Consider the following 72,089-nt stretch of genomic DNA (forward strand, 5'->3'; position numbering starts at 1 on the left):
AAGTAAATTTATCATAAGTATATCAGTTTAGGGTTCATGGTAATTAAAAAGTTAGTTTGGGGGTAAATTTATTGTAAGTGTATTAGTTTATGATTTTTAGTGGTCAAAAAAATAATTTGAGGTGAATTTACTATAAGTGTACCAATTTGAATTTTTTTATGGTATTAACCCATTTAAAAGATATTTTTTCACAATGGCATATGAAAAAAATAAATAATTTTTTTTCATCGTTTATAAATTTAATTCTCTAACTTATTAGGAATACATTTCAATAATTATTCGTTTGATACTAAAAATGATTATTTTAGGACAATATTTTTAAAATCATTTACTTTACTAGGAATTATTTAATTTAATTATTAAAGTGAAAAAACGAATATATGCTTCGTTCGAATTTACTACCGCTTACGATTATCCTTTTTCTTAACATTTGGGATTTCGTGTTTCTTATTTGATGTCCGACAATTGATCTCTTGGGTCAAAAATTAAAAAAAAAAGAATTTCAAAGAAATTGGACAGATGGCTTGATGTTTTAGTACAGTTATGTCCTTCTGGCCTTCTGGAACGGACCGTTGGAGGGCCCAATTCACACGCTTGACGGCGACTCATCGGGCAAAACGACAGGACGTTGCGACGTCACCGAAAAGGAAAACGAAAAAGAAAAAAATCGGGACTCCGCAGCGTCCGTTACATAGGGGGGGACCCACCCCGAGTCCTGGTCACAGGCTCACTGCCACCTGTCGTTCCGACTCCGGTCTTCACAAGTATTACGTGCACTAAATGCATGTGATCTCAGCTCATTCAAGCCGTTAGATTAGCTGAATTCCGCGTGGAAAGTCACCTCATCTAACGGTGCTCGTATGACAGGTTCATCTAACTTTCTTTTCCCCTCTCTCCTTGTACCTTTTTTTTTTTAAACCTCCTTCTAAGATCATTAAACCATAGTTGCTAAAATCTTAGCATACGATTTGATTCAAAGTTCTAGACTGTACATATATGTTAGGTGGATATATAGAGTAATGAATCGTAAGGATATCTATCGATTCGCTTACTTTATATGTTTTGATGTTCTTATGTTATGAAAAGCTTGTTTTAGAACATCTTACCATTCAATTTTATCCTTGATTAATCACTCATGAATTTTAAATTCCATTTCACAATTCTTATATATCGATATAAAAAAAAATGATCAACTATGAATAGAAATATCGATAGATTGAAAAGAATTGACAAACACGCCGACGAAGTCATTGACGACGCACAACGTGAAATTATAGGCGAGAACCTTGAAATTAATCAACGATAGTCTAGCGATGACGTGTAATTGACAGGATAACCATTGAATGGCTATTTTCATTACCGCTATTTTATGATTATTGTAAGTTCTAGGGGACCACAAATTAACTTCTCGTAATCACTAGGAAGCAATTTATTTATTTGAATTTAGTAAACCGTTGTATGTAACCGTTTATAGAGGGTCATAAATACCCAAGTGTGTTCATTGTAGGATCCCGAACAAACAACAGAAAACACTTGTTATCTTTTAATTCTTATGCATTAATCGTAATTTCCAAATACTCCGTGGTCGATTAAATATCGGCGCATATTTCAGTTGTAACTTTCGGATCTTTATCATCGATTAAATTTCAATGTGTCATCTTCATGTCATCGCACTCTGTGTGATTCATTAAATTCCGACGAAACTTTCTATGTCACCGCACTTTATCACCGATTAAATTCCGTCGAAGCATCCTTATTTTTCTAGAACTCCATCGATAAGACTCGTGTTCGGAATATCTAACGATGATAGTTAAAAAAAGAAAGAAAAAAGAAATGAGAATTCGCTGTCCGAACTTGAATAGCAGCTTCTAGCTTGGGGGTCAGTTGCCTCTTTCTCTCTCTAAAATCTTCAATATTTTGACCGTATTATTACCTGCCACGCGTGAAGGTCGGTGTAGAGAGAGAGAGAGAGGGAGACAACATTTTCTTCTTTGTCGTTCACCAGTCGCTTCCACCTTCCTTCTCCTGCACCCCCTATATATCCCCACCTCCCTCACCTCGCATCCTCCCATCATATATCGCCGAAAGCCTCCATTTCTGCTCTGCACGGAGCATCAAAACATCCCCAGACCCTCCTTCTCTCTCCTCCTTCTCCTTCTCCATACGAGGAAGATGGGTACGAGAGATTGTTAGCATAGATTCGTTAGAAATACCCACAAACAAACGACGTCGACGACGACGAAGGAAGCGATAGATTTTGAATTGACGGCGATTAACTTAATTTCCCCTCGAGTTTCTCTTCTTCTTTTTCTTGTTCCCTCGATTCGTTGACTTGGGTCTCCCAGATCTGGCGTTGGAACCATGGCGACGGACGTGTTGCGGCCTCAGGATTGCCTGATCCAGAGGATCCGGGTCTCTCCGGCGTCTTTCCCTCGCCGGAAGGCCTGCAACTATGGGAACTCCTATTCTAACCCTAGCAGATCTAGCGCTAGGCCTACCCGGAAGCAGATCCAGCAGCAGCAGCAGCAGGCGGCGGCGGCGAAGCCGGAGCCTCAGCGGAAGCGGTTCGTCCGCGCGCAGTCGGAGCCGTCGACCTCTTCGAGGTCCAGCTCCGACGACCTCAGGCAGGCGAGATCCTCCGGCCTCGTGATGGAGAAGGTCACGATCCTCCGGCGGGGCGAGTCGCTGGACTCGAAGATCAAGAGCCAGGTCTCGGAGGCGGAGGCGGCGGCGATGGCGTCGAGCGACCTGGTCGTCTGCGACGGGACGCAGCGGCTGGGCCCGGACCCGGAGATGATCCCGAAGCAGGTCCGGATCGTGGATCTCAGGTCCCCGGTGGCGGCGGCGAGGAGGTGCGACGTGTACGCCGGATCGGCGTTCGCGGTGTCGCCGGAGCCGAGCTCCCTCCCCCTCCCGTCGTTCTCAAAGAAGAAGCACATCTCCTTCGACGACTCGGCGACTAGGGATCTCCGGAGGCTGCTGCGTCTCGATTGAGAAAGCCCTCTCGAGTCTCGACCGTGAAGAAGACCCGGTTCGCTAGATCCGAGCTCGTGCCCGGATCCGACTCTCTGCCCCCTCCCTCTCTCTCTGTCTCTACGTAGGTTCCATGTTTCGTCGCCGGGCCATTTTCTCGCGATATCTCGGAGGTCAGATCGCAGCCGCGAGTTTTTAAGAAGCGGGTGGGATGGATAGATCTCAATATCGGAGAAACTGACCGGGGGCGATTCAGTAAATTTGCAAATCTTCTCTCCCTTCTCCTTGTCTGGGACATGATCTTTGTTAGATCTATACGACATCTGTATCATTATCTATCTTGTGGGTGGGTCTTGTGGGTAATGTTTAATGTAATTTGGGGTTTGATGGGTATTTTCCTTAGGGGTTTGTAAGTTGTAATTGAAGTGGGTTAAAAAAAAAACAAATAAAAGGCACAAAAAAAAGAAAAAAAGATGATGGTTTGAGCTTGAGTTGGCGTTGTGTTTGGGGAAATGGGTTGTTGGGTTAGGGGTGGGTTAAGGTGTTAATTTGATGATTATGATCGTTCAAGTGTGGTGCTATCTGTGAAGAGGAAAGAGGCATTGTATGTATGAATGGTCCCTTACTAATGGTAATTTAAAGAAGATGGCTTTAGGGATTGCTGGCCACTTTGAATCCAGGTTCTTCCTCCTTTTGCTCTTGTTCTGGCCAATTTCAGGATGGTGAACAAACCCATACGCAAGAAGAAAATACAAGAGAAAATCGAAGAAGGAATTTCAATTCATTATCATAAGTTTGGTTCTTGTAGGCTTCCTTCCCTCTTAGAGCCCCAACTTGGAGAAGGGCATTGGGATAATGAGTCTCCTCCTTGCTCAGAGGGATAATGAGTCCTCTTGATGACTTTTTTCTTGTGTTGTTAAACCCATAATTACAGTGTTAAATGCCCAGTGATTGATTTGCTGCCATGAATCATCTGTTTTGGCCACAACTTGATACAATCTTCTGCTTTTTGATGGTTTTGAGGAGTCCATGGTTTTGGTTACTCGGTCAATCCTCGGAGTAGGTCGGCTGTTGGGTCGGTTCGTTTTGATTTTTCGATTAAGCAACGTGATTAATATTTAAAATAAAAAATAGAGGAAAAATGACATCATTTGCGGTTCTTGTCCTCGACTTGATTCCTATGGTCGTGTCGTGTGGTGGTTTCGGACGAGGATCGTGTGACGAAGAAGAAGGGCTCGGATCTTGCGGTGGGGCATGGTGAAGAAGAGAGCGAGGTCGCAATCGAATGCTCTCAAATTGCATTATTGTTGTATTTTTTTGCTTCATTTTATTTTATTATTATTGTTATTATTACATATTTATTTTTCTGCCTTCTTGGCAGATGGAATCCGAGGAGGAGCCTCTGCGTTTAGATGGGGACAGGTGCAACCTGCAATAAAATAATGGTTGCAGAAATTTAAAGGAGCCTTTTGCAGCAGCTCTTGTGATTCTTCCTTTTTGATTTATTATTTTTATTTTTATTGTGACGAACAACTTTCGGGTGGACCGGAAGGTTAATTTGGTCAATTTGGCGTTCGTGATTCTTTTTTGGCAGGCTACTGGGTCCCACCCGTGGCCGGTGAAGAAAAAGCATCTTTCGATGTCGTTCGATTAAAACGAGGAGACGACGGGACTGACCACTTTTTGCTTTTTGAACTCTCCTCAACGTTTGAAATATTTAGGACTTCGTAGCCCCAAAAAAAAAAAAAAAAAAGAAAAAGAAATATTTAGGACTTAAAAAAAAAAAATTTAGAACTGTTTTTCTTTTTTGGGTCAGAATTACGAACTTATATGAAGCGAAAACTAATTTTTGTTTGTCATTTTCTCGATCGGAATTTTGAAAAATGGTAACGAAATTTTTAAGAATGGCGAAGGATAATTAAACGTGGATTTGCGCTTTTAACATTCATGTAATTGTGAAAGTTTTGGGTGCCCATGGTTAAAATAGTCAAAATGCGTCAACCGTAGGATTGGACAAAATGTTTAAATTCTTAAATTTTGATTATGAAATTATTTAAAGCATGTAAAATCATAAACCTGTTAAATGATTTTTTTGACAGGTGAATCTCAATTTTTTGTTTTTCATATTTGAATGGAAATGTAGTACTTTAATTATAAAAAGCTATGCTAGTCCAAAAAAGAAAAAAGGTTAATATCTTGAAAAATTTCAAATTGGTACATCTATGATAAATTTATCATAAACTATTTTTTTAATCACAATAAACTCAAAACTAGTATACATATGATAAATTTACCCCGGACTAATTTTTTGACCATCGCAAATCCCACATTGGTATAATTTTTGAGTTGGATGACACGTGACGGTTAACAAGTATACCAATTTGCGATTTTTACCTTCTGTTTGTTACAAATGTAGCAGTTTGAGGTTTTTCGTGGGGAGGGTAAATTTGTCATAAGTATATTAATTTGGGGTTTTTGCTGTTCAAAAAAATGGATTGAGATCCTTTTGCTAGAGATGAAACGACCCATACTCCTTTAATTTTTTTTATGAAGATTAAATGTGGGGTTCACTCATGATTTAAGACTAATTCTTGCCTTTTATTTTTGGTTTTTTTCTTTTCCTTTTCAATTTGGAACAAAATTGGTGTACCTTTTTCTTTTTTTATTTTATGAAGAATATTTTTTTCGTAGATAGCTAACTAATTATTGTGTTTATGAAAAAAGTAATTATTTTGTTAATGAGTGGCATACTTCTTTATTTTTTGTACTAGGAAACTATTGTTCAAAAATTAACTTAAGCACAAGTACCATGATAGTCTTTATGTAAATTGTGTATAATGCATACGTCAACCACGATATTCAACCTTTGAGCAAATTTCGTGAATTTGTACCAAAAATCAAAGTCCAAAGTTCATGATCATGAGGATAATAGGGAAATCAAGAAACCAATTTGCAAATAAAATTAACATTTCTTCACTCGGATATATGATTAGTGCTTGCTCAAATTATCAAAATAGTGAATAAGTTCAAAAGAAGACAAACATGAAGGAAATGTTGGAAAGTAATGGGTGTGGACGAAGCTACTAAGGTGAAAAGAAGATGGGTGTGGAAGAAGCGGCTAGGGTGAAAAAAATTCTGTTGGAAGAGATGTGGATAATTTTTTCTTTTACTAAAATAGATGAAAAAGAACAAAAAGGTAAAATTTAATCTTAAATCAAGAGTGAGATCCACAAAGGATAACGTAGCCAATTCAGCGTAAAAGGCATTGTCAGAGCTAAATAGGGCGAAGAAAACAATGTGAGTCTATGAGAAATAATGTCATGATATTTAATGATAGTGGCTTTTTCACTTGGGGATCCTTTGCACGAATCCAAAACCAAACATTTTCTTGGGCTTTTTTTATTTGACAACCCAATGGCGACATGACAACATCTTGGTGTGTTCATGGTCCAGGCTTTGGTAAACTATGAATCCAGGCTCAATGCAGTGAAGTGGGTCGACAGTCCAAATCAGGCAATCCGGTTTGGGCTTGGTAGTTAGCAAATTATATCATAGAAAAGAAAATTGTGCAAGTTTCAATCAAAGATTGCACATCCCGACCTCAACTGACGGGTTACAGATTTTAGGAATAACCGAGCTACGAGGCCTGCATATGCCGGCCGCAACGTCACCCGGCTTAAGCATACTGATCAGAAAGCTTATTTAAAGCCCCGATCGGACGTGGACGAGTTCGTTCGTCGGCCTGTAAATCGATTCCCGACCTCGACTCGCTAGAACTCATTTATTTCGTCCATTTGCTATTCACTTGCTACTTCTATTTTGCTTGGGGTCTGTGTGGGACTTTAGGTTATTAAGGGGTTTGTCCATGGGCTTCTTGTCTCTCTTCGAAAACATCGCAAAGCCAGTCGCCGAATTAACTTTTGATTGCCAATTCTGCATGCGTACAACCCTGATTTCTCATATTCAGCATTTCAAAGCTCACAGGCGACTTGGGTGCCTTGAGTGGGTGGTGATGAAGGACAAGAGCTCATCGGCTGTCCATGTCGCTAGGGAGAGGCTGCGCAGAAGGCTCACCGATTCCTCGTTCAGCATGGAGCGCATCGATAAACAACCTGACGAGAGAAATGGATTAATAGAGATTTAAGCGGGGAACAAACTGCAGATCTTTGGTGTGGAACGCGCTGAGACACAGGTGCTGGCATTCTGTGATGCTTTAATCTCAAGGAATGAGTTACCGAAGACTTATAACCAAACGGCCACGATGAATCTGAAGAATTAGATGGTACCGGAATCATTCACTTTTGTCATCCCGGATGGAAAAGATGTATTTCTGCGATAGTTTGATACGGGACAAGCACCTGGAGCCTTGACGAGATTTAGAAGCTGAGGATGATGCCAAGACTCTCTCCTCCAGGGCTCTATCAAAGTTCAATGACTTCAGCATCCGTGGCATTAAAATCGAGCACGCCTCCAACTGCAGACCTCCGTCTTCGACCAAATGGAGAAATCCACTCTGCCATGAGACAGTGACGACGCCAGCTCGTGCACTGATACGGGGATACCATTTTCGATTGCACCGGAAAGGGCAGTCAAGAACCTCATGCCGCCCTTCCTGAGCAAGATGAGCTGTTTTCCTTAGCCAGTTCTCCGTTTCCTCTTCCTCTTCGTCCTAAAAATTGTAGCATTGATTAGCCCGACGGAAATGTTCTGGGTTATAGTCAGAGCACAACTTACTTTTCCGCAAGAATGAGAGACAAGGAAGTACATTTTATTCGTTAAGAGTTGCTAGTTTGAAACTGATTTGGGCTTTCCAAGGTGAAACTGGCGGTGAAAAACCGGGTGGCCCGATGATGGACCGGTCGATGCAACCCGGGTCGGAGAAAAGACATCTTTTGTCTGGTTCCTTGTTTATTTTTATTTTTTCTGATAAATGGCGAGATAAATTAAGTCTTCTTATTTTAATTGAAATACTAATGTAGTAATAATTATTTGGTGACAATTTGAACTTGTCGGAATAATGCCCTTTAGTGTTATTATGTTGGTCAAAAGCAAAAATACCTTTTGCTACACGTTTTTTTGTTTTCTTGGTATTTTGGTTTATCACGTAGTATTCTTCCTTGAATGTGATAATAACAAAGGAAAACACCACAAAAACTCTAAAGTATGCTTACTGTGACACATTTACTCCAAACTTTTTTTTTTTTGGTAAAGACTCCAAACTTTTTTTTTGTGACAATAAAAATCCCAAACTTGTATACATAGAACACATTTATCCCAAACATTTTTTTGTATCACAAAAACCCCAAATTTATATCCATGTGACATATTTACCCAAAATTATCTGTTTGTGACACCAAAAACTCCAAACTCATAAGCATGTGGGATATTTACTCCAAATTTTGAGATAACTGTGCCACACAGACACAAATTTAGAGTTTTTAGTATCACAAGAAAAAGTTTGGGATAAATGTGTCATACTGATACAAATTTAGGGTAAATGTGTCACATGGATAAAAGTTTGAGATTTTTTGTGTAACAAAAAAAAAGTTTAGGATAAATGTATCACAACAGGCATAGTTTACAATTTCTAATGACTTAGTCAAACATTAAGTTGAATATTTTGAAAATTTCACCCCATCCTACAGAAATTTCTAACTCTCATGCGGGTCGTGACCCCTATTTGGAGATCAAGCGAGGGTGGTGACCTAGGGGTGCATGACAACTATTCTATTTCGGAAATAGATTTTTCTATTTCTATTTATGGATGAGTTTTTGAGCAAAAAATACGTTTAATAACGACATAAAATTTCTGATCGTAGAATAGAAGTTCGTTTGACAACAATTGAAAATTTGTAATTCTAGAAATTATTATTTACTATTTAAAAATATAAAATTATCATTTATTTTTTACTCCAGAGGCGATAGTGGTTGTGGCAGAGGCAATGGTGGGCGGCGTCGGCCGACGGAGGTCGGCAGTGGTCGGCGGCGGCAACCGGCGAAGGCTGGTGGTGGTTGGGGACAGGCGGTGGTCGGTGGCGACGGGGTTGGCAGTGGCCGGCGGTGGGCCGTAGCGCCGGCGGTGAGGCGGGGTGGTGAGTGGTGGTTGGCGGCGGCGGGTACTCGAGAAAAAGTGAGGGGTTATTATTTCTATTTCTCCGAGGAGCTGAAAATTTTTTGTTTTTGATTTTCCTTCCAAATCTATTTTCGGAACAAATTTTTGTTTCGTAAATAGAAAAATAGAATTACGTTATCAAACGAGCTTCTGTTCCAAACTTGTTTCTTAAATACGTTTGGAATAGAAATAGAGAAGTAAAATGATTATCATGCATCCCCGAGCTTGTTGAGACGGTGTCACGCTCCCTCTCAAAACGATTATGGTAGCGGATTCTTGCCCGAGCAAGGTGGCGAGGGGTGGCAGCCCTCACATTCATGATGGCTATGATCGGGAACCCTCTCTTGAGTGTGATGTCGAGGGTTGGTGATCCTCAGAAAGATCTAGGTAGGAGCCACTTTCGCTTGCATCCTCTCACTCTTTCACAATCTTCCGCAAATTCGCACAATGTAATCATTCCGTTAAGTACATCACCAAAGGACGTGGTGCCTTTTTGACAAGGATTGCCACATTAGCTTTTATTGGGCCAATATAATGAGTCATTTTGCCAAGTCAACAAAAATTCATGATGTAATACAAAATTATGGCCCAGTTAGGGGGTGCATGACAATCATTCTGTTCCAGAAATAAATTTTTCTATTTATGTTTTTGGATGAGTTTTTGAGCAAAAAAATGCGTTTAATTACGACATAAAATTTCTGATCTTGGAACAGAAATTCGTTTGACAACTGTTGAAAATTTCTAATTCTAGAAATTATAATTTACTATTTAAAAATAAAAAATTATTATTTATTTTTTACTCCGGCAGCGATGATGGTTGCGGCGGTTGGTGATGGTTGCGGCAATCGGTCGAGGGTGGCGGTGAGTCGTGGTTGGCGGCAGGCAATGGTCGGCAGTGGTGGTAGATAGTATGTGGCAGCGGTCGGCGGTGAGGTGGGGTGTGACGGCGGCGGGTGGTGGTCCGCGGCGGTTGGCGATGGGCGACCGAGGGTAATGGTTAGTGGCGGCGAAGGTCGGTGATGGGCGATGGTGGGTGGTGGCCGGCGAAGGTTGGCTTTGGCAGGCCATGTTTGAAGCGATCGGCGGAGGGTGGCGGTAGGTGGTGGTAGTTGGCGGTGAGGCGGCGGGCGATGGGGGCGGCGGCGGTAGGTACTTGAGAAAAAGTGAGGGGTTATTATTTCTGATTTCTATTTCTCAAGTAATTTAAAATTTTTTGTTTCTGATTTCCCTTCCAAATCTATTTTCGAAACAAATTTTTATTTCAAAAATAAAAAAAATAAAATTACATTATCAAACGCGTTTCTATTCCAAACCTGTTCTAGAAATAGGTTTGGAATAGAAAAGGAGAAATATAATTGTTGTCATGCACCCCTTTAGCTAACGGTGTTAGAATTTTTATATGAAAGAACTATTATATTGAGAAAAAAAGTTCGGGCCTCATATTAGATAATGAAGAAAAACACATAATCCCCATGTCATTATACCTTACATTATTATGAAAAATTATAAAAAAAGTTCTAAACTTATTATTCTTTTGCTAATTGAGCCCTCAATTTTTTAATTTTGTCAATTCAGTCATAATTTTTTTTGTACCAATTCAAGTATATCCAACCAACTTTGACAAGTTGACATTGAAATGGACTCTGGCTGGTGCTCACGTGGATAATTTTTAATAATGTTTTAATACTTTTTTTGAAATATTATTATTTATTTTTATTGTTCTTTTCTTTTTATGGTTTTTCTTTCTTCTTCCTCTGGTTGGTCCTTGAGGCTTGCCCTCGCCAGCCACTAGTGGGGCGAGCCTCACTAGCTTAGAGGGTGATCCTCGCTTAGGCCAAATCTGGGCGTGACCGACCCAGCAGGGGAGAGCTTCACTTGAGGGCGACTAAGTCGACCTTGCCAGTCATAGCCTTTGGCCAATTATCGCGGTGATAGGTTCGAAGAAGACGAAAGGCAAAAAAAAAAAAAAAAAAAGAGAAAGAGTAAAAAAAGAAAGAAAAGAAAAAAGGAAAGAAAAAAAATAGTTTGAAAAAATATTAGAATATCATTAAAAATTATGTACTTAGTGCTGGTTGGCTTTCACGTCAACGCCGATCGACAAAAGTGGGTTGGATGGAATGAATTAGCATAAATGCAAAATGTTTATGATTGAATTGGCAAAATTGAAAGGTTTATGACTGAATCGGTAAAAGTGCGTTAGGTTTATGACTTATTGATATGTCGTATAAATGGACATGATATGACGAGTCCAAAATTTATTATACGGATGCTAGTTCAGTAATAAGTTTTTTCAATTTTGTCAATTTATTTCTAAAACTTTGCGTGAAGTTTCAATATAATCATTCCAATCAATCTTCACTGAAAATCACCGATATGACGGTTCGGTTATCACCGGTCGTCTCACACGGCAAACAGCCATGTCAATAATTTCTTGCGAAAATTGGCCGGAAGGACTATATTGAAACTTCACGCAAAGATTTAGGGTCAAATTGGCAAAATTGAAAAGTCCAAAACTGGATTAACATCTATACTGTAAATTTAGAATTAATTGGACATTTTTTCTACGTATGGCCAATCTTCATCGTCCAAGAAATAGGAGAATCCTTAATGATAACGAGGTTGTGCTAACTTATCTTCGAATATCCATTGGTTTGAATCAGCAAATCTTGGCCAGTCCTAAGGTCACACCAACCAGTCCCACCAGTCCCAGTCCTCCTCAATTAAGAAGAACAACTGCCCCTCAAGCCTCGAAATGTTCCCCACTTCCTTAACTGGTTGGTTTAGGTCCGTTCCAATTCCTCTAGCTGTATCACGTGCTGAATTCTCCAATTGATTCACCCACATTTGACGACCCAAATGACGAGCTAGTCCAATTTTGGCCCAAATTGTTCTTATCTTTGACACGCCATTTGTCGACGTTGCAGCCACCGCTATGTATTTATGTATCGACAACAGATTAAGAGCCTTCGCAGAATACAATTTTGTTATACTAATTATAAATATCAACTAGTTAGACATGATCGTTATCTTTAGCAATTCATGCGAGAATTGGTCAAGGAAACGGCTCCTGGTTTGATCAAAATAGCAGAGTGGCAAATAAAATAAAATGAAGGTCCAACCTTTGGTGGTTCCTCTATTCAATCCTTTATTTGAAAAATGTTTCGGGAGGTATCTCTCAAGTAGTCATGCTCTTATAGATTTCATCACGCCAACCGGTTTTTCTCACGTTTATATCATTTGAATCGTTTTCTGCTGGCAAGGATGAGAAAGAAATCCCTACCTGCGTGAAAACAAATCCATTCGTCTTTCCTCTTGGTCACCGGTGAGATCTAATAGCATTCCTCATTTGAACCAAAGGGTCACATCACAAGTCCATTTAAAGTGGATCAAGGGACAATCAACTTAAAAGGATTAGCAGCAACAAGCGACTTCAGCAATCTCGCGCAATCTTCAATTAAAGTCATAGCTACTTAGAATCATTCTCAATCTTAAAGTATGAGTTTAGGGGGCTCGATATTGCCGTATAATTCTATTAGCTTGTTGGCAAACTGCAACCCTCTCCACATGAGAGTAGGCGCACGTCTCTTTACAAAATTCATCGCGTCCTTAACTTCAAATGGTCATGCTCTTGTGAGCATTGCAGTAATTACGTTTGGAGTTACAATTGGAAACATTTCAATTGGCAAAAACTAAAAGGATGATGCGTTCTTCCTATCATTTTCTTCTGATTGGTGGGTTATGAGAAGGAATATTGCCCCACATTTATATTTAGTTAAATTTGCACATAAATAATATCCATAATGTATAATCTGCCCTTTTTGAAGTTATGGTCGGAAAAAAGTTTCCTCCGGTCTGATTAGGATGGAGGAAAACATAGCTCGAAACAGAATATAATTGGATAGATGCACGTCCACCATATATGGATGAAGGATCACAAGGGAAATTGTGTGAATTTAAAGATTGATTGTGGGTGCCCATGTGCGAAATGCATACAACAACTTGCACATGAGGTAAAACCATAAGGAAGATTCAAACGGCTTCAATCACTTTGGTATTTAAACCTTCCATAAAAAAGAAGGTTTATAGTCATAGAAGAATGTTCTTGACCTCATTGAAGCCAATTGAGGGATATATCTTTCTCGAGCTATACTTTTTATTTTCAATTTTTTTTAATGGATTAAATTTTCTCAAATCATGCTTATCATAATTGGTGGTTACAAGTTACGAAAGTCATCTACATGCACTCTTAAACTGAAAATGAAAAATGGGCGACCCTTGTATTTGTAACTTGCCAATCAGAAACATGTTTTTTTTTCGAAGAAAATTGCCCATAATCAAGGATGGAACCATTATCACTTCATGTTTTACTTTGCCACCTTTATCTATAGAGAGTGTGTATTTGGTTAATTAGGTTGCAGATACTCGAAATGCCCTCCAACATATAGGTTGGTGTTGGGAAATATTCAAACTACAAAATAATGTCGTGCTAAAACCTAGTTGACATAAAAAAAACATGGCGTCTAATTCCGATTCTTGTTTCTTGTGACAAGTTAAACATTATCATGTTCCTAGTCATAGATTATCACTTGCTTATCTCCAACCTCTCCTCTCTTCCCACGTTGGTCAATTTTCCAAAACCGCGACGAAAACTGTTGCTCTTCATGGTATTCAACCATTGAAGGCATGGACCGAAATTGGTCAAGCTCCTAAGAACGGAACGCGTGATCTTCACACATTAGAATAATGGCAATTCATATGATTTTGCGTCTAAGTAATTTCCTCTTCCCCAACTTCGCTCCTCCTATAAATACCCTAATCAGTAGTCGTTTCAAGACGCAAAACACAAGCCCAAATCCTCCCCCAAATCCTAGGTAGCTTGTTCATTTTTCAAAAATTGGTTAGCATTTTCAAAAAGATGGGCAGCAAGGTCTCTTCCCAATCCTCCAATACCAATTCTCAGCAGCAAAGCACCACCACCACCACCACCACCTCCAGCAGCAGCACCACCACCTCCAGCAGCAGCACCACGAGCAGCGCTTACACCGGACTAGGCAACATCATTAAGCTCCTTCCAACCGGGACCGTCTTCCTTTTCCATTTCCTCAACCCTCTTTTGACCAACAACGGCCAATGCCATACTTATAACAAGTACCTAAGTGCCATTCTCATTGCAGTTTGCGGCCTTTCGTGTTGTATTGCTAGCTTCACCGATAGCTACAAGGGGAGTGATGGATCGACCCACTACGGTGTCGCCACGACCAAGGGCATCTGGCCGAGCTCGAGCTCTAGTAATTCCTTATCGGGGCATAAGCTTCAGTTTTCGGATTTCGTCCATGCGTTCTTGTCGGTGATTATTTTCGCAGTTTTGGCGTTGTTGGACACGAACACCGTGAAGTGCTTTTATCCATCTTTCGAGACTACGGAGAAGACTTTGATCATGGTTCTACCAACCGTAATTGGCTCGATCTCGAGCACGGTATTCACGTTGTTCCCTAGCACGCGCAACGGAGTTGGGTATCCTTCAAGTGATGCTAGTACAACCTCGGGGACTAGTACTACCTCGGAGAGCAATGCCGAGAAAGTTTGATGATACACATAGGCACATATGCATGGTCCAATGTAACCACATGCATTTCCAAATACATGCATCTAGGATTTCTCATATTAGACTCGTGTGCTCCAGGATTAGCATGTAAAAACGATTGTAAGCAGTTGTTGTCGTTGATCTCAAAATGTACAAGCAGAAAAAGGATTTATTTGTATTGTATCTATATATTCATTGATGCCTTCTGGTGAGTCTGTCGTGACAAGTGGTATGTCAATCATATTCAACTTCATTTACGGCAGCCACAATTTTACTTTCGTTCATTCATGTCTTTTGGTAAGTTCGCCTTGTCTGTGGGGGAGGTGGCCCTTGCCCAGATTTGACAAGGGCATTTGGGCCCTTGCCGGTCAAAAAAAAAAAGAAAAAAAAAAGAAAGATAGAAAAAAAAATGTTCATGTCGGTGCTGGTCACGCCATGTAGGATGGACGACATCCACATCGGGGATTTCCGATCAAAATTGGCCGAATGGACTTTATTGGCACAAATGCAAAATTTTTAGGATTAAATAGATACAATTGAAAAGTGTTTGACTAAATTGACTCCAATGCAAAAGATTTAGGACTTTTTGAACATTTTCCCTCGAATGTTTCATTTCTTGCTATCGGAGAGCTCGCGCTCGGGATGCTTGAATAACTCGTGCTTGGGAGTTTTCCATTTCTGGGTTGTTAATGAGAAATTTTGGACGGAGGGTTAATGTGGACAAATTTATGCATGAATCAAGTAAAAATCTATGGCTTTTTATGAGATTGTAAAAATTTTAGGGGAAAATTGAGGTTGGACGATAAAATTGGGACAAGACCTAAAGTTGGGAGCTTTTCATATAACAAAAAAAGTTTATGATAGAACTGGGACATAACCTAAAGTTGAAGATTTTTAATGGGACACAAAAAGTTGAGGGTAGAATTGGGACTAAACTTCAAACTAGATGTTTTTTATGAGACAATAGGTAGGATTGGGATAAAAGCTAAAGTTAGAGTTTTTTTTGAGGTATTTAGCCAACTATGACCCGGATTGTGGAAAAAGAATCGTGCCAGCTTCAATCCAAGCTTGTGCATCTCGACCTAAATTCATAGATTTATAAATTCTAAAGCCCCAATTGAACGTGGATGAGTTCATTTGTCGTCCTCTAAATCGACTTCCGACCTCGACTTAGGGTCTGTGTGTGACTTAGGTTTTTAATAGATTTGTGCATGGGCTTCTGGGCCGATTTGGGCTTTCCAGGTTGAAACTGAAGGTGGTAAACCGGGTGACCCGAAGATGGACCGGTCAATGCTACCCGGGCCGGAGAAAAGGAATCTTTTGTCTGGTTCCTTGCTTTTTTTTTTCTTGTTCTTTTGTCTGGTTCCTCCGTGCGGACTAAAGATATCATTGGTCTTAGTTTTGTAGAATTTCAATATGGTCCTAAACTTTGTTTATTCACTTTAATCTGAGAGTTGTTTGAAATAGGTCGAAATGCTGACGTGGATTGTGATAATACAATTATAAAAAGCTAGAAGAATAAAAAAAAAAATGAAATTCAAAGGAAAGAGAGGGCATTTGTTTTTTTTTTTTCTTGTTTTAGCTATTTTCATTACTTCATATCTTAATTCTTTTTTTTTTTTCGAAGTAACTGTTGAGATAAGATATATTTTATGATCATTTGTAGTTTAACGTGACAATTCATAAATTATGAAATTAAGTTTTCTTATTTTAATGGAAATACTGATGTACTAATTATGTTTTGGTGACTTTGAACAAGATGGAAACTTCATAAAATGAACTTAGAAAAGTTCACTCAACACGATTATGGGAATAAGGCCCTTTAGTATTTTGCTACAATTGTTTTCTTTTCCCTTTTGTTTTATCACGCGGTATTCTTCCCTGTGATAACAAATATTAGTCAAACTTTTAGTTTTTTTTTTTTGGCCGTATGGAGATTTCTGGCTCTCACGCCGGTCGTACTCGTGACCCTTATTTGGAGATTGAGCAAGGGTGGTGGCTAGGCTCGGTGAGGCCTAGTCGCCCTCACATTCACAACGACTACAGTTTAGTACTCCTGGTCGACCAAGGTTGGGGAATGGGGGTGGCAGCCCTCACATTCACGTTGGTTATGATCACGGATCCTCGCTTGATTGTGATGTCGAGGGTTCGACCATCGTCAAGATCTAGGTAGCAGCCAATTTTTGCGTGCATTCATCTCTCTCTCGCACACGCGCACACTTTCCGCGCCTCCGCTTTTTTGTTTCTTTTAGCCTTTTTGGTACTTCGACAAAATCTCTTTAGATCTAGCCACTCATATTTTTATTCTAGATCAATTAGATAGATATTAGATTTTGGTGATTGCTTTTGTTGTAATATTAATGCGCGGAAACTAATTAGAATTTTGCAAATTAAGTTAATGCGAAAAGCCAAAAAAAAAAAAAAATAACGAGGAACGATAAAGGATACTATAAATTATATGGCTCGGTCCGAATATCGATACTTACATCCATGGAGAAAGTAAGCAAAAACAATTTACTATAATAGGAGAATCGGAGTTACAATCGCTCAATACGTTCGTGTTTCCTGCACTTAAATTATACCAAAACCCAATTGGAGTTACAATCGCTCAACACGTTCGTGTTTTTCGCACTTAAATTATACCAAAACCCAAAGTGTTTAGACATGAACAACTCAATTGGATATATATAAAACTCACACAATTCACAGATCGGTGTTTAAGGTCCTATGACGATCGACCTTAAGAACTCTCTTTGTATGGCCGAATTACAAAGAGCAAGTTCGTTCTTTTCGCCTCTGTACGGCATCGGCTGGGTAGAGAAACAAGAGCAAAACCGTTCTTTTGTTACTTCTCTGAAAGTGACACTTTTGCCCTTTTGTTGTGCGGCCGCCAAGAAAAGAAATTGCTGAGATACACCAAAACCTTCTTTTCCTTATTTTTTTTCTTATTTCTTTCCTCTCTTGACAGAACATTAGGATAAGAATGTGGGCCCTCTTCTTGTTCCCATTTCTTGTACGCAAAAAAGCATTTCTGTGCTTAGAAGTCATCCACTCCACGCCAAAAGGGTAGTCCTCAGCAATAAGAGAACCGAGTCTTCATCTCGGTCAATCTTGGATATTCACAAGATTTTCTTTTTCCTTAGCAAACCAATTTATATCCGCAAACGATTTAAATTGGACATATAAATTTAACAATTCTCCATATTGGCTCGATATTTGAAGCCAACTTATAGTACTTATTATCCATGCTGCTCTCCCATTACGCCGAAAGGCAATTACTTTCCATAGATGCAAATTGTGCTCAAACAGAGCTTGAGTTTCGCCAAAGGAACAAGTTTAGTCATCATTTCCGCTGGGTTCTCTCTTGTAGTCAGTCTTTTTTCACAATAACTTTACCCTTCACTAAGACATCTCGGACGAAGTGGCATCTGATGTCGATATGCTTTGTCCGCTCGTGATAAACTAAATTACATGCTAGATAAATCACCTCTTAGTTGTCACGGTATATATCAATACTTTTCTGCTCTAACCCAAAGTCCAAAAGCAAACCTTTTAGTCATATCGCCTCTTTGACTATAAAAGTCGGTGCCATGTACTCCGCCTCGGTCGACGACAATGCCACGTGGTCCTGTAAGGACGCTTTTCAACTACCCGCACCACTTGCAAGCGTAAACAAGTACCTTCTAAAAACTTGCACTCATCCAAGTCATATGCATCATCGGAATCCACATAATTTGTGGTCTCACTGTCATTATTGTCCCTCCAGTATACTCTACCAACGTCTATTGTCCCTTTCAACTATCTGAAAATCCATTTCATGACTTCCCAATGAGTTTTACCAAGACGCTTCATATAACGATTGATTACACTCCTCGCTTGTGAAATATCGGGTCTAGTGCATAGCATACATAATACTAACCATGGTACTATAATAAGGAACACGAGACATATGCTCTTTCTCCTTCTCCTCGGTCGGCGACGATAACTTAACTAAAAGTTTAAAGTGCTTCGCTAATGGTGTACTCACCGACTTCACCGATCGCATATTAAAATGTGCTACAATCTTCTCAATATATTTCTTTTAAGACAGACGTAAAATTCCTGCAGTTCTATCACGCAAAATCTTCATACTCAAAAATTTTGCAACACCTAAATCTTTCATCTCAAACTCTACACTTAATTGCCTCTTTAGCACATCATTATTAGATATATTTTTAGTTGCTATCAACATATCATCAATGTATAATAGCATATATATATATATATATATATATCAAAGACCCACCCTCCAATCTTCTAAAGTAAACACAGTTATCCATATGACTTTTTGAATAGTCCCGACCGGACATGAAAGCATCAAAATGTTTATACCATAGTCTCGAAGATTATTTCAGCCCATATAAAGATTTCTTTAGTAAGCAAACATGGTCTTCCTTATCCGAATACCAAATCCCCTTGGGCTGCTTCATGTAAATCTGCTCCTTCAACTCACTATGGAGGAACGCCGTTTTTACATCAAGTTGTTTCAACTCGAGATCTTGTGCAGAAACTAAGGTAAGTAAAACACGAATAGAAATATATCTTACCATATGATATAATACCTCGTTGTAGTCAATTCCCTCCCTATGTGTATATCCCTTCACAACAAATCTTGCCTTATACTTCGCTGCTTCGACACCATGAATGCCCTATTTCTATTTGTAGACCCATTTACTTTCAATAATCTTCTGACTCTTGGATACTTTAACTAGCTCTCATGTCTGATTTCAATGAAGTGATTCCATCTATTTACTCATAGCTTCTAGCCACTTGCGATGACTCGAACTAGCCATCCCTTTATAGCAAGACAAATGTTCATTTGTCTCCATCTCATTACCTACGGTCAAAGCATAAGCAATATTTGTATAACCATAACGTACCGGTGGTTTAATTTGCCTTCTTTGTCTGTCAGCAGCTATACTACGTCGTGGCTGTGTTGGTTGTTTAGTATCACCAACTTCAGAAATCGTGGCCTCATCTGCAATCTCAACCTCTGTTATGTCCAAGGTCTCTAGAGTCTTCACCTGAAGCTCCACCTCACTACCGACACTATGATCCGTTTGCTCTGCTGGTAGTGTCTTAGAACTCCTCTATCGAAGCAATGTACTCTCGTTGACGATCACGTCTCTGCTGATTAGAAAAATTGGGTGATTTGAGATCGGTGCACCACAGCTGTTAGCCTTTTACCCCATGTGCATAACCCAAAAATATGCATTTCTTCGACCTCGGCTCAAGCTTACCATCACTCGCATGAGCATACCCAAGATATCCGAATACTCATAATCCGGAGTAATCATCGGGTTTCCCCGACTATACTTCCTCCGGAGTTTTCTACTCGATAGCATATGATGGAGATCGATTAATCGGGTAACATGTCATGTTCATTGCTTCGGCCCAAAATTCCTTGCCGATTCCAGCATGCGATAGCATGCTTCGAGTCCGCTCAAGTAAAGTTTTGCTCTTCCGTTACGTCACGCCGTTATGTTGTGGTGTCCTAGGTATTATGTGGTGTCTCACAATTCCTTCTCACTCGCAGAACTCGATAAAAATCTTTACCACGTAACTCCATACAATTATCGGTTCTCTAACACTTGATTTGTTTATCTGACTACTTCTCAATCAATGCCTTGAATTTCTTGAATCGATCAAATACATTAGATTTGTGCTTCGGAAAGTATACCCATATCTTCTTGGAATAGCCATCGATAAAAGTCAACATATATCGGGCACCTCCTTTCGAAGGAATCAGAGACGGGCCGTAGAAATCTGAATGAATATATTCAATAGGTTGCTTAGTCGAATGAGTACTTGTAATAAACTTAATCTGGCGCTATTTCCCAAAGATGCGGTGTTCACATAAGTCTAACTTACTTGTTTTCTGACCCTTTAACAACTCCCTATCACTTAGCATCTCATACATGCCTTGCTCATATGCCCCAAATGCATATGCTATAATTGAGTTAAATCAAAATTTGACTCACCCGATGAAACCGTAGCAGCCTCCGTCACGGTTTCTCCCGATAGATGATAAAGAGAACTCACTTTCTTCCCTCTCATTACTATCATGGCATGTCAAGAGATCTTCATTACTTTACCTTCAGCGGTGTACTTATACTCGATATCATCGAGCATCCCCAGAAAAATAAGGTTCTCTTGAGCTCCGGTACATGCCTCATGTTTGTTAATGTGCGCATTACTTCATCATGCATCCGAATCCGATTTGTCACTATCCCCCCAATCTTGCAGGCTGCGTTATTCTACAATAGAACTCTACCACCATCTACGATCTGATAAGTAGTAAATTAGTTCCTATGAGACGTTATATAATAAGAACACCCCGAATCTAGCACTTATTTGTTTCTTGAAGAATTTGTAGTCACACACAAGACAGCCTCTACATCACTAGTGCTCTCCTCAGCAATATCGCTACACTACTTGTGGCTTTTCGCTTATTACATATGTTTCTCAACTTACGACAATTTCTCCCGATGTGCCCATCCTCATGACACTCAAAGCACTTCACGCTTCCCTTGGACTTTTTATGGTGTGATTTAGACCTGCTTTTACCTCTGCTGCTATTGGGCCCCGTTGTTACTCTCTACCTCGAATCAATAGTCCCCGTGCTACATCCTACGCTATATTGTCATCTCGCAATTTTCTTTGCCACTCTTTAGAAAATAAAGCGAACTTTACCTCTTCCGAGGTAATCGTAGTACACACTTGTAATAGTGAATTAGTAAAGTGCTCCCATGATTGGCAAATAAGTCAACAACATCATTCCCTGCTCTTCATCATCAAGTGTCTTACCGGCGTTCTTCAAATCCATCATGAGTTTATTAAATTCATCTAGATGGGTTCTGATAGACGTATCTTCGATATATCTCTTCAACACATATAAGTGATTGTTCAAATCTTTCGTTATATAAAGAGCTTGAAGTTTTACTCACAAGACTGCGGTATTCTTCTCCTCGCCTAACTCTATTAACACTTCATCCGATAAATTCAATAGGATTAAACTCCTAACTTTCCTTATTAACACATCCTTTTGAGCATCTGTCATTCTTTCGGGCAACTCAGCCTTGCCCTCCAATGCTTCTGCTAAACCATGAGTTGTCAATAACGCCTCCATCTTGAGGCTCCATAATCCAAAGTTGTTCCTTCCGTTAAACTTCTTAATTTCAGCTTTCACTCCGGATATGGTTGGTAAATCTCGAGTTGTCAATAACGCCTCCATCTTGAAGCTCCATAACCCAAAGTTGTTCCTTCCGTTTAACTTCTCAATTTCAGCTTTCACTCCGGATATAATTGCAATCTCTCTAAATAATAATTAGACAAGCAAAAATCCCAAATTACAATCTAAAAATATTTGATACAAGTTCTGATACCAATTTATTGAGAGGGCACAACAAAAGTCCAAAACCTTTACTTAGGGAGATCGCCAAGAGGGAACACAAGTTCGAGCCTTTTAACATATTCAGTTGGATCCACTTTCACTCAAAAGCTTAAGCCAATGAGTTATGAGCCAATTTGGATATACTAACCGCTCCACACTATATTAATTGTCTAATGTGGGACTTCTCTAACACAACTCGTGCATTCTAACAACTTTGGTCATTTTGTGAACCATGCGGTAAAAAGGATCTACCTTATGATTAGAATCTTAAGCGGACTAAAGCAGCGACAAGTGCCAATTTCCAATTACTATTCCATCTACATGTTAAAGGAGGATGGATTATGTATAATGACATGAATGGTTCATAAACTTTTCACCAGCATTTAATGTAATCTCTGAACTTTTTTTAGTCAATCTAGACCCCAAACTTTTGAAAATTCTCTCCATGTAGTCATCGAGTTAAGTATACCGCCACATTACATGAGTCTTTTTTGAGGTGGATCGCCACATTAGCGACGATTCGTTTCACAAGCCAACAAAACTTTATGATTTCACAAAAAAATGTACAAAATTATGGCCAAGGTAGCTAACGATGTAAGAATTTTTTTATGAAAGAAATGCATTCATTGGATTTATGAAGTTTAAAGGCTAGATTGAGCAAAAAATTTCAGGCCTAATATTGGATATTAAAGAAAAGCACATAACCACCGAAGTCATTATACAGTAAAGTATTGATGACATGATATAGCGAGTCAATCACAACGTTCATGTGATATGAATTTTAAACAACTTTGAATTCCAATGCAAACGTAAAACCAATCTAAATGTTAAATTTTACTTTTGAAGTATTTCGGGAATTTATCGAATCAATCCATAACTTATTGTACAAATATCAATTTAGTTCTAAAATTTTCAATTTTACCAAAATCTTTTAGCGAAGTTCCAATATAATCCTCATAGTTAATTTTCATCGAGAATCACCGACATGATGATTTAGTCATCAATGGTTGTCCTACGCGACGAATCACAATGCCAATAATTTTCGATGAAAATTAGTCGAAAGGACTTTACTAGAATTTCGCGCAAGGACTTAGGACGAAATAAAAAAGAAGAAGAAAAGTTTAGGATTAAATTTGACAATACAATAAAATTAGGATTGGTCGGACAATTTTCTCAGAGTATATGGCCAAACTGCATCGTCTGACAAATAAGAAAATCCTCGATTGATAACGAGGTTGTGCTGACTTATCTTCGAACATCCATTGTTTTGAGTCTGTAAATCATGGCCAGTCCAAAGGTCACACCAACTAGTCTCAGTCCTCCTCAATCAAGACAAAACAACTATTCCTCAAGCCTTGAAATGTTCCCTACTTCCTTAAATGGTTGGTTTAGGTCCATTCCAATTCCACAAGTTGTATCACGCATTGAATTCTCCAATTAATTCACCTACATTTGACGACCCAAATGGCAACCTAGTCTTTGACCAAAAAAAAAAAAAAATGGCAACCTAGTCAAATTTTGGCACAAAGTGTTCTTTCTTTGACACGCACACATCGGACTTGAACATTCAAATGACAATCTATGTTTTATTATCTCGATTTTGCACTTCTTGACCTCATTGAATCCTATTGAGGCTATATCTTTCTCGTTCTATATACGTGTGATGGATAAAATTTTCTCAAACCAAACCATGTTTATTAAAATTGGTGGCCACATGTTCTGAACGTCATCTATATGCAAACTTAAACTGAAAATTAAAAATGGGTGATTCCTGTGTTTGTATCCCGCCAATTAGAGACACGGTTGAAGATAATTTTCTATAATCATAGATGGAAAAATAACACAGCTATTTACATAAACGCTTTATGTTTTACTTTGCCGCTGTTATATATGCTGAGTGTGTCCTTGGTTAATTAGGTTTGAAGATGCTTTAAAGGCACAGAAACATATAATTTGGTGCTAGGAAATATTCAAAGCTACGAAATAAATATCGAATTAAGCCTAGTTGCCGTTCCTTGGGACATTATCCAGTGATGGATCATCACTTGCTTATCTCTAACCTCTCCTCTATTCCGACATCCGTCAATTTCCCAAAACGTGATGAAAACTGTTGCTCTTCATAAGATTCAACCGTCGAAGTGTTGGACCGGACCCGGTCAAATCCGTACGAATGGAACGCATAATATTCAGACTTTAGAATAGTGTTAGTTCTTATTGTTTTCCATCCAAGAAACTTCCCCTTGCCAACTTCGCTCCACCTATAAATACCCTAATTGGTGGTCGTTTCAAGACACAAAACACAAAACACAAAACACAAAACACAACCCCAAATGTTTCCCCAAATCCTAGGTGGCTTGTTCATTTTTCAAAAATTGGTTAGCATTGTCAAAAAGATGGGCAGCAAGGTCTCTTCCCAATCCTCCAATACCAATTCTCAGCAACAAAGCACCACCGCCACCGCCACCTCCAGCAGCAGCAGCACCACCAGCAGCGCATACACCGGACTAGGCAACATCATTAAGCTCCTACCGAGCGGGACCGTCTTCCTTTTCCATTTCCTCAACCCTCTTTTGACCAACAACGGCCAATGCCACACTTATAACAAGTACCTAAGTGCCATTCTCATCATAGTCTGCGGCCTTTCGTGTTGTGTCACTAGCTTCACCGACAGCTACAAGGGGAGTGATGGGTCGACCCACTACGGGGTCGTCACGGCCAAGGGCATTTGGCCAAGTTCGAGCTCTAGTAATTCCTTGTCGGGCTATAAGCTCCGATTTTCAGATTTCGTCCATGCGTTCTTGTCGGTGATCATTTTCGCGGTTCTGGCATTGTTGGACACGAACACTGTGAGGTGCTTTTATCCGTCTTTCGAGACTACGGAGAAGACTTTGATCATGGTTCTACCAACTGTGATTGGCTCGATCTCGAGCACGGTGTTCACGTTGTTCCCTAGCACGCGCAACGGAGTTGGGTATCCTTCAAGTGATGCTAGTACTACCTCGGGGACTAGTACTACCTCGGAGAGCAATACCGAGAAAGTTTGATGTTACACAAGTACATAAGCATGGTCCAATGTAACCACATGCATTTCCAAATACATGCATGCAGGATTTCTCATATTAGTCTCATATGCTCTAGGATTAGCATGCAATAGCAATTGTACGCATTTGTTGTCGTTGATCTCAAAATGTACAGGTAGAAAAAGGATTTATTTGTATTGGAGTCGATAAATTCATTGATGTCTTCTGGTTAGTCTGTCGTCACGAGTGGTATATCAATCGTATTGAACTTCCTTTATGGCAGCCACAGTTTTATTTCAAATATCAAGACTTTCTTAAGTTCATTTGTTTTTAAGGTACATAACGTTACCCCTTGAGCTCAGAGCACATAGCAAAAAGCGAATTGGACGGCCCAAATCGGGTCTGCATTTTTTCCTTTTGTTTTCCCTTTTCCTTTGTCTAGGTTTGAGCATTGCATTCTCATTATGAAAAGCGGTCATTCAAGCATGTCGAAATAGATACCATGTTTGCATATGGATCCCCACATCCTTTCATTCCATTTAGGATTATGAATAGGCTTAATCGGACCCGCTTTTCAAATATCTCACCTTATATGGGACCCCATTGAACTCTTTTAACTTCTATTGAATCGAGAAATGGGTTTGATTGTCCATCTTTTTGATTTGATATATTACTAATATATATGAGGCATCCTCTGGATAGGGTCAACTTGGCAACAAGACTGGATTAGCACCATGCCGTCCGATTCGGTTCAATTTCCATGGGACACGGTTCAGTCCTCGATCCCAAAAATTGGAAACTAGAAACATGCTATTCAATTCTCGGGTCAAGATGCTGGATCAGAATCTGGATCGACCCTAAATTTAACCATTATTAAGTAATTAACTATGGTTGTTATTTGTTTTAATTTCAAGTGGTTAGAATTTGGGCAATTCTTTTTTGTTTTTTATAATGGATGAATGAGGAGTGGAATTCTAAAGTTCATGTTTTACATCATTGTGTTTTGAATTTTTTTTAAAGTTTATTTTGTTCTGCTTGTTCATGTTTTATGATTGTCACTAAAAATGAGGTAACGTTTGTTGTGCTTTCAAGGGAAAAAAAAAAAAGATTTGATCGGTTCCTGGGGACCCTAAATCGGTCTATACCATCTGATGGTTTGTGATTTCCAACAAGAATCTCTCATGTTTTTGGTTTTGTTTTTATTTGCTTAAAACGAAAAGGTAACGGGACTGATCATTTTATTTTTGCTTTTTAACTTTTCTTAACTGTGAAAATCTAGTGTTTAGATGTTTGGACTTATTAACAGTAAATTATTTTTCATTCTCTATCAGAATTCAAAACATAATAACTAAATATGAATTTAGGCGTTTTTCTCGAAAGCATCAAGGAAAAAAAATCAAAATACATAAAATGTTGCATCAGATAAACTTCGAATATATGAGATTATGAAATTATGTAGATGGACTTGTTAAAATATTAAATCTGTTTATGGTTTTATAACAGTTGAAATACATTTTGTTTTTTGTATTTGAGAAGAATAATTATATGTGAATTCATGCAGTAACATTTATATATTGGTGAAAGTTTTGACTTTTAAGTACTTATAAAAAGGGAAAAAATCACCAAAAATCCTGAACTATGCCTACCCCGACACATTTAATCCAATTTTTTTTTGCGACACAAAAAATCCCAAACTATTCATGTTATGACACATCCACCCCACTTTTCAAATCCTTCTAAAATCACCATTAAAATGGAGTTTTAGATTTTTTTAGAGGTTTGTACATGGGCGTCTAGGCTGATTTGAAATACTAATGCTGCGTTTATTTATGTACTTAGAACAGTTCTCTCAATAGGATAAAATGGACGAAAAAAGAAGAAGATAAAATGGAATATTGCCCTTTGGTATTTTTCTTTCGATCAAACGCAAAAATACTTTTTGATGCACTTGTTGTTTTCTATTTTGATACATATTGTGGTTTGTCACGTGGTATTCTAACAACAAATATCAGTCAAACTTTCTAGCTCGCACGCGGTTCGTGACCCTTATTTGGAGATCGAGAAAGGGTGGTGGTGGTGGCTAGGCTTGGTGGGGTGTCGTCACCCTCACATTCACAACGACTATGGTCGGCGGATTCTCGCCGGAGCAAGGCAACGAGGGGTGGCAGCCCTCACATCCACGGTGGCTATGATTATAAGCCCTCGTCCAAATCTGGGCAGCAGCCAATTTTCCCCTGCATTCCCCTCTCTCTCGCTCGTGCCTTTTTCCCTCCTGGGGTTTTCGTTTCCCTTGGCTTTTGTAGCACTTTGACAAAATCACTTTGGGTCTAGCTACTCATATTTGTATTATTTGATAGATTCTGCATGGTTGCTTTGGTCATTTTGTGAACCATGCAGTGAAAAGGATCTAACTTATGACTACACTACAATCTTAAGCAGGCTAAAGTGGCGACCAAGCACCAGTTTCAAATTACCATTCCGTCTCCTTGTTAAAGGCCGATAGATTAGGTTAGGGCTGTCAGTGGTTCGGTTCGGTTCGGTTTTTTAGAAAACCGAACTGAACCGAACCATTAAGAAATTTGCTCGAGCTGAACCAAAACTTGTTCTGAACTGAACCAAACTGAACTGAAAAACTCAATTCGGTTCGGTTTGGTGCAGTTCGGTTTTCAGTTCGAGTTTCTGATGTTTATTTTTATATTTTTCCCTTTTTCTTCTTTTCTTTTCTTTTCTTTTGTTTGTGATCTCTACTGCTTTTGTGCGTTGGTTCGATTTCTCCAAGAAAAAAATGCTAATGATGGTTAAGATGAAAGCCAGCCTTCCCTTCGTCAGCGACCACGAGCCCAACCTCAACGCTTCGTTCTGCCATTGCCACTGGAGTCGCAGCGCCACATTTCTCCAGCTTGGCCGTCTCCTCCGCCCGATGCCTCACTTCCAGATCTGTCGCCAAGGGATTGGATTTGGTCGGAACTCATCAATGGCTGAAGCTGGTCTCTTCTTCCACTACTCAACAGAATATCCATGGATTGAAAGAGCCGGGTTTTGCCGAATCGTGTGGAAGATGAGAAAGCGGCGAGAGAAATCGTCCACTGCTCCGATGAGAGAGAGGGAGAGAGAAACTATCCATTGCTCTGATGAGAGAGAGCACGAAGATGAAAAGGGGGAGAGAGAAGAAGAGGAAAGAAGTCGTCCACTGCGCTGATGAGAGAGAAGAAGAAAAGGAGAGGGGGGGGGAGGGGAAGTACGCAAAAAAGGGGAGAGAGATCGCAAAGATAGAGGGAGAGAGAGATTAAAGTAGAAAAAGTAGGAGAGAGAAAGAGAGCACAAAGACAGGAAGAGAGAGAATAAAGTAGAAAAAGGGGAGAGAGAGTGCACAGTGAGAGAGGAGAGAGAGCACGCACAAAGGAAAGGAAAGAGAAACTGTGATCTGAATTGAATTGGTCTGAACCAAATTGACTTGTGAAACTATCCAATTTTTTTTACTATTAACCGAACCGAAACCGAACTGAACTGGAAATGTGTGAAATTTCGGTTCGGTTCAGTTCAGTTTAGGTTTTGGTTCAGTTTTTAGTTTAGTTTTGACACCCCTAGATTAGGTACGATGATATGGAGGGAAATTATTAAAAAAGTCATAAGCTGATTGTACTTTTATCAATTCGATCATAAATCTTTTAATTTTGCTAGTTCAGTCCTAGACCTTTTACATTTGTACTAATTCTATTATAAACCTTTATTTTACGCTAATTGAGTCATAAACCTTTTGCATTTGTACCAATTCGGTCTATCCAGCCAACTTTAACCGCCGGGCGCTAACATGGACGCCATTTGGTACTAACGAGGTAATTTTTAATATACTTTTTAAATTTTTTTTATTTCTTTTGTTTTTTCTATTTTTTTGGTTCATCTTCAACCTCTAGCCTCCTCCTACAGAAATTGAAAACTCAAACAAAGTCATTTGCCTCGTCGAGCAAGAGACTCAAAGAGCGGGGCTCGTTGCTGTTAGATATATTATATATATTAGGAGTAGGGTTTTTTCCTTAGTATATGTATTTACATTTTTACCCTTCTTTGTATGTATATTTATATCGGCCTTGTGCCTAATTGTAAATGCAGCATTCCATTATTCACTTCTCCAAATCTAACATGGTATCAGAGTTAGGGTTTGCTTTCCATTAAAGTTTTTCGTTTTGATTCGGGTGGGGGATATCTTTCTACCGCTTTTCGTTCTTTCTTAACTTCTCGGGGAACCTTACCTCGGTTGTCCTGTCTCGGTGTTCCCGCTCAAAATGGTCTTGCTGAGCAAAAACATCGTCATATTCTAGATACTACTCGTGCTCTCTTGTTGTCCAATTCTGTTCCTACTGAATTTTGGGCCGAAGCACTTTCTACTGCTGTCTATCTCATAAATCGACTTCCTTCTCTTGTCCTCTCCAAAGCCACCCCTTACCAACGTCTTTTCTCGAAACCACTCACTTATCACCAACTTCGTGTTTTTGGCTGTACATGTTATGTGCTTCTTCCACCCCATGAGCATACCAAACTCTCTGCAAGGTCGGTTCGGTGTGCTTTCCTAGGCTACTGCACGGAACATAAAGGCTACGGGTGCTATGATCCTTCTTCACGGCGTATTCGTATCTCTCGTAGTGTTCAATTCTTTGAGCACCTACCGTTCTTTTCCGCTACCTCTACTTCTTCTTCACGATCCGCCCCATCTATTTTTATGGATTTTCCTCTTGATTCATCTCTTGTTCCTCCTATTATATCTTCTCCGTTAGACCCAGTGCCACCACTTTCTCCCGTTATGCCTCCTTCCTCGTCTACTTCACCCGCCACTTCGACGCCTCTTGATGATTCTCGCCCCCCTTCCCCTCGGCGAAGTCCTCTGCGAGATCGCCGTCCTCCAGCTAGGTACGTGGCTGCTACAAGTTATTCTGATGAGTTTGGTTCCTTTATGGCTGTTGTCCATACTTTACAAGAACCATCACATTATCGTATGGCCGTACAACATGCCGAATGGCGTGATGCTATGTCTGAGGAATTATCTGCTCTTGAATGCACTGGTATGTGGGATCTTGTGCCTCTTCCACCAGGGAAGTCCTTGATATCTTGTCGTTGGATCTATAAAATCAAGACTCACTCTGATGGTAGTATTGAACGCTATAAAGCGCGTCTCGTTGCACGTGGTTTTGATCGGGTGTATGGGATTGATTATGAGGAGACCTTTGCTCCTGTTGCCAAAATGGCTTCTGTTCGTACTCTTCTTGCAATCGCATCTATTCGTAATTGGCCTCTTTTTCAGCTTGATGTGAAGAATGCTTTTCTTCATGGGGTCCTTCATGAGGAACTCTATATGCAGCCACCTCCTGGTCTAGCTCATTTTCATGGTCGGGTTTCTCGTCTTCGTCGGGCCCTTTATGGTCTCAAACGGGCTCCTCGAGCTTGGTTTGAACGTTTTGCAGATGTTGTTCGGTCGACTGGTTTTGTTCGGAGTGAGAATGATCATGCTATGTTCACCCACACTTCTCCTTCTGGTTGTACTATTCTGCAACTCTATGTTGATGATATGATTATTATCGGGGATGACTATGCTCATATTGCTTATACTAAGCAACATATTCACCGTCAGTTTGCTATGAAGGATCTAGGTTTCTTACGTTATTTTCTTGGTATTGAGGTTGCTCGCAATCGACGTGGTATTCTTCTCTCTCGGCAGAAGTACATCACCGACATTTTGGCTCGTGCTGAGTTGTCTGATACTCGTCTTGCGGCTACTCCCGTTGAACTTCATTTACAGCTTCGTTCGGATGATGGTGAGCCTTTGTCCGATGTTACTCGCTACCGGGCTCTTGTTGGCGGTCTTGTCTATCTTACGACTACTCGTCCCGATATCGCCTATGCTGTTCACCTTGTCGGTCAATTTGTAGCGGCTCATCGTACAGTTCATTATGCTTCTGTACTCCGCATTCTGCGATATCTTCGTGGTACTCTGACACGCTCGCTTTTTCTCCCATCAACTTCCTCACTTGCTCTTCGTGCTTACTTCGATGCTGATTGGGCTTCGGATGTTACCGACCGCAAGTCCATTACGGGATTTTGTGTCTTTCTGGGTGATTCTCTGATTTCTTGGCATGCTAAGAAGCAACTTGTCGTGTCTCGCTCTTCTACCGAGTCCGAGTATCGTGCTATGGCTGACACTACAGTTGAGATTATTTGGCTTCGACGTCTCCTTGCCGATCTTGGTGTTGCCTCCTCTAATCCCATTCCTCTTCATTGTGACAATAAGAGTTCTATTCACATTGCTACAAATCCGGTCTTTCATGAGCGTACCAAGCACATCGACATTGATTGTCATATCACGCGTCATCAGCTCCAAGCACGTATAATTTCTCTTCCCTTTGTAGCCTCTGCAGCCCGACTTGTCGACTTATTCATCAAATCTCTCACATCACAACGATTTGCTACTCTTATTTCCAAACTCTCATTGGTTGACCCACCTTGAGTTTGAGGGGGGGTGTTAGATATATTATATATATTAGGAGTAGGGTTTTTTCCTTAGTATATGTATTTACATTTTTACCCTTCTTTGTATGTATATTTATATCGGCCTTGTGCCTAATTGTAAATGCAGCATTCCATTATTCACTTCTCCAAATCTAACAGTTGCGTCCTTCCACGTCAACCACCTCCAGGCTCCTTCACACTCTCACTCTGCTCTGTCTCGCCTGCAACCACCACCTCTTCCTCTTTCTTTATCTCGACGGTTGATTCGGAGTCCACTCCATTGCCGTGGCCCGGGCGAGCTCGAGCTCGCCTAGCCATGGCGTTGCCGGATCCGGGCGAGCTTGAGCTCTCTCGGCCATGGCATTGCGGTAGCTCACCCAACGATGCACAGCGACGGCGACCCCATGGCCGGGCGAGCTCGAGCTCGCCCATTGTCGGCGGCGTTAGTGACCGGCTTGCCGGCCCTTGCTTTCAGGCGGTCGCCGGATTGGCAACCGGCTGGAGGTTGAAGATGAAAAAAAAAAAAAAAGAAAAATAAAAAATAAAAAACTCGATCATAAGGATTCTATGGTAAGATTTGGAAGGTAAACCAAAATCGTAACGTGCGTAATTTCATCTTCCGACGGCTTGAAGTTCGGTTCCGATCTAGGGTTCGTTCCAACTAAGGCAAGGGGAGGTACCAAGGTGATAGAATCGCTGGCATCGTGCCTTTATCTTGCCATTGATTGCGTTCGTGCACTGGTTCCCTTCTTGGGTGCTAGCTAGTTGCTTCTGTCCACAGGCCACGCATCTCATTTGAAGGTGTGAGAAGATCAACTGTCAAAAGAAAAAGAAGGAAAAGGAAAGAGGTAGAAGATGAACAGTAAAATGATTTTTTTTAAAATAAAGTAAAAATAAAATTTTAAAAATATATTATTAAAAATTGTTCCATCAGCGCCGGCTGGTTAAAGTTGGCCGGATAGACTAAATTGACACAAATATAAAAGGTTTGAGATTGAATTGAAGCAAAAAAAAAAAAAAGATTTAGGATTGAATTGACACAAATATAAATGGTTTAGGATTGAATTGATAAAATTAAAAGGTTTATGACTGAATTGACAAAAATACAATAGATTTAGGACTTTTTAAATAATTTTCCATAGTATGGATGGTCCACGAATTTTTTTTCAAAGTTTAGTGTAATCCCTAAACTTTTTTTTAGTTGAAACTTCCAAATACCCACTCAATATAGTCATTCCATTGAATATACTGCTCCATTATGTGGATCTTTTTGACTTGACTTGCCATATTAGCTTTTGTTGGGCCAAAATAATGGAGTTGTTTCCCTCAAGTCACCTAAGGGTCCGTACGGTAACATTTCCTGGAAAGTATTTCTGTTTCAAAAGTGTTTTCAGAACACTTTTGGAACAGAAACGCGTATGGTTGAAAAATGTTTCAAAAATGTTCCGGGGAACACTTTTGAAAAAAAAAATACTTTTGAAGCCAAAAAAAGAAACAAAAAGAAATTATTTTTGGATTTTGGAACACTTTTTAAAAACAACTCGAGGGCGAGCTCGTGTAAGCCATCCTTGCGCACCATCGTCGGCGAGGAGTCGAAGTGGCCGCCGGTCGCGGGCAGCCGCCTTCGCCGCCGCCTGTTGCTAGCCGACTATTGCATGTCCTTCCTTTTGGTGAAAAATGTGTTTTTTTTTGTACTTGCCAAACGCGTTTCTGTTCTCGAAAATCGTAGCCGGGAATAGTAACACAAAAAAATATTTATGTTCCAAATATGTTCTCAAGAACGTAAACGTTACCATACGCAGCCTTAACTTTCCGATTTCACAAAAAATTATGGCCAAGTCAGCTGACACTGTTAGAATCTTTAATGAAAGAACTACATTCATTGGAGTTTTGAAGTTCAAGGGCTAGACTCAGCAAAAAAGTTCATGCCTCATATTGTACATTGAAGAAAAGCACATAATCACCCTTGTCATTGCACCGTAGATTTGTCGAATAAATTAGGACATGATATGATGAATCAATCACAACGTCCGTGTGATATGAATTTTAGTCAACTTCACATTCCAATTCAAACATGTAGCTAAAAATTTACTTTTGAAGCATTGCCAAAAAATTACCCAATCAGTCCAAAAGTTATTATATAAATGTTAATTCAGTTCTAAGCTTTTTAAATTTGTGAATTTATTTCTAAAAATTATGTGAAAAATGCTAGGGAGAATTACCAAAAAATTCCTAAACGTATTGCAATTATGCCAATGCAGTTCTAAACCTTTTGTATTAGTACCAATTCGGTTCAAAACCTTTTATATTTGTACCAATTCAATCAATTCGGCCAATTTTGGGCCTCCGGCACATACGTCACTACCAATCTTGACGTGAAATTTTTTTTAATAATTTTTTAATAATTTTAATAATTTTTTCTTTTAGTTTTTCTTTCCCCCCCGAACTTAGGGTCGGCGAGGGTGGAATAAAAAAGTACTACTAAAAAAAGTTCACGTTAGTATTAGCCGACCAAAATTCGCCGGATGGATTGAATTGGCATAAATGCAAAAGGTTTAGGACTGAATTAGCAAAAAAAAAAAATATAGGACTGAATTGGTACAATTACAACATATTTATGATTTTTTTGGTAATTCTCCTAGAAATTCCATTATAATCCTTCCAATGAATTTTCGCGGACAATTGCCGACATGATGGTTCAATCATCAGCAGTCATCCTACACAGAAAACCGCCATGCCAGCAATTTCTGGTGAAAATTTGTCGGAAAGTTTATATTGTAATTTCGCGGAAAGGTTTAAAATCAAATTGGCAAAATTAAAAAGTTCGAGATTAAATTTAGCACCGTAAAATAGATTTAGGATTAATCTGAGCATGGCCAAACTACATCGCCCGACAAATAAGAGAATCCTCGAATGATAACGAGGCTGTGCTAACTTAATATTCATTGGTTTGAATTAACGAGGTTGTGCTAACTTAATATTCATTGGTTTGAATTAACGTGAATCTGCAAATCATGGTCAGTCCGAAGGTCACACCAACCAGTCTCAGTCCTCCTCAATCAAGACAAAAACAGCTAACCCTCAAGCCTTGAAATGTTCGCTACTTCCTTAACTGGTTGGTTTAGGTCCATTCCAATTCCACGAGTTGTATCACGCGCTGAATTCTCCAACTGATTCCCCCACATTTGACGACCCAATGATGCGCTAGTCCAATTTTGGCACAAAGTGTTCTTATCTTTGACACGCACACATCGAACTTGCACATTCAAATGATGATCAATGTTTTATTATCTCGATTTTGCACTACCAAAGTTTGTGACGAGAGACGGGCGGTCAATTTGCAAATCTAATTCGCATTCACCGTTAGCACACTATCTGTTCATCGTGTCATCATCACACCCTGCACCTAACGGACTGAAATGTTTTTTATTGTGTATTGTAAATTTATTTATAGATAGTAGATTAAGATCCCATGCACAATACAACTTTGTTCTACTATACATATACACACACAAATCAAACATGATCATTGAATATTGCGTCAGGGACTTATAGAATTCATCACGCAAGTTTTGAATGAGTTGAGCTCTCTGAATATATATTGATATACATACACAGAGACATCGCCTAACTAGATTTTCTCACGTTTATATTATTTGAATCGTTTTCTTCTTGCGAGGACGAGAACGAAATCCTTACCTGCATGAAAGCAAACCCATTTCTCTTTCCTATTGGTCAGGGGTAAGATCTAACGACATTCATCATTCGAGCCAAAGGATCATGTCCCAAGTCCATGTAAAGTGGATTAACAGACAATCTCCTTCTTAAAAGGACGAGGAATCTTCGATTTAAATCATATCTACTTTGAATCATTCTTGATGTTCAAATCTGAGGTTAAGGGGCTCAATATTGTGATTTAAATCTATCGTCTTGTTGGCAGACTGCAACCCCTTCCACATGAGAGTAAACACGTCTCCTTACAAAATTCATCGTGTCCTTAAAGGTGCGTTTGTTTTACGAAAAATGAGTGATTTCGAAAGTATTTTCTCGAAAGTGATTGCTTATATCATTTACAAAAATTAGTCAACGAAAAATATTTTCATTATTGATGACAATTTATGTCTAACTATTTTCGTATGATGAAAAAAAATTTCATTAATTTATTTTTATAAGTGATATAAGCAATCATTTTTTGAAAAATTATTTTTCTTTTCTTTTTCTTCTTCAGCCGTCGGTTCGCAGAGCCTCGGCGATGGCCGGCGAATGGTCATATGAGGTCGAGCCTTGCCGGATCCCGATGAGGCTTGACCTTGGCGATCGCATGGTAAGCTCGAGCTTGCCAAATCCACGATAGGTATGAACTAGCCGACTGTCTCATGTGACTAGTCAACGGCCGTCGCTGAGGTCCAGCAACCGGCGAAAGGAGAATAAGACAAAAATAAAGAAGAAAAAAAATAAGAAAAACATATAATATAATATATAATATAAATACCATACAATATAAAGATAAAAAAAATGTTTACAAATTTGTGTTTTTATTTTTTGGCCTTAGATAAAGTCATAAGATTGAAATTATTTTACAAATGAGAAACGAACACCTAAAACCGTTTTCGGATACATACCACCGAACAAAAGGAAACAAATCGTTTTCCTAAATTTTTTTTTGGGAAATCACTTTCCTTTGTTGTGGAGTTTCTTCCCAATAAAAATGTACCCCCCTAGTTAAGTTTGCACATGAAATATATTCATAATTTACAATCCGCCTTTGTAAAGGTATGATCAGGAAAAAGTTTCCTCCGACACAATTAGGATGGAGGAAAACATAGCTTGAAACATAACGTAATTGGATAGATGCACGTTCACGACATGGATGAAGGGTCACATCGGAAATTGCGTGTATTTAAAGATCGATTGTGGACGTCCATGTTGTACGTAATGAATGCGACAGCTTGCCCATGAGATAAAACCATAAGATGGGCAGATTCAAATGGCTTCAATCGCTCTGGTAGTCAACCGTCCGTAAAGGAGGCGGCCATAGAAGCATGTTCTTGACCTCATTGCAGCCTACCGAGGCTATATATCTGTTTATCTACCCACACATTTTTAGTTCGGATGAAATTTCCTCCGACCATGCTTATCATAATTGGTGCTTACCAGATGAACGTTCTCTATATGCACACTTGAACTAAAAATTAAAAATGGGTGATCCCCGTGTTTGTAACGAGCCAATCAGAAGCATGGTTGAAGAAAATTTTCTATAATGAAGGATGGAATTATAAAAAAAACTATTTGCATAAACACTTTTCCTTTGCCGCTGTTATCTATACGTACTGGGTCTTCGGCTAATTAGGTTTGAAGATGCTTGAAGGGCCCAGGAAACATATAGCTTGGTGTTAGGAAATATTCAATACTACGAAATAATGTTGAAGAACTAAATCTAGCTGCCGTAAACATCATGGCCCCTAATTCCAATTCTTGTTCTTGCGACTAAGTTGAAAATTATCATTTTTCTAATAGTGGATTATCACTTGCTTATCTCTAACCTCTCCTCTATTCCCACATCCGTCAATTTCCCTAAACGTGATGAAAACTGTTGCTCTTCAGAAGATTCAACCGTTGAAGGGTTGGACTCAATCTGGTCAAAGTCTCCAAGAATGGAACGCATAATCTTCAGACTTCAGAATAGTGGCAATTCATATGATTGTCCGTCCTGGAAATTTCCTCTTGCCAACTTCTCCCCACCTATAAATACCCTAATCAGTAGTTGTTTCAAGACACAAAACACAAGCCCAAATGCTTCCCCAAATCCTAGGTAGCTTGTTCATTTTTCAAAAATTGGTTAGCATTGTCAAAAAGATGGGCAGCAAGGTCTCTTCCCTAGCCTCCAATACCAATTGTAAGCAACAAAGCAGCAGCACCACCACCTCCAGCAGCAGCAGCACCTCCAGCAGCAGCACCACCACCAGCAGCGCATACACCGGACTAGGCAACATCATTAAGCTCCTTCCAACCGGGACCGTCTTCCTTTTCCATTTCCTCAACCCTCTTTTGACCAACAACGGCCAATGCCACACTTATAACAAGTACCTAAGTGCCATTCTCATCGCAGTCTGCGGCATTTCGTGTTGTATTGCTAGCTTCACTGATAGCTACAAGGGGAGCGACGGGTCGACCCACTACGGGATCGCCACGGCCAAGGGCATTTGGCCGAGCTCGAGCTCTAGTAATTCCTTATCGGGGCATAAGCTTCGGTTCTCGGATTTCGTCCATGCATTCTTGTCGGTGATTATTTTCACGGTTTTGGCGTTGTTGGACACGAACACCGTGAAGTGCTTTTATCCGTCTTTCGAGACTACGGAGAAGACTTTGATCAAGGTTCTGCCAACCGTGATCGGCTCGATCTCGAGCACGGTGTTCACGTTGTTCCCGAGCACGCGCAACGGAGTTGGGTACCCTTCAAGTGATGCTAGTACTACCTCGGGGACTAGTACTACATCGGAGAGCAATGCCGAGAAAGTTTGATGATACACATAACCACATATGCATGATCCAATGTAACTACATGTATTTCCAAATGCGTGCATCTAGGATTTCTCATATTAGACTCGTGTTGTCTAGGACGAGTATGTAATAACGATTGTAACCATTTGTTGTCGTAGATCTTACACTGTATATGCAGAAAGAGGATTTATTTGTATTGGAATCGATAAATTCATTGATGTCTTCTGGTTAGTCTACCGTCACGAGCGGTATATCAATTATATTCAGCTTCATTTATGGTAGTCACAATTTATTCCAACTTGCGAGACATTCTGAAGTTCGTTTCTCTTTTAAGGTAGATAATGTCAGCCCGTAAGCTCAGAGCACATAGCAACAAGCGAATTGGACTGCTCAAATCGGGTATGCATTTTCCCTTTTGTTTTCTCTTTTCCTTTTTCTAGGTTTGAGCATCGGTCCAGGTTCAACTTGGCAACAGGCCGGACCAGCACCGCGCCGTTCTATTTGGTCTGGTTTCCATGGGACACGGTCTGATCCTCGGTCTCAAAAATTAGGAAATAGAAACGTGATGTTCAGTTCCAGGGTCAGGGTATTGGATCAGACTGACCCGGGACAGAATCTGGACCGACTCAGAACTTAACTATTGTTAAGTGATTAACCATTTTTGTTGTTTGTTTTAACTTCAAGCGGTTAGAATTTGGCAATCTTGTATGGATCAATGAAAAATGAAATTTTATAGTTCATGTTGTACGTCATGTGTTTCAAACTTTTCTAATTTTTATTTTATTTTATGTGTTCAATTTTTATGATTGTTAGATTATGGGTGATCGGTTCCCGGTTCGATCCGATCCTACTCAAGAACTGGGAATCAGACTAGAGGGATCGATTCCCAACTTTCGAAACTTGGGACCGAATTGTCGGTCCGGTCTGGTCCTGTTCCCGGGCGGTCCAATGGAACTAGTCGTTGTTCCTCTATGATGCATTGTGTCATGACCAATATCTAAAGATGCCTCACACAGATGAACGATGAGCAATGCTCGTTTGCCTAATTCGACGCCATGCGACCAGCTCATCAACAGAGGAATCAATAGCGAGTGTATTTCTCTTTGAGCACAACGTTCCCTTTTCCTTTCATCCACAACTCTGTCAAAGCCTCGGACAGCACCAAAAGACAATCTTGGATTAAAACCTTTAGCAGAAGAAATCAATCTGATTCGTCATGCATAAGCCAAAGTTCTTCAGCAACAGAGAAGCAGTCTTACCACCATCCCAATGCAATCTTAGTTCTTCCTATTCCGTGTCCAACATCTTTACAATTTTCGGAATTCGCAGGCGACATCCTGGCGTGAGGTGAAAAGAAACCGAAACACAGTCACAAGCAAAAAGGAAAAATCATATCAGGAGGGGAGAGAGAGACAGAGAGAGAGAGAGAGAGACAGAGAGAGGCACAATGAAAATTTTAAGGGACCAAAATATGGTGGACAGCTAACCGGCCTCTTGTGGCCACTAGTGCTCTTATATTTGTCTACTTGAAAGTATGGGGATTAGCAATTAAGGTAAGTGACGATGGGCGAAAAGTGACAGATAATTATTTTATATTTTAAAAATAAAAAATAAATTAATCGGTCTGGTTTGGTCCGGGCCAGTCCTATATCCCCCAAAATTAGGGGTGAGCATGGTTCCAGGGTAAAACCGAGAACCTGGAACCGGAACCCGTAGGATCCGGTCCGGTTCCAGGTTCCAAGGTATGCGGGGTAGGTTCCAGGTTCCAAAAATTGAAGAACCTGTTCCAATGGGTAGGTTCCAGGTTCCACTATCTAGAACCTGGAACCTGGAACCCTGGACCCTAGATTCGAAATAAATTTTTATATTTTTCTTGGTATATGTTTTTGTACGATCATATAATATTCTATGGCATCCGATGATGAGTGTATAATTTGGAGCCAAACAAATTTTTAGGTTTCGAGTTCCAAAAAATGATAAACGTGTTCCAATGGATTGGTTTCGGGTTCTAAATGTAACTTGTACTGAGTCTAAAATCACTCACCTCTATTTTCTCTTAGATGTTGTAGCGTTCATTGTCATTTTGCTTAACTAAAAATGAAAAAATAAAAGAAAATAACAGAAATTGATAGGTTATCGGGTACCCTGGAACCGATCCTAGAACCTGTGATAGGGTAGGTTCCAGGTTCCAAGGTATGACGGGTAGGTTCCAGGTTCCAAAAAATAAGGAACCTGTTCGGACGGGTAGGTTCCGGGTTCCGGATGGAACCTGTAAGGAACCTGGAACCGCTCACCCCTACCCAAAATTGGGAATTGAGCCATCGCCCTCTGAAATGGGGAACCGGACTGTCGGTTCTGTCCGATTCGGGCGGTTTTCAGTTTGGTCGGTCCATCTTGCTCGCCCCTACTAAAGATGAGGTATCGTTTGTCTTCTTAAGGAAAAAACTTTAGCCGGTTCTCGGTTGACCCAAATTCGGTCTCAAAGTTAATAGGATCCGGCTTTGATCTAAAAAATTGGGGACTGACAATATATGGGTTAAGTTTTGGATTTAGGACATATATGTTTGGACTCATTAACAGTAAATTCTCTGTTAGAATTATAAAAAACAGTTATTAAACATGAATTTAGGCAATAACGTTAATGTTTTTCCAAAGCATCAAGAATAAGAAAAAAAATCCAAAATACGTGAAATGTTAGATTAGAAAACTGTAGAAAGACAAAAATAAATGTCACATAAGATAAATTTGTATTTGAAAAGAATAACTATATGTGAATTTATACAGTAACATAGATATATTTGTGAAAGTTTTAAGTATTTGTAAAAAAGGAGTCCATGAGTAAACCGTTCGATTTGGAAAGACATGTAAAGACAAAAATAAATGTCACATCAAATAATTTCTTCACTTTGAATTCATGAAATTATACAAAGCATGCAATTGCAAATATGAAATCCTTAATGATTTTATAGCAGTTCATATATGTATTTCGATTTTTCAAGGGAAATATGATACTTTATTAAGAAAGGCTACGCAACATATATAAATTCCAGAAGAAATAGACGAGTTCCTTAAACTGCTTTTTGATCCACCGATGTTCGTTTCACTTTGACTTTTACTAAGCTCTCGAGGCCGATGTGTACTTGACGAATCGATTCAACTCTCACTTTGGGGCTACAATCTCATATAAAAGTTATTAGATGTTGTTTTGACCAATTCAAACCTAGAAAAAAAAAAATTTCTCAAAAAGAAAAAAAAACTCATATCATTATATATAATGCTATAAATTTCTGCCAAAACTGATCGTGGCCTTGTGTGGATCCTTTGCACGAATCATCGGACAAGACCTAACATTTTTTTCTTGGGCTTTTTACTAGTACAACCAATTGTGACAAAGAATCTTGGCGTATTCATGGGCCGGTTTTTCGGAAACTATAAAACCAGGCCCAATAGGGCCCAACCCGAGATTTTTGAGTCGATAGTGCAAGTCGGGCAATCCGTTTTTGCCTTGGTAGTTACCAAAGTATGACCCTGATTGTGAAACAAGAATTGTGCCAGTTTCAATCCAAGCTTGCGCATCCCGACCTGAATTGGCGGGTTATAAATTTTAGAAATCACTAAGTCACGAAGCATGCATATACTAGTCACAACATCACCCAACTCGAGGGTACTTAACGGAAAGCTTATAAATCGACTTTCGACCTCGACTTGCTAGTACTTGTTGCTATTCACTTGCTACTTATATCTTTTTGGGGTCTGTGTGTGACTTAGGCTCCATCTGTTTTGCGAAAACAACTTCCAAAAAAATATTTTTAGCATTTTTCGGCATTCGGTTCACGAAAAATAAATGAGTGAAGGAAAACATTTTCCATCCTCTTTCTTTCACCAAAACCAGACACTTTCTCTTTCGTGTACTTCATTTAATTATTCTTATTATTTTTTATTTCTTTTTATTTTTCCTTCTTCTTTGGCCTGTCGCCGGCCACGATTACTTGCCATAGGCGAGTAGGGGTGAGCATGTGCCAGGTGGGTAGGTTTCGGATTTGGACCCCGAAATCGACCATGTTGTAATTGGTTCCAAATTTTTAGAACTTGGAACCTATCTTATTTGTCTTGGAACCTGTTTTGGAACCTATTGTATTTTTTTGGTCCGGTTTCGGGATCTACCTAAGAACTTATTTTTCTTTTTTTATTTTATTTTATTGTTTTCAACAAAATAATATGAGTAGTAATAAAACGATTTAAAGTAAAAGATAAATAATAAAACTCACTATCCACAAAAAGCAACAATCCTAATGTGAGCAATAGTAATTACAATATACCAAAAACAGAGAAGGTGAGGCGAATGAGACTAGTTTTTTTTTTTTTTTTTTACGGTTGCTAAGATCGGTTCCAAAATCGATTCGGTTCCTAGGTACTTGGAATTGAGAATTAGCCCGGTTCCAACCGGTTCCCAAAATTTAGAATCGGTTCCCGAACCGAGTTGAATGGGAACTAGTTCTCGGATCTGTTTTTCTGGTGGCCCGATTTGGGTTCTAGGTAAACCCGATCCGGTTGCACACCCCTACGGGTAAGGGACAAGCTTGCCATAATTTGGCGAGCTTGAGCTTTGCCACGGGTTAGAGAGGCTCAAGCTCGCTTGTAGTTGGTTGCCTCGGTTGACGACCGGCCGAAAAAGAGAGGAAAGGAAAAAAAAAAGGAAAGAAAAGAAAAAAAAAAGGGAAGAAATAAAATTAACAAATTAAAATCAAAATTTTATAGAAAACAAAATAAAAAAAAGTAAAAAAAAAATATTGAAAGGAGTGCATGGTTTGATTTTCCATACAGAACGACAAAAAATATTTTCTACATTTTCAGGTTTCATCCGACCGCCACAGTATTATCATTTTCCTTAAAAAGATTTACCGAAAAATATTTTTTTAAAAATATCTTGTCCTTGGCGAAATAAACGGAGCCTTAGGTTATATTAAGAGGTTTGTGCATGGGCTTCGAGGTCCATTTGGGCTTTCCGGGGTGAAACTGAAGGTGGTAAACCGAGTAGCCAGAAGATGGACCGGTCGGTGCAACCCGGGCCGGAGAAAAGGCATCTTTTGTCTGGTTCCTTGCTTGAGGGGCACCGTCTCCCAAGAATTGAAGAAACCATAACCCTTCAGCATTTCGACCTTCGGACAATTAATGAAATTAAGTTTTCTTACTTTAATTAAAATACTAATGTAGCATTTATTTATGAGCTTAGAAAAGTTCACTCAATAAGATAAACGGAATAATGCCCTTTAGTATATTTCTTTAGGTAAAATCAAAAATACTTTTTGCTAGACTATTTTTTTTTTTTGTATTTTGGTTTATCACGTGGTATTCTTCCATAAATATGATAATAACAAATACCAGTCACCCCACTTTTAGCTCTTTGAAAAAATCACTTTGGATCTTAGCTACTTATATTTGTATTATAGATATGAGATTCTGGGTGGTTACTTTGGTCATTTTGTGGACCATGTAGTGAAAGTGATCCAACTTATGAGAACAATCTTAAGCAGACTTAAGCGGCGACCAAGTACCAATTTCAAATTACTATTCCGTCTCCTTGTTAAAGGCGGATAGATTATGTAAGACCATATGGATGGTTCGTGAACTTTTTTTTTTTTTTTCAGTGTTTAATGTAATCCCTAAACTTTTTTTTAGTTAAAACTTCTGAATACCCACTCAATACGGTCATTCCGTTGAAAATAACAGAGTTGTTTTCCCAAGTCAACGTAACTTCCTGATTTCATAAAAATTTGTGGACAAGTTAGCTAATAGTGTTAGAATCTTTAATGGAAGAACTGCATTCATTGGGTTTTGAAGTTCAAGGACTAGATTGAGCAAAAAAGTTCATGCCTCATATTTGGACATTGAAGAAAAGCACATAACCACCTCATCATTACACCATAGATGTGTCGAATAAATGGACATGATATGACGAATCAATCACAATGTCCGTGTGATATGAATTTTACTAACTTCGCATTCCAATTCAAATATATTGTTAAAATTTTACTTTTGAAGCATTGTCGAAAAATTACCCAATCAATCCAAAAGTTATTGTATATATGTCATTCAATCCTAAGCTTTTCAAATTTGTTAATTTATTTCTAAAAATTCTGTGAAAAGTTCCAAGGAGAATTACCAAAAAATTTCAAAGCGTATTGTAATTGTGCTAATTCAATCCAAAACCTTTTGTATTTATACCAATCCAGTCCTAAACCATTTGTATTTCTACCAATTCAGATAATTCGGCCAATTTTGTCCCTGCATGCACATATGTCACAATTGGCGCCGACGTGGACTTTTTTAATAAATTTTAAAATTTTTAATCATTTTTTTCTTTTCCTTTCTTTAGTTTTTTATTTCCCTTGGACTTAGGGCCGGTGAGGGTAGAATAATAAAGTATTATTATAAAAAGTTTACGTTAGAGTCATCCGGCCAAAATTCGCCATATGTACGTAATTGGCATAAATGCAAAAGATTTATGATTGAATTAGCAAAAAAAAAAAAAAAGGCTTAGGACTGAATTAGGGTTTTTTTCCAATTTAATTTTTTTAAAAATAATATTTACAAAAATATTTTTTAAAAATAAATATTAACGGATTTGGGTCTCGCTCAGCGGTTGGGCCGCCGAGCGCCCGGCCTGGTGGGCCAGCTTGGCTGCTCGGCAGCCCAACCGCCGAGCGACCCACTTGCTCGGCGGTTGGGCCGCCGAGCAAGCCCATCCCCTTTTTTTTTTTTTTTTTTTTTTATAAATTTCGTTTTTTAAGTGTTTTAATTATTTATATTTATAATATTTTCATATTTTTTAACATGTTTATATTTATTTTATTTATATTTTTTTTTGCGAAGCTTATCTTTATAACATAATTAGTATTAATTAATACAAAAAATTATTAAGATTTATAATTCATAAATAATGTTGTAATTATGTAATTAATTGAAAATATTCACATAAGGAAAATCCTCAATACCAAACGAAAAGAAACCCTAACCGCAGTATAAAAAATAGAGCCCAAAATTTTTTTTTTCGGGGGCGTTGCCCCCGAACCCCCACGCCGATTTGTTCGCACCGCAAAGGAGATTTGTTCGCTTGCTCCAAGTTGGGCCTATCGGCCCAACTCTCCGCGTCGCGAACCAAATCTCAATTTTTCCTCCATTTTTTGGCCCGCACAAAAATATGTCGGGTCGGGTCATAAACCGGACCGGGTACATAAAATTCAAGACATATATTAACAATATATGAAATTAATTGAAAGTATTCATAATATAAAATTGGTAAAATATTCATATAAATAATGTTGTAATTATGCAATTCGGTCGGCTAAAAAGATTGAAAGAGGAGGAAAGAAGGGAAGGAGGGTTCATTTAATATCGAGAAGTAACATCGAAGGGAAATCAATTTATATTCGGTCAGCTTTTCGTGACCAAAGGTGTATTCGTCCTTTATATTGTCTGCATTTCTTTTTCTTTTTTTTTTGTCCCGACCTTGTCAATTTTGCCAATTTGGAGCAAGCGAACAAATCTCCTTTGCGGTGCGAACAAATCGGCGTGGGGGTTCGGGGGCAACGCCCCCAAAAAAAAAAATTTTGGGCTCTATTTTTTATACTGCGGTTAGGGTTTCTTTTCGTTTGGTATTGAGGATTTTCCTTATGTGAATATTTTCAATTAATTACATAATTACAACATTATTTATGAATTATAAATCTTAATAATTTTTTGTATTAATTAATACTAATTATGTTATAAAGATAAGCTTCGCAAAAAAAAAATATAAATAAAATAAATATAAACATGTTAAAAAATATGAAAATATTATAAATATAAATAATTAAAACACTTAAAAAACGAAATTTATAAAAAAAAAAAAAAAAAAAAAAAAGGGGATGGGCTTGCTCGGCAGCCCAACCGCCGAAGCAAGTGGGTCGCTCGGCGGTTGGGCCGCCGAGCGCCAAGCCGGCCCACCAGCCAGACGCTCGGGCCCCAACCGCCGAGCGAGACCCAAATCCGTTAATATTTATTTTTAAAAAATATTTTTGTAAATATTATTTTTAAAAAAATTAAATTGGAAAAAAACCCACCGAATTAGTACAATTGCAATAAATTTATAATTTTGTGGGTAGTTCTCCTAAAAATTTCAATATAATCTTTTCAATTAATTTTCGTTGACAATCACCGACATGACGGTTCGGTCATCGACGGTTGTCCTACACGGCAGATCGCCTTGTTAGCAATTTTCGGTGAAAATTTGTAGAGTATTACATTGAAATTTCACGCAAAGATTTAGAACTAAATTGGAAAAATTAAAAGTTCAGGACAAAATTTGGCATCCGTATATAGAGGTGTTAATATGGGTCATTGACCTACTTTTTGACTCACTTTTATAATACTTGGGTCATATATGGGTTTACTAAATTTAAAAAAATGGGTCAAATATGAGTCTAAGATTATAAAGCCTATTCAAATATGGGTTTTAGCTCAACCCATTTTTGACTCATGGGCTATAGCTTTCCAAGCCTCCCGCTTCCGCCGCCCGCAACCGCTCGCCCTCCCCCACCCACTACCGCAGCCCCTTGCCACTGCCCACTACGTCGGCCCCCTGCCATTGCCCACTGCCGCCGCCTGCTCCCGCTGCTTGCCCACTATCGCTGCCGCCCACTACCCATTACCATCGCCGCCGCCGCTGCCCGCTCACCACCTTGTGCGCTTTCTCTCTCTCTCCCTCTTCCTTTCCTCGCCTGTCTCTCAAGTGGTAACAAAGAAAATGCGCTCGCCGCTCGTTCATGGGGTACTTGCCTTTTGTCTCTCGCTGTTAAGAATGTAGTGGAATTAGAGATAATTTCAGTAACTCGTATCTAGCTAAGCTGCTATTGTGTCACTAATTTGTCTCCCCATCCTTGTGGCAGAATGGTGAGGAAGATTCAGTCCAGTTCCGAAAGCTTCGATTTTAGAGGAGCTGCAGATGACGATGAAGACGACCACGACATGAGTGAAACTCACGAGAGGCCAGATGGTGTGGATGATGAAGTGCGTGCATGCAAGAATCAAGACCCGCTCGTGTGGGGTTGTGTTGGGAATGGAGCTCCCCTTTGCCCGGTAAATATGGACGGTGGGTTCGCTGGAGCTATGCTGCTATTCCTTGTCTGGTTATGTCCCCCTCACTCGTGTCCTCGGGCTTTGGGCAATCACAAGAGTCTCTCCTTGTCCGTTTAGGGCGGGCGGGCAGGCAGGCGACTGGGTGGGTAGGCGGTGTTGGCAGGGAAGGGCAGGTAGGCGGCTGCGAAAAAGGGCGGAAGGTGTCAATATGGATCGGGTCGGGTGTGGGTCGGGTCGGGTATGGGTCATTGAATTTTTATTGCATGAATATAGGTCAAAATAGGTTAAATGGGTCAATCTGGGTTGAACCATATTTGACCCGACTCAAACCAGACATAATCTACCCATTTGACATCTCTATCTGTATAAAAGATTTAGGATTAATCCTGAGCATGACCAAACTACATCATCCCTGAGCATGACCAAACTACATCATCCGAAAGAGAATCCTTGAATGATAACGAGGCTGTGCTAACTTAATATTCATTGGTTTGAATCTGTAAATCACGGCCAGTCCAATGTTTCACACCAACCAGTCTCAGTGCTTTTCAATTAAGACAAAACGACCAATCCTCAAGCCTCGAAATGTTCCGTACTTCCTTAACTGGTTGGTTTAGGTCCATTCCAATTCCACAAGGTGTATCACGCGCGGAATTCTCCAATTGATTCCCCCATATTTGACGACCCAATGATGAGCTACACCTATAAATACCCTAGTTAGCGGTCGTTTCAAGACACACAACATAAGCCAAAATGTTTCCCAAGATCCTAGGTAGCTTGTTCATGTTCGAAAAATTGGTTAGCATTGTCAAAAAGGTGGCCAGCAAGGTCTCATCCCAATCCTCCAATACCAATTCTAAGCAACAAAGCACCACCACCACCTCCAGCGGCACCACCACCACCTCCAGCAGCAGCACCAGCAGCGCATACACCGGACTAGGCAACATCATTAAGCTCCTTCCGACAGGGACCGTCTTCCTTTTCCAATTCCTCAACCCTCTTTTGACCAACAACGGCCAATGCCACACTTATAACAAGTACCTAAGCGCCATTCTCATCGCAGTCTGCGGCCTTTCGTGTTGTATCGCTAGCTTCACGGATAGCTATAAGGGGAGCGACGGGTCGACCCACTACGGGCTCGTCACGGCCAAGGGCATCTGGCCGAGCTCGAGCTCTAGCAATTCCTTGTCGGGGCATAAGCTTCGGTTTTCGGATTTCGTTCACGTGTTTGTGTCGGTGATTATTTTCGCGGTTTTGGCGTTGTTGGACACGAACACCGTGAGGTGCTTTTATCCGTCTTTTGAGACTACGGAGAAGACTTTGATCAAGGTTCTGCCAACCGTGATCGGCTCGATCTCGAGCACGGTGTTCACGTTGTTCCCGAGCACGCGCAACAGAGTTGGGTATCCTTCAAGTGATGCTAGTACTACCTCGGGGACTAGTAATACCACGGGGACCAGTACTACCACGGGGACCAGTACTACCTCCGAGAGCAAAGCCGAGAAAGTTTGATGATACACAAAAGCACCCGCGTGAGCCAATGTAACCGCATGCATCTTGGATTTCTCGTATTAGACTCGTGCTCTTGGATGAGTATGCAATAACAATTGTAGGCAATTGTGTCGTAGATCTTACACTTAATTGGTAGAAAAAGGACTTAATTGTATTGGAATCAATAAATATATTGATGTCTTCTGGTTAGTCTGTCATCACGTGTGGTATATCAATCATATTGAACTTCATTTATCGCAGCCACAATTTTATTTTGAATATCAACACTTTCTTATGTCAGTATTTTTTTTAAGTCAAATAATGTTACTCCTAAGCTCGGAGCACATAGCGACAAGCGAATTGGACGGCTCAAATCGGATCTACATTTTTCCTTTTATTTTCCCATTTTCCTTTCTCTAGGTTGTTTAGGGTCAACCTGACAACCACCAGCACCGTGCTGTTCGGTTCGGTTTAGTATTCCCGAGGCACGGTCCGGTCCTCGATCCAAAAATTGGGAATTGGCAATGTGCTGTTTGGTTCCAAGGTCAAGGTGTTGAATTGGACCGACCCTAGACCGAATCTAGATCAACCCTAAACCTAACTATCGATAAGTGATTAGCTATGGTTGTTATTTATTTTATTTTCAAGTGGTTAGAATTTGTTCAATCATTTATTGATGAATGGGGAATGAAAGTCTATAACTCATGTTATATGTCAAGTGATTTGAACGTTTTAATGTTTATTTTATTTTATGTCTTCCTCTTTCATGATTGTCACTAAAGAGGAGGCAACGTTTGTCCTTTCAAGAAAAACAAAACGAAATTAAAAAAAAAAACAGTTGGCCGATTTCCGGGTTAACCCGGATCTGGTTCTAAAATCAACAGGGTCAATCTGTGCTGGTCGGCCTTTTCCCCTCTTTCTTCTATTTCCTTTTGCTGCTGGATGCATCTGATGGCTGTGCATGCATGCAGAGGGTCAATTTGGCGTCTGTGATTTTATCCGTGCACCGGTCCCACCAAGTGTCGGTGGAAAAGCATCTTTTTGTTTTCCTTTTCCAATTTGTTTGCTTAGATGGATAAGATAACGAACGGGAGTGATTATATTTACTTTTTAACTTTTCTTAACGGCTAAAGTTTAGAATTTATATGTTTGTGTTTGCACCGACATGTGATAGCTTTTGTCGATCAGAGCGAGGCTTGGTCATTTATGAACAAAATTATTGACGATTTGAATAATCAACAAATTGATGAATCCATAGCTTGGATGAATCGACAAAAAGTAGAATTGACAAAAAGTAGAGTCAACAATTCCGGATGTAACCGTTGTAGAAGTAACTATCAATGTAGTGGAATAAAGCAACCGTTAATGCAGTTCAGTTGAAAAAACCGTCAAGGTAGTGGAGTTGAAGAAACCGTCGGTAACCATCAACGTAGTGGAGTGGAAGAAACCGTTGGTAATAGTCAATGTAGTGGAGTCGAAAAAATCGTTAATGTAGTGGAGTCGAAGAAAAGGTTGATAACCATCTGTAACTTCTGTTGGTAATTTCCATTTGCAACTTCGGCTTGTAATTTCCCTTTTCTAATCTCCGTTGATAACTATGAATTGTAGACTATAAATAGCCACATCGCACTTTTCGGAGAGCCCACCGCACAAAATAACATGTTATTTTTCAATTTTCTTTACATTATCTGTACTGCACTTTAGATTTCCCTAATATAGTTTTTAGATTTTTGTCGTTGAGTCAAACTCCGGCGTGTATCTTTATCTCTGATGTTCCATCATTGAGTCAAACTGTGGCGTAATACTACTGCATTCTCGAGTTGGTGTCGTCAAGTTAAACTCCGTCAAAATTAGTTTACATCGGCTCGTTTGAGATAGTTGTACTCTCTAAACCTTTCTATTGAGTTAAACTCCAGTATGGACTATGTCTGTATAGTGTCACTTGGAATCGAAGCATTGATTTCTATAATCATCTGAATTATTCCTGTCTGGAATTGCCATGAAACCTTTTCATACATTTAAAAGCCGAAGGTCTACTTTCGGTGGAAAATATTTTGTTGTGGGAACATATAGTGAAATATCTTTCGGTGGAAAATATTGTGTAGATTGACATGTGAAGTTAATAAATCTGTTAATGGTTTTATAACAGTTGATATATAAATTTATAATTTTTCTATTTGAAGGAAAATATTGTAAGTTGTTAAAAAAAAAACTATGTCGTAAAATTCAGAAGAATAGATCCGTGTTAAAAGTCGCTAAAAATAGTGGATACTTTGAAAATTAAGAAAGAACGTATTTCAATAAAATAAATTTGCTTATTTACATTTTCAGAGTGTAAGTTATTTATGTGTCTAATGAATGATGACGCGATACAACTAATCATTCGCAGTGTCCGTGTGAATGAATTTAACGAAAATTTGCATTCGACTCGACAAAAAATACTCTCGATGGTAAATGTCACTTTCGTAGCATTACCACATGACAAAACTACAGCTAGGAGAGTCCTCGACATTAACGAGGCTGTGCCCACTTTATCGTCCGAATATCCATCGTTTGGATCTGTACGTGACAGTCAGTCCAAGGATCACGTGAATTAGGTTCAGTCCAAAGATTCCCTACCTCTACTGGTTGGTTTAGGTCCATTTCTAATTGTGATCAATTGCATCGCGGCACATGAAAACAAAATGGCTCGAGAAAAATATCACGAGCAAATAGATTTATCGTGGATTCCACACCACCAAAGTTTCTTTTAATGGTAGGTTTAGGTCCATTTCAGTTGACTTCGTTTGTTCACGGACGTGGCATTGCAGCCACCGTTGTCATGCGAAGTGTTCACCATGTCATCATCGCAAACTCTATCTTTAAGATAAGAGACTAAGAGCGCCCGCACCATACAATTTCGTCGCACTAATTATAAATATCCACAGGCTAGGCTGTTACAATATATTATATATGGGCCTTATTAATTATTATTGTAATTAATTATTGGTCTGATAAAGAAAGATAAAAGATTTCCTAATTCTAGTTGGATATGGAAATGGATAGTGTGGGTCGAGATAGACCTTATCTATAATGAAGGGATAGGTTTTGTAGCAAGTTAATACGAATATAGAAAAGATAGAGAAAAGAGAATATGAACAGAGGTTTACGTGATTTTGTCGACCAAGAAAAAGTTCCTTGGAAGCCTACATCCACGGGAGAAATCTCCATATTTTCTTATTTTCTTGGGGGAGATACATTCTCCTTAAATAAAGAAGAGTACATCATAGTTGCTAAACATAGCCTATGATTTTTATGGTAAATACAAATATTATATATTGGATCTTGACCCTCAATCTTATCATGATTTGACAAGTTTATCTTGCCAATCTCGTCGATATCGTCAATCTTGCCAACACTCCCCCTTCAAGTTGGGGCGAAGAGGTCTTCCGAGGTTAACTTGGCCAGCAGTTGTTGAAATACTCCTTTAGAAAGAGGCTTAGTAAACACATCAGCAAGTTGTTCTTTGCTTCGAACATAAAGTGTTTCGATAGTTTTGTCTTGAACTTTCTCTCGAACAAAATGACAGTCGACTTTTATGTGTTTCGTTCTTTCATGGAAGACCGGATTTGATGCAATGTGAGTTGCTGCTTGATTATCACAAAATAGCTTCATAGGATCACGAGATCCTTCAAGACCTAAGTAACTTAATAGCAAGCGAAGCCGGACCAATTCGCATGTCGCCGACGCCATAGCTCTGTATTCTGCTTCAGCACTCGAACAAGCAACCACACTTTGTTTTTTACTTTTCCACGTAACGAGATTACCTCCAACAAAAGTACAAAAACCAGTGGTAGACTTCCTATCGGTGGGACTACCAACCCAATCAGCATCAGCATATCCAACAACCTCCGTGTGATTGCCTTTCTTCATAAAAATGCCACGTCCTGGACAAGACTTCAAATATCTCAATATACGGTCAATGAGCTCTAGGTGACCTTTCGTAGCGGCATGCATAAATTGGCTCACAAAGCTAACGGCATATGAAATGTCCGGTCGAGTGATAATCAAATAATTAGTCGACCAACTAATCTTTGGAACTGGCCAAAATCTTAGAGAGGAGTAGTATCTTTTATCACTTTACTCCCAAAATCCATAGGAGACTCTGCAGGTTTGGCCCCCAATTTTCCTGTTTCTTTTAACGGATCCAATGCACATTTTCTCCGAGAAAGAAACAAGCCTTTACTGGAACTAGCAACCTCAATTCCAAGGAAGTATCGCAACCGACCCAAATCCTTGATGTCGAACTTCTCATGCAAATATTTTTTGAGAGATTCAATCTCTTGCAGATTATCACCGGTAATGACAATATCATCAACATATATTAACACTACCACAATTCCTTTAGAATTTTTCTTAACAAATAGAGAATGGTCGGACTTACCCATTTTAAAACCAAACATCACTAGGGTTGCACTCAACTTTCCGTACCATGCTTGAGGTGATTGCTTGAGGCCATAGATTGCCTTCTTGAGTTTGTAAACAACTCCTTGATCTTCTAAGGGGTGATCCGGAGGGAGGTCTATGTACACTTCTTCTTCAAGTTCTCCATGAAGGAACGCATTCTTAATGTCCATTTGAAACAATGACCAGCCATAATTGATAGCAATTGACATGAGAACTTTGACGGTATTCATCTTTACCACAGGAGCAAACGTTTCTTTGTAGTCCACTCCGTATGTTTGGGTGTATCCATTGGCGACCAATCTAGCTTTGTGCTTCTCGATCGAACCATCACTTTTGTACTTGATTTTGTAAATCCATCAATAGCCAACGGGACGTTTTCCAGTAGGTGATGGAATAATATCCCAAGTCTAATTTTTGTCAAGGGCTTGTAGTTCCTCATCCATAGCCTTCCTCCACATAGCTGATTGTTGTGCTTCAAGAAAGTTTGCAGGCTCAATGTTTATATCTATAGCAGATGGGAAAGCACAAAACTCGGGAGAGATAAAATCATAGCAAATGTAAGCCTGCATCGGATAGGCCGTAGACGAGCGATACGTGACAAAGTCATGAAGACGAGTTGAGGGCTGAGATGTTTGGATTGATCGACGAACAGGAGCTATTTCCTGGATAGGGTCCGAAACTAAAGCAGCCGTGTCTTGATTAGAAGTGTTTGTCCCATCTCTCTGGGTTACATCAATCACCATATCATCATAAACAATTGGTAAGGGAGAAAATTCCATATCAAATACACTATAATCATAATTGTTAGTGTAATCACCACTATTCTCCCCCTGAATTTGATCCCTAGAAGAAAAATACATGTAAGTTTCATCAAACGTAACATCCCGAGAAATAAACAATTTTTTGGTGGAGGGTTCAAAGCATTTATAACCCTTTTTAACACTGGAATATCCCAAAAAAATGCATTTGTTTGCACGAGGATCTAATTTACTCCCCGATGAAGCGTGAACATAACACACACTACTGAATACACGAAGATGAGAGAGATTAATTGAACGACCAAGGAGCACTTCCATAGGGGATTTGTATTGCGGAACCTTCTTGGGAAGACGATTGATCAAATAGCAACTTGTTAAAACCGCATCAGCCCAAAAATGTCAAGATAAGTTTCCATGAAACAGAAGTTACCTCATGGAGATGGCGATTTTTCCTCTCTGCGACCCCATTTTGTTGGGGAGTTTTAACACATGAAGTTTGGTGTACAATACCTAGACTTTTGAGAAACGACTCAAGGGATGATTGGTATATTCGGTCCCATTGTCAGCACGCAATATTTTAATCCGAGCACCATATTGCGTATAGATCATTCGAGTAAATTCCTTGAAGATTGTCAATACTTCACTTTTAGAGGTAAGCAAATACAGCCAAGTAGTTCAAGATTTATCATCTATAAAAGTAACAAAGTATTTAAAACCTTCTCGAGATTCAACCAGTGCATTACCCCAAACATCATAATGAATCAACTCAAATAATTTAGATGCATTTTTCGTCCTTTGAGAAGAAGGCAATCTATGCTGTTTAGCAAAACGACAAGTTTCACAAGAGCTTGAATCTAGAGAGAAAGTAGGATCAATAGACCGTAACACCCAATCTGATGGGTGCTCCATACGCCAGTGCCATAGTTGAGATGTTAACCCTTTATCTTGGCTAGCAACCAAAGACGTACTCACAAAATCAAGAGTATATAGGCCCTTTTCAAACCGACCTTTACCAATCTTCCTCCCTGTGGTTCTATCTTGAAAGATAACCTTATCACGGGAAAAAGTAACATTGCAATTTAGATCCCTGGTAATTTTACTAGCCGATAACAAATTAGAGGATAATGATGGCACAAATAACACATCAGAAGAGTTCGAGAATAAATCTAGTTTCCCAACCCCTTGAATATGAACCTTTTCACCATTGGCAATTGTAATAGGAGAGTATGAACCAAGAGGAAACTCACGTAGATGAGTTATCCAACGAGAACTACCACACATGTGGTCGGTTGCTCCTGAATCAATTATAAAGCTATTCATAGAGGATGCAGATAGGGCAAAGACATTACCGGAAGTTTGAGCCATATTTCTTGAGTTAGTTCTCGGTTGAGAAACACCGCCGGAGGACATCAATTGCTTTAGTTGCAAGGATATTTGTTCCAGAGAGGTTTGAAGATGCGGAGTGGTAACATGACTAGCAACTTTAAGATCCATAGTCTTATCTGTAGTCTTATCCTTACTAGGTCGTAAGTGAGGGTATAGCTCCCAGCAACGATCATGAGTATGCCCATCTTTGCTACAATGGGAACAATGAAACTTTGTATTATGGCCGCGACCTTTCCCTTTGGTGCCATTAAAACGAATGCCAGTACTAGCTTGGTTGACAACATTGGCTACATTAACCGAACTCTCTACCAGTTCTCCTCCCGATTTGGGGTCAATATTCATCACCCTTCGACGGGTTTCTTCTCATTGAATAGTAGCACATACATTAGAAAATGATGGTAGAGTAGCACTCAGAAGAATTTGTCTCTTGACATCTTCATATTCATGTCGAATGCTAGCAAGCAACTAAAATATGCGATCTTGTTCTTCTCGCCGAGTGTACACATCGACGGATGGAACCGGAGGACAATGTTGTTAGAGTTCATTCCATTTTCGTTTCAAATTGCCAAGATGTTCAGTAAAAGATTGGCCAGAGGTTTGTCCAGTATGAGAAATCTCCTGTTGCAACTCAAAAATCCGAGAAGCATTATCTTGATGTCCATATATATCACGAAGAGAATCCCATAAGGCATTTGTAGTATTAGAATATGCAAAAATCTCACAGATGTGGGGATCCATGGAGTTAAAAATCCATGACATAACAAGATTATCGGTAGCTTGCCACTCTGCATATTTAGTATCGGTGATAAGAGGCAATTTGATCAAACCATTAACATGCCCCAACTTTGATTTGCCTCTAAGAGCTATTGTAACCGCCCGAGACCGGGGGAGGTAATTGCGACCATTGAAAAGGATAGAGGTGAGTCGAGCGCTCATTTCATTCGAGCCGGAATAGCCCAAATCGGGATTAGCCATTGTGCAAAAATAGCAAAAACAGAAAAACTTATCTAATTAACAAGATAAGGCGCAACCGCCAATGAATCAGCAAGAAGCGTAAGAGCTTGATGTTGATCTAATTTGCTCTGATACCATGTAGCAAGTTAATACGAACATAGAAAAGATAGAGAAAAGAGAATATGAACAGGGGTTTACGTGCTTCGGTAGACCAAGAAAAAGTTCCTTGGAAGCCTACATCCACGGGAGAAATCTCCATATTTTCTTATTTTCTTGGGGGAGATACATTCTCCTTAAATAAAGAAGAGTATATCATAGTTGCTAAACATAGCCTATGATTTTTATGGTAAATACATATATTACATATTGGATTTTGATCCTTAATCTTATCATGATTTGGCAAGTTTATCTTGCCAATCTCGTCGATATCGCTAATCTCGCCAATAGGTTTCAATCTCTATAAATAGAACTCAAGTCCATCCTCTAAACCCTAATGTTCACATAACCTCACATGAAGAGTCGTCAGAAGCGATACGTGAGGGGCCGTTTTATTGAAGCCCGTAATAAATGGGGTTCATAGAGGAGAAGCTCTTAAGTATTGGATCATCGCAAATTCCACATCAAGAACGATGGATCCAAAATAAAGTGCATCAATTATTCTACTTTATGAAATAGTGGTTCACATATCTATACGCATTATTCTTGGGTTGCTGCACAAGGATCAAAATCGCGATTGACATGTGGTATTAGAGCCAGTATGCTCTAGATCTCGAATCACGTTCTGGCGTTTTTCTCGAAATTTTATTTTCGTCGAAAGCAAAAGAAAATTATATATTCTGAATGTGCTCGTCGAAACGAACAAAACCATATCAAGATTGCCGGCGGGCGATGCCGAACGCACCGCCACGCGGCCCAGTAGAATCCACGAGCTAGATTGGGCCCTACACGTGCGGGGCGACATCATCTTAGGCTGGGGTAGACCCGACTCGACCCAACTCGACCCAGTTGATTGTTGACTTGGGCTTCTCGATAGAACCGGTTGTTGACCGGTCGGGTCGGGTTAAGCCGGACCTAGTTCGCAGGTTCGGTTAAGGGAGCGATCGGGCCGGTTTGAAAACCGGTTGAGGAGCAAGTGTCGGTGCTTGGGCCTCACGCGCCGAAGCTTTAGGTGGAGTGTGAGGGAGCGTGTAGCGTCCGATCGGTGGGTTCCAGGTACCGGCGTGCTCGTATGCTCATGCTTTACAAGGTGGTACATTTATTTTACATGTTTGATGCTTTTATGGATGGAAAATACCTATGGAATCCCAAATATGTGTATTGTTTGGGGTATTTTTCGTGTATTTCTATATATTTCTGTACGGTTTCGTGAAATATAGGTGCAAGCTCACATGTAAGTACCACATACAAATATGTGGAGTAAAATTTATCAATTGCATGTATATGATTTAGCATGCATTGTTGAGTGTATCAATGTAAATTAGCACAATATGTAATTTTGTGGATAATTGCCCCAAATTTCTGGAAATACATGCATAAGGTAAATGTGAAATATAAAGTTTTTTTTATGTGAAATATAAGTTGAGATATAAAGTTTATATCTCAATTTCAGAAAAATTAAATTGGGATGTGATTGTCAAAGCGGCACACTTGGTTGGGTTTAATAAATAACGGTTTATCAAGTATTAGGATATCTCTTGTTTTAATACGTAGTTATACTTCTAAAGGAGGTAATTGCGTATTGTTGCATGGAGGATTACATGTACAGCATATGGTTGAGAATTGATTAGTCCAAGCGCTTTCATATACCCAAAGGTGGTGATTAACGAATAGTAAATTAAATTCTCATGGCCACTGTAATGTAGAGAGTATACAAGCGCATATCATGTTTTCTGTCCAAAGGTGATTATATGATAATGTACGTAATTCTCAAGATAAATTTTGACATTATGCTAATTATAAACATTGATTATTTTTCAGTCACCTTTTACGTGAACGGCAACTCCATAGCTATTGAGATTCTTACTAGTTTTAATTTTAAGAAGTGAAGAGAGGATTTTCTGTTTAGTATGGAATTAGCAGATGTTCATCTTGCTCTTAATGAGGATAAACCTACAGCTCTCATTGAGGCTAGTACGGATGCCTAGAAAGCATATTTTGCTGCTTAGGAAAAGAGTAATAGGATTTGCTTACTATCTATGAAGCGACCCATATAAGAACATCTTAGAAGTGATTTTGCTACTGATATCACTACTAGGCGGATGATGGAGGCCTTTGTGGCAACGAATCGTGACTCTCCCAATGTTGAAGTTGGGACACATATGTCAAGGTTATTCAGTTTGAAATATGATAGTTTTGTTGGAGTTAGGGACTATGTCCTAAGAATGATAGATCTGCAATCAAAGCTCAAGGCGTTTGATGTTAATGTCCCCGATGCTTGCATTGTGCATCTTGCACTCAACTCTTTTCCACTTGAATTTGGTATTATCCAAACATAGTAGAGTACTGCTGATCAGACATGGACAATTAATGACTTGACTGCAAGGGTGGTGTCAAAGGAGATGAAGCTGAAGAAAGGCAAAGTGCATATTGCTACGTATGCTACTTCTAGTTCTGGTGTTAGGAAAAGTAAGGGGCACAAGAATCGTGCTCATAAGGAGACTCATTCATTGGCTGGTCCGTCTGACAACTTGGATTAAAAAAAAAACCAACCTTTAAAAAGGACGGAAATTCTGGTAAGGATGGTCTCTGTTTCTTCCGTAAGAAGGGAGGATACCTAAAAAAAGACTACGCCAAGTATAAAAATTGGTTGCCTAAGAGTAAGCCTAATTGTAATGATTTTTTGGTATTGGTTTGTGAATCTAATCTATCAGAAGTCCCATCTTGTTCGTGGTGGCTAGATGGCGGTGCAACTAATCATGTTGCATTTACCATACATGGATTCATAAACCGGAGGAAGCCAAATAAGGAAGAATCAAAGCTCTTTGTAGGAAAAAACGATAAAGGCGACGTCAAGTTCGTGGGATATGTCATTTTAATTCTAGATTCTGGTTTTAATTTAATGTTAAGGAATACATTTTATGTACCTTCTTTTAGACGGAATTTAGTTTCCATATCAAGTTTGGATATGTGTGGTTACTCTTTTGAGATTTCAATTAATTCAATTTCTATTTCTTTCAATTCAAATAAAGTTGGGTATTGCACTATTTCTAATGATTGTACATATTATGTTTATCTCCCAACGAAATATACGTAGCTTATACAGCTGAAAAAGTTGTTTCCAAAAAACCTTTACCTAAGGAACAATCTTATGCATTATAGCATAAACGTCTTGGTCACATCTCTAAAGAAAGAGTGGAAAGACTGATTAAGGCAGACATTTTACCCACTCTCAAAAGTGACCTAGATGTACGTGTAGATTGCTGTAGAGGTAAGATGATTAAAATAAAGAAGAAAAGCGTAGTCCGTAGTTCTCACTTGTTAGAGATTATCCATACAAATATAAGTGGACCCTATACAGTAACATTGTGTAGAAATTTTTATTCCATCACATTTATAGATGATTATTCTCAATGTGGTTATCTGTACTTGATTAAGAAAAAGTCTGAATCTCTTGACAAGTTCAAGATTTTTTAGACCGAAGTCGAGAAACAACTCGAAAAAATCATGAAAGTCGTTAGATCCGATCACGGTGGTGAGTATTATGGTCGACATGGTGATGCTGGACAGCTTAAAAGGCCATTCGCCAAGTACTTAGATGATTTTGGGATTGTGGCACGGTTTACTATGCCTAGTAGTCTTGAAAGAGTGGTATAGCTGAAAGGCGTAATTGTACCATTATGGATACGGTTTGAAGTATAATTAGCAGAATTAATCTACCTGGTTTTTTGTGGGGTTAGGTTTTGCAAATGGTGCTTTATATTTTGAATCGTGTTCCTCTAAAATCTGCGTCTCTTACTCCTTTTGAGTTGTGGATTAGACGGAAACCTAACTTGAATCATCTGAAGGTTTGGGGATACCCTGCAGAAGTAAAATTGTATAATCAAACTTTGAGCAAGTTGGACTCTAGAACCACTCGATGTCATTTTGTGTCTTATTCGGATCATTCAAAGGGATATCGATTTTATAATCCCAATGGAGGAACAAGAATTGTGGATTCACGGATAGTGAAATTTCTAGAGCTTGATGTAGCCGAAAAAGGTCATTGCTCGCAGACTATTGAAGATAATAGTACGATGAGTACTTCTATGTCGTTTTCTATACCTATATAGACAATTGTGGAAGTTTTTACTCTATAGATGAATCTGTTGGGGTTCGGGAACATGTTACCGAAGCGGTTCTCGATGAAGCTCCTCAAGCCTCTCAAGAACAGAATGGGGTTGAAGATGATCCTCTAAGAAGATCCGTTAGGCAGAGACGATCAGCTATACTCCCGGATTATATAGTCTATCTAAGAGAGCAAGATTATGATATCGGTTGTGTTGTTAATCTAGTTACTTATACATAGGCTATTTCTTGTCCTCGGTTTGATTTATGGTTAGATGCGATCAAAGATAAGATGTTATCTATGAAACATAATAATGTTTGAGAGCTTGTTGAATTTCCTAAGGGTTATAAACCCGTCGGTTGTAAATGGGTGTTTAAGATTAATAGAGACTCCACGGGAAAGATTGAAAAATTTAAAGCTAGACTAATAGCTAAGGGATTCACTTATAGAGAATGAGTAGACTACGAGGCAACCTTTTCTCTAGTCTCTTCTAAAGACTCTTTTAGAGTGATCATGATTTTAGTAGATCATTTCAACATGAAGCTTCACCGGATGGATGTTAAAATTGCTTTTCCGAATGGAGACCTTGATGAACAGCTTTATATGCCACAACCTGAAGGTTTTGCAGCAGATGATACATGTAATCTGGTTTGTAGATTGAAAAAGTCTATCTACGGTTTAAAGCAAGCTTCTAGACAGTGGTATGTAAAGTTTCATAGTGTTGTTTATTGAGAACAAGTTAGATCGGTGTATATACTACAAGGTCGGTGGGAGTAAATTTGTTTTTCTCATTCTTTATGTCGATGACATCTTGCTTTCTAGCAGCAATATTGAATTACAGTATGAGACAAAGAGAATGTTATCATAGAACTTGGATATGAAGGATCTTGGTAATGCGTCTTTTGTTCTTGGCATTGAGATCCATAGGGATTGTTCTCGCCGAATATTGGGTGTATCTTAGAGGGCATATATTGATCATATTTTGGAGAGATTCAATATGCAACGGTGCGAAGCGTGAATTGCTCTTATCTGCAAAGGTGATAAATTGGGACTTTCACAATGTCCTCATTTAGATATTGAGAAAGCACATATGAAGAATATACATTATGCTAGTGCACCCGATAGTATCATGCATGCACAGGTTTATACTAGGCCGGACATTGCTTTTGTAACAGGACTTCTAGGAAGATATTAGTCAAATGCGGGATACGATTAGTGGGTTGCTGCTAAGAGGGTTTTGAGGTCCTTGAAGAGGACTAGAGACTATATGTTGATTTATAGATATGTTCAAAACTTGCAGCTAGTAGGGTATTCGGATTCGGATTATGCTGGTTGCCAGGATGATAAGAAGTCAACAACATGGTACATCTTTATGCTAGCGGGTGGTGCGGTATCATGGAAAAGTGAGAAATAGAAAATGGTATCATCATCTACCATGCAAGCGGAGTTCATAACATGCTTTTCGGCTACTACTCAAGCTATTTGGCTATGGAATCTCATTAGGGAGTTGACTGAGTTTGATTTTGTCGATAGACCCATACGGTTGTATTGTGATAATAACTCTGAAGTGTTGTTCATTAACAACAACAGAGGTCTCAAAGGGTTTAAGCATATAGATGTCAAGTTTTTAACCATAAAGGAATCCGTACAAAAAAGTGACATTGCAGTAAAGCATATTTCTATAGATGCTATGATTGCTTATCCATTGACTAAAGGTCTACGCCTTTGTGTATTTGAATGACATGTCATTAAACTGGACTTAGAAGCATTATGGGATGCCATTGTTTAGTGAGAGCTTTTTAGTTTTTGCTCTAATAAAGTTTACATTTATATTATGTTACTTTTAGTAACGATTTTGATATGTATTGACTCTTTTACATTTAATAAAGTATTTATGAATGTGTTATTGAATGCATATCTATTGAAAATCTCATGGTATTGTGTAAACCTTGAGTAATGGCTAGGGCATTTATTTTTTGCCGCATGCATATGTCTTGTTACACATAAAGTATAGTTAATTAAAAAGGTAAGATAAATGTGGGTTCATTGGAACCATATGGATATTCTTTTGTGACACATCGGGTTTCGTGACACATAAAGTAAGAGAATAGTGACCGACAAGGAGGATAACATATAAGGTTTCTCTATTAGTTGAGATGTTATCTGTTTGCCATACGACAAGGTCAAATTCATATTAGTAAAGTTAAGAGCATTTGTAACTATGGATGGCTTTATTTCTTTTAATGCAGTTACTACCATGATTTGGTGCTTAAGACTTTATGGGATCGGATTAACTAGTAGGAGTTATCTCTAGACCAATATAAAGATGCGCATATATAGTACAATTTCAATTAATATAGCTCAAGTGGGAGAATGCTAGAATATATTATATATGGGCATTATTAATTGTTATTATGATTAATTATTGGTCTAATAAAGAAAGATAAAAGATTTCTTAATTCTAGCTGGGTATAGGATTGGATAGTGTGGGCCGAGATAAACCTTATCTATAATAAAGGGATAGGTTTTAATCTCTATAAATAAAGCCCAAGTCCCTAATCTAAACCTTAATGTCCACATAACCTCACATCAAGAGTTGTCAAAAACGATACGTGAGGGGCCGTCTTATTGAAACCATGATAAAGGGGGTTCATAGAGGATAAGCTCTTGAGCATCGGATCATCGCAAATTTCGCATCAAGAAAGATTGATTCGAAACAGGGTGCGTTAATTCTTCTACTTTATGGAACAGTGATTCACATATCTATACGTGTTATTCTTAGGTTGCTGCATAAGGATCAAAATTGCAGCTGACATAGACATGTTTATCGAGTACCACGTCACGGGCTTTACATGTCCAATCACACCAATTTTCAAAGAGTCGAGCTCCGTGTATGTTTATATTTGGGATAAGAATAGCGGGAGGAGTGCCATAGCTTTTATATGGTATTCACTTGAGTGCCATAATTTTTTTTTTGCTCACTTAAATACCATATTGGCGTAAAATTAATCATTTGAATTCTGCTTCCGGCAAATCGTTTGACGTGGATTTTTTGCTTAATTTTTCATCCGACATGGAATATTCAAAAATAAACAAAAGTCCCACGTGGATTTTAATCATTATTTCAATTTCCCTATTTTATCTTTGTTTTTTTCTATGCTGATGAGAGTCACCGGCGACTCTTGCTGGCTGCGAAGGCCTTTGCTAGCTGTTGGCGGGGCCGTGAAGGCCCTCGCCTAGATCTAGTGAGGGCCTTCGCGCCCTTCCCCGCAGCCAGCAAGGCCCCGATCGTCTTGCCTAGGGCCGGCGGACGGGCGACGCCTTTGTGGCCGGCGAGGGTTGTCAGTAACCTAGGTCGGCACGAAAACAAGTAAATAAAAAAGGAAAAATAAAATAAAAATAACACAACATTACAAAAAAGCATAAAAATTCACAAAAAATGTCCACGTCAGATTTTTTGGCGTCCACATTGGATTTCTGATGAGGAAAATTGCCAATGGTACTTAAGTGATCGATTTTTTAAACTTGTGACACTTAATTGAGCAAAAGAAAAAAAAAGTTATGCTACTCAAGTGAGTATCGAACGAAAGTTATGGCACTTCAATTGTTCTTATGACGTTTATATTTTATGAATACTTGCACGTTGACAGGCATAAATATGGTACAAGTGGCATATACTCTTACAAATTTATATCTTAATGTCATTATAAGAAGATTTCTTTACGTCATGTGGCAAGAAAGACGGGCCTGTAGTTTTTCTCACGGTTGATGTTTATAGTATTAATTTGTGTCGCATTCCCCTGGAAAGGGATGAGAAAGGAATCCTTTCCTTGAGGGTATCTCATGAAAGCGAACCCATTTGTTTGTCGTCTCGGTCTGGGATAATATCATGCCGAAAGTCCATTTGGAAGTAACACCGTGGGACAAGAAAAAGTTCTTTTTGGCCTCCTCCTTTTGTCCTCCTTCCACATGATGAGGAAGTTAGCAAAGGCCCTTAGCGGAATCTTTGATCTAAGCCATAACTACTCCGCATTTTTCTTGATTTAAGGTCCAAGGTTAGCGAAATCGACATTGTCCGGTAATTCTAACAGCAGACCGGCAAACTGTAATTCATCACATCCTCAAGTACGAATGGCCGTGCCCCTGGGGAAGATGGCCAACGCGAGAAGTGCTGGACTAACCATGCTTGGTGGTACAATTGGAAACACTTCAACAAAAAATAAATAAATAAAAACTAAAAGGTTTACGCATTCTTCCAACCATTTTTATTTCATGCGTTTGAACACGGATACCACATCATGTTCGCATTTAGTTAAGTCTGTACGTGGATAATATCCGTACTTTGTAATTCACCAATTAAAGGTACGGTCGGAGAAAATTTCCTCCGAGAAGGATGGAGGATAAATATGTCAAGAACTAGAATAAAAGTGACTAGATCAAGATGCACGTCCACCAAACATATGAAGGGTTGCATGGGAAATTGTGTGAATTTAAAGATTGACGGTGGTTGCACATGTACGCAGTGCATGCGACAACTTGCCCATAAGATAGAAACATAAGAAGGGTTTTAGGAAGATTCAAGTGGGTCCAATCATTTTGGTAATTAATCTTCCATAAAAGAGAAGGTTATAGTCATGCCAGCGTGTTCTTGACCTCATTGAAGCCCATTGACGTTATATGTTTTTCTATCTATAGTTTTCTCCATTGCCATTGGATAAAATTCCTTCAAACCAATGCTTATTGTAGTTGATGGTTACAAGATATATGAACATCAGCCGCATGCAAATTTAAGCTAAAAATATAAAGTGAGCAATCCCCGTGTTGGCAATCTACTAATCGGAGACATGTTTGAAGGAAATTTCCTTTATACATAATGTGCTTTGGTTAGTTAGGTTTGACGATACTTGTAAGGGCCAAAAACGTATAGTTTGGTGTTAGGTAGTATTCGAAATTGGACGTAGTATCGATTGGGATTTAGTTACTATAGAAAGCAGGACTCCTAATTACGTTTTCTCGTCGCAAGTCAATGTTGTCATTCATTCGTGGTGGATTATCACTTGCTTAATCTAACTTCTCCTCTCTTCTCACATTCGTCAACTTCCCAAGACGTGATGAAAGAACCATTGCTCTTAATTAGATTTGACTGGGACGGAAATTGGCGAAGTCTCTAAGAATGGAACGCAAAAGCCTTTCCCACTCTTAAAATATGGCAAATTCACATGATCTTTCGTACAAGTAACTTCCTCTTCCTCTTCCCCAGCGTCTATCCACATATAAATCCCCCATAATCAGCGTTTGCTTCAAGAAACGCAAACACAACACTCCATAAAAACCCCAGTTAATTAGCATTTTCCGAGAAAATGGGCAACAAAAGCTCTTCAAAATCCAAGACCGATTCCGGGCAAACAAGCACCACCAAGAAGGACAAACTCCACGGACTAGGCAACGTCATTAGGCTCCTCCCGACCGGGACCGTCTTCTTGTTCCAATTCCTCAACCCTGTCTTGACCAACAACGGCAAGTGCCATGCCGCCAACAAGTACCTTAGTGCCGTTCTAATTGGACTCTGCGGCCTCTCGTGTAGTTTGGCTTGCTTCACCGACAGCTACAAGGGGAAGTTCGGGCTGACCTACTACGGGGTGGCCACGCCCAAGGGCCTCTGGCCAGGCTCAAGCTCCGTGGACCTGTCGGGGCATAAGCTTCGGTTCGGAGACTTCGTCCACGCTTTCATGTCGGTGCTTATATTCGCCGTTCTGGTGTTGTTGGACACGAACACCATGAGGTGCTTCTATCCGTCTTTCGAGCATACGCAGAATACTTTGATCATGGTTTTGCCACCCGTGACGGGCACGATCTCGAGTGTGGTGTTCGCGTTGTTCCCGACCAAACGCCACGGGATTGGGTATCCCTCGAGTGAGAGTAAGGCTGCCTCAGAGACCAAGACTACCTCAGAGACTAGTACTACCTCGGAGAGCAAAGCCTAGGAAGCGTGATGATAAACATAAAGTACATATGCATGATCTAAAGTAAAAACATGCATATCACCAAAGACTTGCATCAACGACTTCTCATGTTAGACTCGTGTGCTCAACGAGGAGTATGTAATTAAGATTGTACGTACTTGTCACCGTAGGTCTTACATTTTATTGGTGATGAATGATTGCTCAACTAGGAATCAATAAATTTGTGGATGTGTTTTTGCGAGTCTGCTGTCACGGATGGAATCACTGTGCACGACACAGAGCTAACCTCAAACAAGAGCCATGATCATGCCTCCGCCCCCAGACCCTCGGCGTCGGCAACTTCGCCGCCGTCTTCATTGGCCCAACCTCGAGCACCCAACGCTTTTGTATCTCCCTCTGTGTCCCTCTCTACATCGTCCAGCCCAGGCCCTGCCATGGGTGACTGAGGCTGGGTGGCCACTGCGTGGGGGGTCGCAACCCCAGAACCCTCGTCTGTCCTCTTTGAAAACAGAGGAGGGGAGATTGAGGCCTCATTGGCCTCAGACGACGCGAGATTTGGCCACAATGGCGACGCCGGGATGGTCACCAAGCCTCGAACAGAGGAGGGGGATCCAGAGAGCAGAGGCGGGGACGGGCGCCGCCAGCGCGAGGTAGTGGGTAGACCTCAAGTCCGGCAGGTGAACAATGTATAAGTAGATGAAAGTGACATGCTCTAAAATTCTCACGTAACCTTTCGACGGGAAATAAACATACGATTGAGGAAAGATTGGTCTTTAAGCGATTTTGGCGGTTGGTGACGGAAGTCTATTCGTGTTAAGGAAAGACTATCTCTAAGGCATATTCTTGAGTGTTTCATCCGTCATAATTGTTTAATATATTAGTCGGTCCATTGAGCAGCCTTTGCTTCCTAACGTTTCTCAGCAGCAATGGATCAAACTCATACAGACAATGAAGTGCAGATCAAGCTGTGATTAACATGAGAAAGTGTTTTCCTGAAATTAGTTTTCGGACTTTCACCCGTTTGATTCACCGGAAAATGATTCGGTCAATGGAAGATATTTTTTGGTCAATGAAAAGTTTATGTACAAAATTAGAAAAGTGAATTCCCCAATTTGAAGATGTGAAAACACTTTTCAAAATTGGTCCTCTTTAATTTTTTATTATTATTTTAATGTTTTAATATTATATTTTGATATCTTTTTCTATTCTTTTTCTTCTTTTTCTTCTTTTTTTCTTTTCTTCCTCGCTCGCCATGATCGGCCGGCAGTAGCCACCGGCAAGCTTCACTCGAAGTCGTCGGATCGGCGGCCTCAAGGTTCGCCAACTACCTCAAGCAGATTTGGCGGTCTTGGGAAGATCCGGGCCGACGAGCTCGAGCTCGCTTATGGCCACCGGCAAGCGGAAGGAAGGAGGCAGGTTCCGTGGAAGGAAGAAGGAAGGAGAAGAAGAAGAAAAGAGAAAAAAAAGAAAAAGAAAAATATAAGAAAAACTAAGAATATGGAATTTAAAAAATTCGGTTTTCGTTTTACCTAAAATAAAGTCATGAAAGTAAAATCATTTTTCAAATGAAAATCAAACACCATAAAACATTTTCTATCACATATTACCAAACAAAGGAAAAAAAAATGTTTTTCGAAAAAATGATTTCCCATAAATCATTTTTCGAAAAATGAATTCTGGGAAGACGTTTTTAGTGGAAGAAACACACCCTAATATTCCTTTAATAAGACTATGACGAGATGCGTGATTGGTTTTTGAAAATTGAAAATTTTAACTTCAAGTCCAAGCAAGTTGAAGGAAATGGATAATTTCCAAGTACTTATCCCAACGATATAGTGTTAATTGACAAAATCAACCTTCAACTTTGTTAAACATGAATTGACATTTAATAACACATTTTTTTTTAGAAACTAACAATCTATGGGCTGTTACTTTCCTATCTCGGTTAAATTTTAAAAAAATCATATTTTATTGTTTCTTGCAGCTATTTTGAAAAGAAATATTTTCCTCCAAAAAAAATATTCATGATTTTGATTCATTTGGTCCTTCCTATCTTAAAACCATACAGGCCAAAAAAAAAAAAGATAAAAAAAGGAAAAAGGAAGGAAAAATCAAGACTAAACTTTTTATGTTGTTTAATCATAAAGAAAGTTATTACTATTGCTCATGAGCCATGTTCTGAATTTTTTTTTTCAAAAATATAAGTTTGAATGCGAAGAAATGTAAATAGCTTAGACAAAAGAACAAGTGAACGATTCTTTAAAAACTCAAATTTACAACATTATAACTTCAACAAATCAATAAACGCAAGATCAGGAAAAGGAGAAATGTTTTCGGAATTTGAAACATAGTATTAATTTCAATAAAGACATCTTTCATTTTTACTAATTTTAGAAGAACACCGGATATGAACTGGAGACAACTTAAATAATTTCCTTTTGGAAACTTATCCCAAATATGGGGTGAATGGGAGAAATGATGATATCAATTTTATTGAGAGAGGAGTCACATTAATTATTTATATTGAACCAATTAATTTCGATTGAAAGGTAATTTGGTCAGCTAGTACAAAAAAGTTGTGTTTTGGTCAAATTGGGTGTGAAGATAACGCTGCCTAGTAAAAAATATATTTTGGCATTAGAGGAGTAATCTTGGGAGACTTTTTGGGGGCAAAACACAAAGTGGGTCTAGCCCAAGAAGGACAAACCTAGGTTAGCATAAGGTTCTCAGCCTCAATATCGGGAAAAGTACACTAAAAGTGCCATAACTTTTGTACGGCATTCACTTGAGTGCCATAACTTTCAAAACGTTTACTTGAGTGCCATAATTTTGAAAAAAATGTTCACTTAAGTGCCACTCGCTGATTTAGCAAGTCGGAAATCCAATGTGGACTTATTTTAACATTAAACCTGCGTACGTGACTTGTCGAAAAAATGAAGTCAGCACTAGAGATGGAAAACGATGTCGTATGGAAGAAGAAGTTAACTTATTTAACAATTGGGGCCAAATGGAAAAGAAATCAGTGAAGAACCCTAACCCTAATTGCACCGCCGGTTTGAAATTCTTCCAAATTGGGAGCTTTTCACCTCATTATATTCGTAAGGGCAAGCCGAAGTAGGAGAAGCGGGCACGATTTTACGAGCAAAGCGAAGATGAATGTCCAAGTTGCTGCTATTGTGGGCTGCGGAGTCCAACAAGAATAGCGTGGATGCGAGACAATCCCGGACGAAGGTTTGTTGGATGCGGTAGTTATAGAGAAGGCTTCAATTGTGTATATTTCGGGTGGGTCGATGGAAAATTTCCAAACCAAGCAACGAAGGTTATCTTACAGCTACTGGAATGTCGTGGCGAAGTTCGACCCGTGTCGCAAGATGAGGTGGACGATGCTGATTCAATGCAAGCAGAAATCAAGGGTTTGGAATCTTTGGTCAACCATTTGCAAAAACAAGTTTCAAAGATGAAAATTCAAAGGGATATTTATCGAGTGTTGCTTGTCTTGTTGGTAATGGCTGTGGTTTGGTTTGTGTTTGTAAGCAAGATCGGTTCACAGAAGAACCAACTTAGTCTTCCATAGTATAAGAACAATGAAATGAGTTTTAGTATTCGGAGCAACGATTGTCGGTTTTGGATGTTGTTCCCAAACCGGCTAGTGAAAGTGGTCTGTTTTGGAGTGTTACTTGAGTAGATGGCATTGTGCTCGATCTTGTGGCTTGATGATCTCATTGAATGAGCAATGGGGCTAATTTGGATCCTAGGGCTGGTTTGGATATTGATGATGCAATATGTGCATAACTTTTGGCTTACACTGGAATATAAATGACTTGTATCATGTCTGCAATAGTTGCTGCAGCAAGAACAGATGTTCTTTGCATTTTGTGTTGAAAGATTTTGCATTTCTTTGGTGGAAATGACAGTCTTTATGAGTTTACTGACTGAGCAATTAGTTTGTGGTCCAATGTATGCATTATATTTGCTTCAATGGATGAGAAATTGATGTCATGCATGTGTGGAGCATTGTCTGCAGCAACAACAGATGCTCTCTTCCCATTTACGTTCAACAGCTGCTACTGGATTTTCGTTGGTTGCTATGGTTGTTCAAGTGCAGTACAAGTTGCAAATAACTTTGCGAATGCTCATATGAGTCCTAATTTTTTTCTTAAGTGAACACTTAAGTCCCTAGACTTTGTAAAAGTGAACAAATAGATGCGTTAATTTGTTAATAATTGGCTATGTTGGTATCACTTTCTGAAACCTGGCAATATATTGAGAAATTGATATGCAATATCGTTAATATGATCCCAAGATCAAACCAAATGGTTTACATTTGCATCAAACTCACCAATTGCACAAAATGGACCATAAAATCGTGTTTCCTTAAATTGAAACCATGTTGTTGTAGCTTACAATATAGGAGGGAAAAATTTTAGAATACAACCATGTTGCTGCTGCTTACATTTGTAGCAAACCATGTTGCTGCAGCATCCCCTTTATACATGAGTTGTGATTGACAATGTACCAACAAAAGACTTAGGCCCTTGCCATAAAAGAAAAATAGAAACCTCCCAGTTAGGTCCAATCAAAAACAAAAAACCCAACCCCTCCCCCACCAAAAACAGACATAGCATAAACCGCCAGCCCTTCAAAATCATCTCCACTACACAAAATGAATAACGCGATCACATCAAATTGTCTTCAAATGATTCATGAGTCCCGCACTCTTTCGGACTCGAACTCTAGGCATATCATCATTAGATGGTATTTCTTCTTCAACTGTCTTATCTATTGGAGGATCAATTGATCGAGATGGAGCCGATGTTGCGGGTGGGGCCATTTTTGGTGCATGCTTTGGAGGTGGCATTGGTACCCTCGGTTTTGGATGGAAGCTTCTTCAATTGTGCACGGGTTGTTATCGTTGAATTTCTTATCGGTGCATGCACTTGAATTCTTGTTCTTGCTACGGTAGCTTGTCCAGTTGAGTGTCCTTGAGATATTATCACCTCTGAATTCCTCCCAGGCTGCAATACAACCATATTATTAGTTAGCATGTGATGAAATAACTTAGAAATGCATAATACATACAACTACTCCTTACATTGAAAATAACCATGCCACTTTTCATGTCTGTAAATAATTCATAGCCATGCTCTCTTTTCCTTTTCCTAATTATACCATGTGTTCGTCTTGGTGCCTCTCTTTGTAAAACCTCTGTACTTTTTCTAACCTACATAAGGCATAGAAGTACTTCATGCACTAAGCACATATGTTGCATTGTTTTCAACTTAATTTTTATTGCACCCGATCTTTGGGCCCCGTCTGTTGTACACTATCCGACTCGGTTGGCCCTATGCTTTGTTCGGCATTATTGCTTTCAACGATTCCCTCACACGCTCCCGCAACGTCGGTTGGTGTTTTTGTCACTTGCACAATGAAATAAAACAACTAATATAATGTAACAACCCATATATAAAAAAAGAAAATCACCAATTAAATATCTCACTTGAACTTTGCTCCTCTACGTCGACCGAGGTGTCCCCGCGCGTTGTCCCGCATCACTAGTCCTTATGGTGCCCCGAACTACCTCAGTAGATTG

The 72,089-nt window shown here is 39.3% G+C and overlaps 6 protein-coding genes across 8 annotated transcripts; all 6 read left to right on the forward strand.

The window, feature by feature from the left end:
* Positions 1 to 2,054: 2,054 nt before the first annotated feature.
* On the forward strand, positions 2,055 to 3,648 carry LOC115748474. Its single transcript, XM_030684969.2, has one exon. It carries the CDS (start codon positions 2,362 to 2,364, stop codon positions 2,992 to 2,994), a length of 633 nt encoding a protein of 210 aa, XP_030540829.1. The 5' UTR covers positions 2,055 to 2,361; the 3' UTR covers positions 2,995 to 3,648.
* Positions 3,649 to 13,928: 10,280 nt separating this feature from the next.
* On the forward strand, positions 13,929 to 25,414 carry LOC115748497 (protein DMP2-like). Of its 3 annotated transcripts, none has more exons than XM_048280218.1 (3): positions 13,929 to 14,775; positions 25,006 to 25,010; positions 25,297 to 25,414. In XM_048280218.1, exon 1 carries the CDS (start codon positions 14,001 to 14,003, stop codon positions 14,670 to 14,672), a length of 672 nt encoding a protein of 223 aa, XP_048136175.1. In that variant the 5' UTR covers positions 13,929 to 14,000; the 3' UTR covers positions 14,673 to 14,775; positions 25,006 to 25,010; positions 25,297 to 25,414. The 3 variants fall into 3 exon arrangements, with proteins under 3 accessions (XP_048136175.1, XP_048136174.1, XP_030540858.1); XM_048280217.1 differs by having other exon boundaries at positions 13,929 to 14,109; positions 24,577 to 25,260; positions 25,297 to 25,402; XM_030684998.2 differs by lacking the exon at positions 13,929 to 14,775 and having other exon boundaries at positions 24,409 to 25,260; positions 25,297 to 25,402.
* A 5,210-nt stretch (positions 25,415 to 30,624) lies between these two features.
* LOC125315392 (uncharacterized mitochondrial protein AtMg00810-like) lies at positions 30,625 to 31,617 on the forward strand. Its single transcript, XM_048280095.1, has one exon. It carries the CDS (start codon positions 30,625 to 30,627, stop codon positions 31,615 to 31,617), a length of 993 nt encoding a protein of 330 aa, XP_048136052.1.
* Positions 31,618 to 37,412: 5,795 nt separating this feature from the next.
* LOC115748498 (protein DMP2-like) lies at positions 37,413 to 38,346 on the forward strand. The gene has a single exon (XM_048280215.1). It carries the CDS (start codon positions 37,413 to 37,415, stop codon positions 38,139 to 38,141), a length of 729 nt encoding a protein of 242 aa, XP_048136172.1. The 3' UTR covers positions 38,142 to 38,346.
* Positions 38,347 to 47,988: 9,642 nt separating this feature from the next.
* LOC115732502 (protein DMP2-like) lies at positions 47,989 to 48,749 on the forward strand. Its single transcript, XM_030663155.2, has one exon. The coding sequence runs from the start codon at positions 47,991 to 47,993 to the stop codon at positions 48,747 to 48,749; it is 759 nt and encodes a 252-aa protein (XP_030519015.1). The 5' UTR covers positions 47,989 to 47,990.
* A 17,147-nt stretch (positions 48,750 to 65,896) lies between these two features.
* LOC115748499 (protein DMP2-like) lies at positions 65,897 to 66,520 on the forward strand. The gene has a single exon (XM_030685002.1). It carries the CDS (start codon positions 65,897 to 65,899, stop codon positions 66,518 to 66,520), a length of 624 nt encoding a protein of 207 aa, XP_030540862.1.
* Positions 66,521 to 72,089: the final 5,569 nt, after the last annotated feature.

Source organism: Rhodamnia argentea, chromosome 6 (assembly GCF_020921035.1).
Source record: "Rhodamnia argentea isolate NSW1041297 chromosome 6, ASM2092103v1, whole genome shotgun sequence".
Lineage (NCBI taxonomy): Eukaryota > Viridiplantae > Streptophyta > Magnoliopsida > Myrtales > Myrtaceae > Rhodamnia > Rhodamnia argentea.

Coding starts and splice junctions, on each gene's coding strand:
- LOC115748474 (XM_030684969.2), top strand. CDS start 2,362: ATGGCGACGGACGTGTTGCGGCCTCAGGATTGCCTGATCCAGAGGATC.
- LOC115748497 (XM_030684998.2), top strand. CDS start 24,432: ATGTTTCCCCAAATCCTAGGTGGCTTGTTCATTTTTCAAAAATTGGTT.
- LOC125315392 (XM_048280095.1), top strand. CDS start 30,625: ATGTTCACCCACACTTCTCCTTCTGGTTGTACTATTCTGCAACTCTAT.
- LOC115748498 (XM_048280215.1), top strand. CDS start 37,413: ATGCTTCCCCAAATCCTAGGTAGCTTGTTCATTTTTCAAAAATTGGTT.
- LOC115732502 (XM_030663155.2), top strand. CDS start 47,991: ATGTTTCCCAAGATCCTAGGTAGCTTGTTCATGTTCGAAAAATTGGTT.
- LOC115748499 (XM_030685002.1), top strand. CDS start 65,897: ATGGGCAACAAAAGCTCTTCAAAATCCAAGACCGATTCCGGGCAAACA.